The sequence below is a fragment of the Castor canadensis genome, chromosome 16, assembly GCF_047511655.1.
Source record: "Castor canadensis chromosome 16, mCasCan1.hap1v2, whole genome shotgun sequence".
In the NCBI taxonomy this organism is placed as follows: domain Eukaryota; kingdom Metazoa; phylum Chordata; class Mammalia; order Rodentia; family Castoridae; genus Castor; species Castor canadensis.
In genome coordinates, this window is record NC_133401.1 from 59,601,095 (window position 1) to 59,673,183 (window position 72,089).

Below are 72,089 nucleotides of genomic sequence, written 5' to 3' on the forward strand. Positions count from 1 at the left end.
GGTTCATAAGTCATGAACTTACCATCCAGCCCCCTAGTTCCTCTCTAGGCAATTACACAAGAGAAATAAATATATGGCTCTGTAAAGACCTGCTCATGAATATTCATAGCAGTTTTACTCATAATAGTTAAAATCTGAAAGTAACTCAATCATCTATCAGTTGGTAAATGGATAAACAAAAAATCATCAAATGTTACTTAGCAATAAAAAGACACAGATTAACACATGTAGCAACACAGATGAATATAAAAAGTATAATGCTAAGTGAAAGAAGCCAGACACAAAGGGCTACATATGTATGGGCCAATACAGAGGGCTAAATATGGCATTCTAGAAAAGGCAAAACAGGATGAAAAAAAATCAGGGGTTGCCAAGGGCTAAGTGGTATGGGGAGAGTATGGACTGCATAGGGTGTAATAGGGGTAAAGAAAATATTCTATATCTTGACTGAGATGATGATCACATGATAGCATGCATTTGTCAAAACTCATCAGCTATACAGTTGAAAAACAGAATTTTATATATAAATTATACTCTGATTTTTTTTAAAGATGAAGGAGACCAATAGCCAGCCTAATAAAGTGCACCATTAAAGCTGCACAGCTTCTCAGCACACAGGCAGTGGGCTGCATATAAGGGAGTCAGCCTACCTACCACACAGCCCAGGTTTGGGGTCCAAGTTTTCGGTCTACTGTCACTTGAGTTGATGCCTTCAGCAACACAACAGGTGTGCCTTGAGGAGCCGGGATTTCTGGAAGGAAGGATTACAGCCACTAGGTGTGAATGTGAGCAGGAGTAAAAACTTCAAGAAGTAGACCATCTTGAGTGTTGAGTGCTCTGCACAAAGGAAGTGAGCAAGACATCATAATGAACAGATGACAGTCACACAGCAGACAGAACCACCTGAGCCTCCGTTTCCTTCATCAGAGAGTATTTCAGGAAAAACTCTCAGAAAGCCTTCATGTTTATGAAATATGGAAATGTTATGACATTCCCTCTAAACGTCACAACAATCCTTAAGGACATGGCTCCCTCAGCCGGGCTTTGGGAAATGCTCAGGTTCTGGAACCAAAAGGCTTGTGTGTCTCCCAGTTCGGGCTAAGAACAGAACAGGTGACTTTGAAACAGGGTGTTAAGTACACTCTGACTGTGTGTGTGTGTGTGTATGGTGTGTAAAAAAAGACAGAGACAGGTTTCAAGGGACTGGCTTACCTATGAGGCTGGCAAGTGTAAAATTCATAGGACAGGCTGACATCTTAGAAACTCACAAGCTGATGCTGCGTTCTTTTTTGAGGCAGAATTTCTTTTCTCAGGGAAATCTGTTTAAGAACTTTCAACAGATAGGATAAAGCCCACCCACATCATCAAGGATAATTTTTACTTAAAGTCAACTGATTATAGATGCTAACCATATTTACAAAATACCTTCACAGCAATACCTAAGGTTTGATTGAATGACCAAGTTGACAAATAAAACTAACTATCAAACATATTATGGGGCTTATCTGTTATACACAGAGAACACTAAAAATTCCTACTCAGGATTTCAAGAGAATCAGGAAGAGATTTAAGGAAGGCAGGATTTCGTACCAGAAAAAGAAAAAAATATTCTGGTCCCTTTCTGGGGCACATCTCAATTTCCTGGCTGGTTCCATGGTTCATCCTATCTCTCCTTCCCTCATGAACTCTTGGCATAAGCTAGAAACATTGCATATGTTAATCTTAACTGTCAAGTTGGTTGCATTGGGAAATGCTTGGGGGATTGGCAAAGCACACCTTCGGGGGTGTCTGTGAGGGTGTTTGCAGAGATTAGATCATGAAGGCAATGACCTAATAAATGGATTAATCCCCTGATGGATTCATAATATGAGGGCATTGTTGGGAGGTGGTCAGAGGCAGGAGGTGGAGCCTGGTTGGAGGACATGGGTCACTGGGGTGTGTCCACAGGGGCTACTTCTTACCCCGGCCCCTTGCAGAATTCCCTTTCTGTTTCCTGGCCACCAAGATGTGAACTACTCTGACCTGCCACACCACTCCTGCCACGATGGACTGGCACCCTGAAACCATGAGCAAAATAAATCCTTCCTCCCTTAAGTTGTTTCTGTCAGGTATTTGGTCACAACAACAATAAAACTGATAAATATTTTAACCTAAAATCTAGTAAAGGGATCTAAGTGAGTTTTTTAAAGTGTAAAAACAAAGACACAGACTGCAACCACTCAAAAATAAAAATAAAATTCATTTATTGAAAAGGAAAAGTTTTACACACAATGCATGTGCACAACCCGACATAGATCTACAAGCCCTGACAGGGTCCACATGTCTACGCACATGCTGGAAATACACAGCGATGTAGGCACATAACGTAACAGTACTGTCTGGTTACCAAGACTTGCTGCACGGTGGTTCTCTAATTCACACATCCATTGACAAGGTTTACAAGACAGCCACCTGATTTTTCTCTTCACTAAAAGAAAATAGCTTTCCCAGCATCACCTTGATTTAAACCAACGAACAGAGTTAACACTAGGCACTTCTGCCCTCTAATCACCTCCTGCCAGCACCACGTATGTACATATGTCTTCTGGCCAGAGAATGACTCAGCAACACACAGGAAAAGAAAAAACCTAACAGGCTGACGCTGTCAGAGCAAACAGCCTTCTCCCCAGCAGGACTAATGGCCTAGAAATATTGACCATGATTTCAAAGACAATCCTTATCACTTTCTTTTCCCCTAATGGTTTTGGAGATTTTTGATGTATTCTGCAAAATTAAATTCTAAGGCAGACTTTCAGCCGCCCTTCCAATCACCACATCCTGCCCTGCCCCTTGTACTGTCTGAAACAAGTGAGCAGCTATGAAGAAAACCCCAGCTACAGAGCCCTTGCTGGGAGCAGGGAATAGAAAGCTTGTAAACAGACAACTGAGTCTTCGTATTTCTGAGATGAGGTGAACAAATAGGTAGTGTCAAACACAGATGGGACTGCAGGAAGGGAAATTTTTGAGAATTGGGAAGGGAAATACTATTTTTCTAATGTTTGGACCAACCTTAAGACTACTGATAACACTGCACCTTCTGCCTTGTGTGGGGACAGACTGAGCGGTGAGCATCAGCCGGTGAGTTTGGCTGGAGACATGAGACAGGACTGGGAGGGTCAAAGCTAAATCATGCCACATGGTCACTCCAATCTGACCTGCTACTCCACAAGCAGATGTCTAAATGTCAGCACCCCGAGTCGGACCACAGTGAGAGGCTGGGAAGCAGACTCCCAGCCAGCCAGGGAAGACACCGGGGCTCTGACAGGAGAAGCCCTGTGGGCAGTAGAAGGGACTCAGTTGGCCCAGCAGCCACTTGCAGCATTTTCTTCTGGCTTCCTCTCTCCTCTGTGCCTGCGAGCTGGCAAGTCAGTAGCTTTACCTGAGTCTTCTAAGAGTCATGCAGTCAGGCTATCAATGCCATAGGAGCACAAGAAAGAAGTCAAACAGCATAGGTCATGCCAAAGTAGCTTTAAGAAACTCTAAGGCTTGAGTTGGCTCCCTGTACACCTTCTCAGGGCCAGGGGCCTTGAAGCACCAACTTGTATTCTGCTGAGAGCTGGGGCCGGAGGACCTCAGTACTTCCATCCAGGCCCTAGAAGTCACCTGGACAGGAAGGCTCAGCAGCTCCAAGCACACAGTGACCACCACCAAGGAGACTGTGAGCAGGACACAGGGATGGCCCCTTCCATTGGTATGTACCTTATCACTAAAGCAACTCTCAGGACAGCTTTCAGACAATAGCCAGGCTCAGAGCTGGGTTGCTAGAGCCTGGGTCTATAAACAGGCATGCCAGTTTCTGAGCCTGCTTTGGTCACTTCTAAATCCAGGAATTCAGAGGGCAAGGTCTCTGCTAATCCCAGCTGGAACCCTGGTCACATAAGCACCTGTTAGAGACCACGAAAGAACAGAAGGGGTGGGGGAAGTGTCACTGTTCTAAGGGACAGCAAGTCAGAATGGGACCATCTTCCTAAGTTTACAAACTGTTAGCTAGGAACTATTGCACTCAAGTCCACTTTTCCCATTCCTTCACCTGGAAGTCCCTTGGCTGGCTCTGGAACAGAAGAGAAAAAAGGCGGGCTGCAAGGGTAGGCCATGGCCCTCACTGCTTCGTAAAACACAAAGCAAAACCCTGATAAATGTTTGTTGTTCTTCCTTCACTAACTTTCAAGGCAAACCATATCTCTAGATAAGTGAGAGCCTGGTGACAAGAGTGGAGGAGATATGAAATCCCCTGTCACCCACACACGCATACATGCACACACACGTACACAGTTGAAGAGATGGGCAGTTAATGAATGCCCTTTAGAAATCCTCTTCACACCAAGAAGAAAAAATGGCAGCTTAGAGAGGCAACATATTGTCCCTACCTCCTCTGACGTCTGCTCCCTCACCTGAAGGCCCATTCTGACCTGCCAGCCCTGAGGCTGTGTGTGACATTCAGGGAGGTGGGCTGGGGGAAAGACATGGGCACAGTTAGGGTTCAGTGGTTTCTTTGAAGTCCAGGGCTTGGAAGCAGCTTGCAGTGGGACACTGCTTCTGCCCTGTCCTCTTCCAACTGTAAACAACCAAGCATGTGTAGTGTAAGATCAGCTGTGGTGAATCCTACAAACTCAATGCCAGACTCTGCCCACTGACCTCAGCTTCTGAAGGCAACACAGTGGTGTCTTTCTGGCATGATAGCAAGTGAATGTGGCCTTCCCTTTTCCTGGCCAGCTGCTGAGGCTGAAAAGTGGGAGACACACAAAGTGACCACCACAGAAGCCTCCATTGACAGAAACCTGTGCCCTGGCCTCCTGGCTCTTGGTCTAGTACCTACACAAGTATCTCCCAAATCCTTCAGTATGTGCTGAGTATGAAATGCAGCCAATCGCAGATAAGGCCTGGGCCTCCCTGTGGAGGTCCTCATTTACACAGTCCTGCTTAAAACCTGCAGCACTCAGCTATGCTCCGAGGACTGACACAGGCGTCTCCTGGAATGCATTTTTTTGTTTGTTTGTTTTTTGGGTTTTTCCCCAGAAAAAGCTAAACAAAAGTTGCTGGGGAAGAAATAATTTATCATAACCCCAGATCTAAAAACAAAAATCTAATCTTAAATAAAATACAAATATTTCAACTTAGGCAGCACTTGATATCTTTTCAGAGCTAAAACAATTAAGAACACAGTATTGTGACCCACTGAGAGGAACTCAAAGGTGTGGCCCAGGGATCACAGGAAGCCAGAGAGAGTCCAGATTAAAACATCCAGCTTTGGAAGCTGGTTGTAAACCTCTAGGTAGGTCCCAATACCCCCTGAGACTTGAATAAGTAGACTATTGAGGTACAATATTTGAGAGAGAGATGAGAGGCCTGGCTTTATAAAGAGGGAAATTTCCACTTATTTAACCTATGCCTGGCCCAGGAAAGGACAAAACATGCGGTGTGGGACACTAAATTTTTAAATAAAGTGAATTGTGCAACAAGAATGATTTGGGTGAGGCGGGTCAGAGGAGGGGGACAGTTGCTAAGGGAGGGACACAATGAGGGTTAAAATAAGTACAAATGAGTGGTGATAGCACTGTCACAAGTGGTTCCTCCCAAATGTCTGCTACCCACCCCCACCCCTGACTCAGTCTCACCTGGCCAGGGTACCCAGGTATCAGGTGGAGGAGTACCCCGACAGCGACCCTGCCTTTCTCCAGAGGCTAGACCATATATGGGGCTTTGGGGACAGGGACCAGGGGACACACTAAGTCGGGGCTGGGCAGATGCAGTGAATGTACCCAGATCCCTATACAAAGGCACTGGTGGAATTGATGGAGATGGGACCACTGCTTGGCTGGACCAGTTCATAGAGGGCTTGGTAGGTCCCTACCACGAAGCCCACGAAGCCCAGGATGCTGATGAGGGCGTCCTTGGCGATGGTGAGGGGGCTCAGGCCCTCTGAGCAGTAGGTGCTGATCTCCAGCAGAGGCGGGATGATGAGGGCCAGGGCGCTGCTGCTCACGGAGCCCACCAGGGAGATGACCAGGTCCAGGCGGGGGATGAGGATGGCCAGGATGCCTGAAGGGAGAGAGAGGACATGGCTGTTCAAGACTGCCCAGGGCTAGAAAAGATCGCACTGGTCAACAAATTCAGCTTCTGTCCATCTTATGGAATGAAGAGCTCTCAGAAAACTTAGACACCGGATATTCAGCCCCATCTCTGAGCAGCAGAAGATGTTCAGAGTCTAGGGTCTCCTAGCTCCAATCCTCCCTCCCTCCCTGCCTCCCTTCCTTCTTTCCCACCTCCTTCTCCTTCTTTTTTTTTGAGACAGTATTTCAGCATGTAGCCTAGGTTGGCCTAGAACTTGCAATCCTCTGGCCTCTGCCTCTGTCTCCTGAGTGCTGGGGTTACAGATTCATACTACCATGCCTGGCTTGACTTCCATCTTTCTAAAGAAAGGAACCAAACTACCTTCCAGGGTAAGCTGGTCTCTATCAAAGGAGGAAGGGCATGGAGTGGAACGGAGGCAGACTGTCCCCGAGTCTGCTCATTTCCTTACCAACAGTACCTCCAACACAAACATCAGTCCTCTGTTGAGATCTAAATGGGAGCACTTCCATCACTTCCTCTTCTGGGGATATACCATGAGAAACCCATTGCACAGATCATTTTCATACAGGCAAAAAAAAAAGGCAGTTTTGTCTGCAGACTGACCTTTGGCAAAGCCCCACACAATGTCCTGTCCCTATGCCTGGACAACCTGTGGCATCCAATCTGAAACTCAGCCATGGTAGTAAGGAAGGTGGAACTGACAAAGAAAGGCAAGCTGAATGAGGAAACACTGTCAGCTTCCACAGCCATACCAATCACCATCATGACTGTCAGACAGTGCTATCTGTAGCAAAGAGAAGACTTCACTCTCAGTCTGGTGCCCACACAGCCCACTGTCCCCATCTAAGTGACCTTCCCACCAGGTGAGCAGATGCCAGTAAGTCATAGGCTAATTGGCGATCATAGGCTCTGGATTTGGCTTTTGCATTCAGATCCTGTGCTGCTCATGAGCTGAGTGACTTTGGGAACTTGTGGCTCCTTTCTATGCTCCCATTTTCTTGTTGGCTAAATGGGAGTACTAGCTGCTCCTATGTGTAGAGATGTCACGATGGGGCTGGCGACACATAAGGGACATAACACATATAGTGCTACCATCCCTAGCATGTATGCTGTGGTCGTGAAAAGGGCACCACCAGCTAGTGGTGATTATCTTTCTACCACTGGGCTACCTCTGGGGACCTTGGTGTGGAGACAGCAATCCAGAGCTTACACATCACCTCAGTGATTCCAGAATTTCATTCTCTACCAGGTTGTGGCTCTAACTTGCTTTTGTAAAGCACCAGGTCCCACTAAAGATGGTGCCATGGTGACACCACCAGAACTTCTAAGCACCAGGCACCAGTGTTGCCTCCAGTGTCTGATTCCACTGCTGCCTCTTTGGCTGAGCACCAGACAGAGGACTGGATGGTATTTAGAGGCCAGATTTGAAGTGCAACACTGCGTTTTAAACTGGAACACCACTCCTGACAGCAAGATGAAACATGTGGCCACCAAGACTTACCAGAGAAGGGTAGACTCATGTCCCTACCTCACACTTACCCAAAAAGCTATGCTGTCCAATGCAGTAGCCACCAGCTATGGGTGGCTATTTAACTCCAAATCAATTAAAATCAAATAAATTCCTCATTCATACTAGCTATATTCCAAAGTCTCAACAGCCACTTGTGCCAGACGAACAGATGACAGAACATTTCCATCACTACAGGATGTCACTGACATCTGATGGGCAGCACTGCTAAGCACCCTCTCATCCAGGTGAATGTGCCTCAGTTTCACAGGTGTGTGACTCCACCATGTAGTTACCTCCCCATGGAAACAGAGGCCCAGAGAGGCCAATGGTTGAGTGACAGAGCCAGGACTAAATGAGGACCTTTACAATGACCTCAGAGGAGTCAGACTTGAGGAGTCAGAAAGCACAGGATTCCACAGAAGGATGGCAGAGTGTCTGGAGGACCAGCAGAAAGATCCTTCTGTGAAAAATAGGAGGGGGAAGAGAAACAGCTAACTTCCTTAGGCCACTGCAAGCATCTGTCAGAGAATACGGTACACAGTCAGCCCTGGCTGCTTTCTGCTCTGCCAAAGGGAATCAGACAAGGATTTCAAAGCCTGAGAACAAAGGGAACGCAAGGACATGAAGCCTCAGATCTATCTCTGCCTGGCTAGCCCCTAGGGTGATCTTTCATCTTTTCTTTCTTCTATTAATAAGCTATGATAGCAACTCCCATTATCCTCTACATAATCTCAGGCCTTTGGAGCTGTGCAGGGTGCAGGTTTTTAACTTGTCCTGCAAAGGAAATGGTCTGTTTCAGCCCTTGGCTCTTTCTACATAAGAAGAGTTGATGATTCACCCAAACCTTGAGGGTTGAATTTAGAGGAAAACTGAATTTAAGAATTGTAGGCTGATGACAAAAAGGTTCTCACCGTGGGTGATCTAATGCTCATCAGGAGTTGATCTGCTGGGTGACCTGGACTGAGACACTTGCCTTCTCTGATGTTGGGTCATCTCTTGCCTGACACCAAGCTCATGGCAATTGTTCCACATGTTCCAGTGGGTGGAAATGGCACCAAGGCAGTCCAAGAGGGACTACAGGAATGTTACGATAAGGTAAAGAGCACTGGCTCCAGACTCAGAAAGCCCAGCCTCTCACTAGACAGCTCACTTCTAGATTCTTCTCAGTCTACATAGAGATGAGATCATTCATGTAAGGAACTAACAGCCGTAACAAGCACATAACAAATGCTTATAGCTCCCTAACCTCACTACCAGTCCCTGCTCTAAAACAAGCTGTGTGGCCCAGGGCAAAGCAGCTCACCATTCAGAGCCTGCTCGCTGACCTATAAAGTAAGGTGACTAGTAATTGGGGATGACCCCTGAAGTCTCAGCCAACCCTGAAATTTTAAGACACTGCACAGAAGAGTGTTGGTCACCTAGGATAATGTCCTGGGTCCTTTCCCTCAGCTCACTGGCAGCTGGGCAGCACTGTGCATGGCTCCAGAGTGGCACAGCAGAGCAATGGCATTTTGCCTGGAACACATGGCTGGGTCAAAGAAGTAACTCTTAGCCTACCTGGTTTTGTGCCAATGAAAGACTGTAAGTTATTGCTCATGGGCCAGCCACTTGAGCACCTCTAGGAAAGGGAAGCCTTCCCTGTCACAGGAAAGGAGCCGGGCAGATGTCAAGTCACACAGCTACCCCTCCCAGCTCACACTAACCCATGATGCAACAGAGAGACTCACTCTGTGTTAAGAGGTCAGAGGGACCAAACAGAAGCTTGTGGGGCCACAGTCATTTCCCAGGATGAACAGAGATCTTTCACTTCTTCAAGTTTAACAACCAACCTGAAAACTTGTTTTTGTTTTTACTACAATGCATATGCAAGACAAGCATGTGTGTTCTTAATTGAGGTACATTCAAGGGGCAAACATTTCTCTTAAAGCCAAGACCACAGGACTGCAAAAAGAAGCCCTTCTTCCTCTCCTACCTAGACTAGATTCCATGCCTGAACTCTAAAAGAGCCTGACATTTGGTGGGGCAGAGCTACAGGAAGTGAACCCCACAAACATGGTGAGAGAAGAGGAAAAGGAGGACAGATGCCCAAACCACATCGCCATCAATAGCCCCAGGGCTCAACAGCAGGCATGAGTGCTTTGCTACTGTGCCAGAGGACTTTGATTCCAGGGACAGCAATGAGCTACTTGAGACATGAAATGCCTTTATTCTAAAGCTAAAGCTCCCTGGAAAGAGGAAACTGAGAAGGAAGACATCTCAGGAAGCAGTCAACTGGGAACACCCACCTCTCGCTCTTCCCCACACCCACCCCCAAAAGTGAAACCTCCCCCACACAGCAAGGAAGACAGCATGTTCCCCACTGCAGTCACACAGCTTTTGGCAGCAGTGAGGGGAGGCTGTGACACCACAAAAAAGGGGGAAGTAAGAACAGCCTAAACCAGACCATATGGGAAGCTGAGGTTCAGAGCCTTAAAGAACACGAACCATGAGGCAGCTGCCAAGGTCAGAAGGAACACACTGGGGTTCTGCAGCCTTTGACCACATCAGAAAGAGCTAACTGTGTGCAAAAGAAGAGCAAGGCACTCAAAAGAACAATCGCACACTTACAGAAATACTCCAAGCTCCTATGTTGGGAACTCTTGATCACAATCAGTACTGATGAACCTACCATGTTGCTTCTAAATATCTAGAAACCCATTTCAAAATTAACAGTGGTCTAACTCAGGAGGAGGATCAAGGTTAGCTCAAGCAAAAGTTAGTGAGACCCTATCTCAAAAATAAACCAGGTGTAGTGATACACTCTTGTAATCACAACTACTTAGGACACAGAGGCAGGAAGATTCAGAGTTTGAGGTCGGCCAAAGCAAAGTTAGTGAGACCCTATCTGGAAAAATAAACTAAAAGCAAACAGTATGGGAATGTGGCTCGAGTGGCAGTGCTTGGCTGGCATGTACAAGCCCTAAGTCCAATCTTCATTATCATAAGTAAGTAAATAAATAAACAAAAATTCAGCAGTGTTCTAGGACAAACAGATCTTCATTTGGTGAAGGTACAGACAGAAAAAACACCAAAAACAAGGAGAACAACCCACATATCTAATATAAGACAACAGCTTAAATACAGTCCACCAATATGATAGAATATCATACAGTCATGAAATATTAATGATATAATATACTAAATATAATATTTAGTATGAGATATATATTGAGATAATATTAAATAAAATGCAAAAACAAAGGTATGTCTATACACTGACTACAAGTATTTTGCCCATGAGGATAAGACAAGGAAAGTAAGATGCGAAGTAGACATTCCTTTGTTAAACCTGGGCACATGGAGAACTTGTATCCCCCAATGTTTTACATTAACTTTCCTTTTTAAAGGAAACTTTTAAAACTTTTTGTAGAAGTTTAAAATCAAGACCCAAATAGCCACATTGACTCAGAATTTTGAGTTGAGAAAAACCTCCAAGAACAGACACCTTTGAATCTTACAGTGGAGAATCTGAGGCCTTGTGAGGACTCCAAGGAGGGCCCACAGCTGCACAGCTCACTAGTGAGGCAAGACTAAGGGTCAAAGGCCAAGAGATACAAGAAGCCACTCTGCTTGGACCTAGATGCTGCCTGCTCTGGAAGGTGTGACAGCTTGGACTGCTACAACTGTGGTCTGGTCTGAACAGGCCTTATGATTCATTAAGGTGTAACAACACAGGAGCTATTACATCTTTACCAGTAGATTTCTGAATTTCCCATACCTAAATGAAGTACAATGTACCACATGGCGAATGCCACAGAGAATTAGCACCAATCACTGAGGATGGGTCAGTGCCTTTAGGAGAGGGAAGAAAGGACTTATCCCATGCTTGCAGACACCCCCAGGTGGGTTAACCACTCCACCTCCACATAAGTCATGTGCACACACACAGAGCTCTCCTTTCATACAAGGTCACCTGCTAAGTCTGCATTTCCAAACTCATGCACTTGAAGAAAACAGTACCCTGTATCTATACAAATGGAATTTTATGCAGCCATGAAGAAGAACGAAATGTTATCATTCGCTGGTAAATGGATGGAATTGGAGAACATCATTCTGAGTGAGGTTAGCCTGGCCCAAAAGACCAAAAATCGTATGTTCTCCCTCATATGTGGACATTAGATCAAGGGTAAACACAACAAGGGGATTGGACTATGAGCACATGATAAAAGCGAGAGCACACAAGGGAGGGGTGAGGATAGGTAAGACACCTAAAAAACTAGCTAGCATTTGTTGCCCTCAACGCAGAGAAACTACAACAGATACCTTAAAAGCAACTGAGGCCAATAGGAGAAGGGGACCAGGAACTAGAGAAAAGATTAGATCAAGAAGAATTAACCTAGAAGGTAACACACATGCACAGGAAATCAATGCGAGTCAACTCCCTGTATAGCTATCCTTATCTCAACCAGCAAAAACCCTTGTTCCTTCCTATTATTGCTTATACTCTCTCTTCAACAAAATTAGAGATAAGGGCAAAATAGTTTCTGCCGGGTATCGAGGGGGTGAGGGAGAAGGAGGGGGAGGGGTGGGTGGTAAGGGAGGGGGGCCAAGGGGGAGAAATGACCAAAGCATTGTATGCACATATGAATAACAAAAAAATAAATAATTAATTAAAAAATGGAAAAAAAAAAGAAAATAGTACCCTGTATGAAGTGGTAAAGAAATGAGCACCAGTCCCTGAACTGCTTGTTTTCCCCTCACCCTCTCCCCAACAGTCCAAAATTAAGCATAAAAACTAGGTATCAGCCACAGTAACCTTCAGGAGGATAGGCGACTGTGGAGACAAAGTTGAACTCCAAATGAGAATAAAAGTGAGGATGGACCAAATCCCCCATTTCTCTTGAAGATGGAGGGTGAGAAAGGGGAAGAAAAGCTGGGGGAGAAGACAGGAAGACACTGGAGATAGCCATGAAAACAAGCTACCACTAAAATGCATGGATGTAACTGAAAATAATCAGTTACATCAAAGATCTGAAGTGGTATACCAATCAACCTTGCGCATGGCATCTGAAAGAGCAGAGAAGCAAGAACAAAAGGAACTCACACAAAAACATTTAAGAGGGCAATACCGTGAAAGGCCTGCACTGATTCCCACAAGGACTTCAAAGTCTCCGGGGAAGGTAGGAGATGCCAAAGAGCTCTTATAGATGAAGGGCTGCCTTCTTTACTAGAATGACAGTGCGATGCTACATTACTACAGATCACAGGAGAAGAGAAGAGCAGTCACACACCCCTGAAGATCAAGAGCAGCTGGTGCTCTCTGAGCGTCATCCAGGAGAAGGGAGGTGAGGTCCACAGAGCAAGCCAGGAAAAGTGAAGCAAGAAACCAAGAGTCCAAGAATCAAGGACTGCTGCCTCCAGAGGGGAGTGGGGGCAGAAAGGATGCTTCAGAGAAACTAAGCCAGGCTTGCAAAGAAAGAGCTGGTGTGGGGGATCGACCCAGTGTCCCACCCAGCTCGACAGGAGGGGAAGAATCTGCTAAGTCAATTGTAGCAAATTTTACATAGACAGATCTACTTTTTCTAGAAGAGCCACTTTGGAAAAAGGTAAATTATTTGAACTACCTCCATCCTTTCTTTTTTTTTTTTTTTTTGGTGAGACTGGGATTTAAACAGGGTTTAAATAGAGCAGGTGCTCTACTGCTTGAACCACAGCTACAATTCATTTTGCAGTAGTTATTTTGGAGATAGTGATCTGGTGAATTATTTGCCCAGGCTGGCTTCAAACTGCGATCCTCCCAATTTCAATCTCCCAAGTAGCTAGGATTACAGAAGTGAGCCACCAGTGACTGGTTTATCCCAATCCTTTCTTCCAATGCTCTACAGACTAAAGAACGGAGCACTCAGAATTGACATCATAAGCCACTGTACACATGGAATTTGTCTCAACACTTAGAACTAATCTATCCTCGGGGGAAACACATACATATGAATGGAAGCATCAGAGCTGCTGGTAAAGGGCAGTCTACCGGGCAGGCAGCCTGGCTCACCAGCACATGTCAAGGTAATCTGTGGGAAAAGCAAACTACATTGCATTCCTTCCTTTGCAATTGCTTGGGCCTTGAATTACCTGCCCCAAGGGCTATTTCCACACACAGGTCTAGGACAGGGCCTGCACTCTGCCAAAGAAGAGCCATAGGTAGCAGCCAGAGCTGGGTTGCCATGAGCTCTGGAGGGCTGCCCAGCTCCTACCCAGCACCACCCTGCAAGAAATAAATCTTGAGGAGACCTAGCAAGATGAAACCAGAAGGTCAAGGTCGCCTCCTTAGCTTTAGCGAGTTCCTTCCACATGGAGATTCAGGAGGCTGAGCTTCCACCTACTGTAAGTAAAATGAAGAGAACTGCAGGTGGCCTGCAGAGGTTCAGTGTGGACCAGGCATTAGTCCAGTCCTCATGTTTCTTATATGGATGAAAAGAATGGAGGGCTTCTTGCGTGCTCTTCTCTTGCTAACAGCCAATAGGGCATTTCTGACTCCCCAGATTACACACAAATGCTAGACAACATTCACATCATTCATCTCTAAAATATCCAGCTCTGGTTCAATTAAAAAGTCACTGTATAAGCTACGAGTGGTGGCACATGCCTATAACCCCAGAACTCAGGAGGCTGAGGCAGGAGGATCACAAGTTTAATTAACTATGTAGCCCAGGCTGGGTTCAAGGTCAGCCTAGGGCAACATAACAAGACCCTATCTCAAATAAGTAACTAATCATTATATCGACCTATCTTTATTCCAAAAACAAAGTTTCAAACTGAGTAATTTAAGGAAATTTTCAGGAAAGTCTCAATACAATAAGAAGCAAAGAAGTTCTTGTCCCAAAAGAATAAAACATAAAAATAAGTAAACACAGTTGGCGGAATGGTTCAAGTAGTAAAGCACCTGCCTAGCAAGCGTGAGGCCCTGAGTTCAAATCCCAGTAACACCAAAAAATAAAAAAATAAGTAAACAAATAAAAGCCTCAAATAGCCAAAAACTAACTAACTAAACTTATGCTTCAAGTATTTTAGTTTGGAAAATGATTGCAAATCTCCTAGAAATGTAAATAAGATTTTATGGGCCAATTTGTTCAGTCTACTAATTCACAGAAGCTATGGGAAAAAAGTTACAAAAGTTTTCAGCTAACAGAAAATAAAGTGATGCCCTCATTGTCTTTTAAATCACATCCCTTGGCCTAGGACTGGGGAAAGGAGAATAAATCACAGAGAGATGACAACCCAAGTTAATCAACAGACACTGTCTAAGAAATGCATTTTGAAAGATGGATAAGAAAAAAATGTCTAGGATTGTACTGTCCCAGCTCAAAATGGAAAACCCTCTGAAACAACCAACCCTTACCTCTATGAAAGTAACAGATACTTATTACGGACTAGCGAAGTGGGTCTCTTTTAGATACTTACCTTCTTTTATATGGGACAGCAACTGTATGCCTTTACTTTGAGTTATGACCATTTCAACAGCATTTTAGTTAGTTAGTTAGTTAGCTAGTTAGTCAGTCAGTCTTTCTGAGACAGGATCTTACTATATAGCTGGCCTCGATCTCGCAATCCTCCTGTCTGCCTCCGAAGTGCTGGGATTAGAGGCACATGCCACCATGCCGCAGCATTTTATACACTGCTGTCCCCATACCTGTGAACCCTTAGAGCACATACAGAACCAATTCATTCCACCGTCTGGATGTGCCTTACCTCTGAAGTGGTGGCTGTGGGCCAAGATTTCTGCCTATTAGCACAGGTGGCTTCACAACATACTTTCTCACATGGGAACCATGGGGACTGGGTGCCCTTTGGGAAAAAACAAATGTGGCAATTAATCTTGCCTTCTACTCACATGTCAGGCAGACCATCACAGTGCGCACAAACAGGTCCACCACTAACTCGCAGTGTTCAGGTGCTCGGGACACGAAGAAGGGGATGATGATCTCAGCTGGGACGTAGAACTGCAGTGCGTAGGTGAAGAAGATGCCAATGGAGTAGAGCAACTTAACCGACTGATACAACCTGCAGAGAAGCAGGGCCCCATCACATGCCTGCTCAGCACATTTCAACACTGTCGGAGATAGTGCCCTGAAGAAACTTATCAAGGTCACAAACCCTCAAGTCCTTAACACCCAGCAATTTCATGTCTAGGAATTCATCTCACAAACACACTTGCACAGAAACGTGTATTCAAACTATTTTACTGCAGCCTTGCTAGAAGCAAAGACTGAAACAATTTAAATGTTAACCAGTGGGGAACTGGCTAAATAGATCATGGTACCCAGGCAGTTCTTAAAATGTATGAGGCAGACAGAACTCCAGGTGCTGATAGGGACTATCTCAGTGACATACTAGTGAGCAAAAAAAAGCATGAAGTAATATGGTACTTACCAAGGGCAACAATTCATCTAAAAAAGAAAAATGAGGGGAAAATTGACTCCCCATACACATACACAGGCATGCACACATGCGTGCACACGCACACACACACACACTGTCACATACAATTACCATCCAGAAAGGAAACACAAGACACTGGCAGTGTGGCTGCCTCTGAAATTGGGCTCTAGGGACAGGTGTGGTAGCCTAAGACCCTTTGCGCACGTTTTGAACATTTGGAATCTGTAGATGTGGACATACCTCCTTTCAAAAATTAAAGTAATCAAAAATACAAGTAAAATATAACAAGCCTACTTAGATCCTTCCCATCCAACTCAGTGTCTCTAGAATCAGCTGTTGGCCATGCAAGCCCCACAGGAAGCCACTACCCATACTGTCCCACCAAGGCCTCAGAAGTGGCTTCCTAGGGAGACCCTAACTCCCCATGGGATACTACCAACTCATCACCCCAGTGCACAGCAGAGCAAAGTTCTTATGGGCCTCACTTGATCGCTCAGGAGAAAGGTCACTCTGCCTGGCAGCAAATCTCCACTGTGAATAAGACCCTCAGGCACTAAGCAGTAAGAGACCTCAAGCCTCCCTTGATGAATATGTATTTAAATGTGGTCACTTGGCACGTGTAAAATGTGCACTGACCTTTTCTGTGGTTGAACTCAACTCCTAGACAATGTTCTTAAGCTATAAGCAGGAAATCACCCTGGGGTGGACAAGTAGAAAGTCTCACTTGCTCACGTACAGATGATAAAGTTTGGAAAACTCAGCTGGTGACCCTAGGCAAGACTCCCTCCACCCTGCTGCTGGATCTATAACTGAAGAAGCTCTCCAGCTCCCTGGAGACCTGCCAAGTCTCCCACGGGGACAGTCAGATTAAGTGATACCTGAACACTGGCAGACAGATGAGCGTGACTGGGTTTGGGGCGGGAGAGGAAAGACAGGTGCTCATCAGTGCATCAGATGATACGGGCTGCTTCTGCTGCTCCTGACCTTTTCCATCTTTTGGGGAAAGGTGACACAGTTACACTGAGCATTTGGAAAGAGCATTTAGAAATTTCAAAGCTGGCACCAGAAGGAAAGAAAAAGAAGCAATTTCTGCAAACAATGGGCCCTTTCAGGGCTACCGCTTGGCTGGCTGTGTAACGAACTTGATCCTCAGATTCCTGCTGATTAGGGCGTCTTGTGCTACACGCTGACGCTACTGAACAAGCACTGCCCTTGATTTTCTCAATCTGTCTCTTCCAAAGTTTCACCAATCGGAACTCCTAAAAGCACACCCAGATGCATCGGCCAGGTTGGACCGAAAGGTTATTTTTATTCCTTGGGACACTAACAAGCTTCTCAGTGTCAACAAACAGCTGTTCTCCACAATGTCTTAATTTTCAAAACAGAACTACTGCTTACATCTAAGTCTTTCAATATGGTTCAGTGTTTCCCTACAGTGCATCGACCAATGAAAGGCACACAAGAAGACACCCCACAATTCATGGTCCACAGCAACATGCTCCCGTCTCCATGTAACACCTGTGACTGCCAAGGGAGAGGCACTGCAGACACTAGTAACCAAATACAGACCTGCCCTCCTCTCTTGCCGTCTATCTGGAATGACATATGGTCCTTAACAGACAACTGATCCACATAGGAATTCAGAATAAGCCTCCAGAGGAATCACTTATCCAAACAAATACTGATGCTCAGGGCAGCCAGTGAGGATGGTAGCAAGGATGGGATGACAACTGAAAGGAAGAACCCAGATTCTGACCCATTCACTTCTGAAAACAGCCCCTGCTTCTGAGTTTCCGTGCTCCCCACATACCAGCAGTTGGGCAAGTTGAGGGTGATGCTGCCTTGGATATTAGCTCCAAATTGCAGGTACCCCAGACACCCCAGGCTGATGTATAGGGAAGTGACAATGGCCATCCCCACATACAGAATGACTGGAAACTTCCGGGGGTCCTTCATTTTGTTTTCAAGGGGCAGAACCTATGAGAGAAAGTATTGAGAGAGGAGAGAGCACAAAACAAAGAAAAATTAATAGCCAACAAAAACATTGCCAGAAAAAAGTAACTATTCCCAGACCCCAAAGGTGCATTTTCTTTACTAAACAAAGTTACTTCATCAGCAGCTTCACTCTCAGGAGTAGAAGGAACTCCAGAGGCCACTGTCAAACCAAGGGTCCTGAGAGTAAGAGGTAAGGGTGATGATAGCTGGCCCAGGGCAGCTATCCTGCAGCAGGACCCCCACAGGCTGGAAGTGCCCTTCACCTTGAGGGTTATGCATGGCAACCAGCAGACCTGACACCTGACTTGAGACTGCAGCTCCAGCTAACCTGTCTAAAAATGTGAAACCCAGGTCAGGGAAAGCTGTAAATATGGTTCCTAGAGCAGACTTTCTTGCCTCAGTGGGGCAGTGCCAGCAGTAAAGGGTTGAAGCTCTGAGGTAAAGGACCTGCGGTGTGGACACAGCTTGACTCAACAGAGGATCTTAAGTCCCAGGTGCCTAACTGAGCCTGGTTTCCAGGCTCCAGTTTCACATCACTAAGCCATGCTGCCTCCTCAGTCATATCACGGCATTCTTTCACATAGGCAAATGCAAAGGCCCCTCATGATGGTGAGTTCACTGAGGAATGGGAGGACACAGGAGTGACAGTGATGTGCTCACAACCTGCCACAACTGACTCTGAGCCATCTAAAGAGAAGCAGTGCAGAGCACAGTTTGACCTTTGGTTACATTCACTCTCCTCCTTTGCCTGTATGGCCACAGGAGGTCTGTGCTGCCCTGACACCACTGCTGAGGCCCAGCTGAGGGCGCCATAGCCTTGTACTTCCACCCATCCTCAGCAACCACTGCCAGCTCCAGGACCTCACCAAACAGCAGTAAGCACAGTGTGGCCTGGCACTTGACCTGGCATACTGAGCAACACTTAGATCCAGAACAAGAGCCAAAATGGCAGCATTCTAACACTCTAACCACAGAAAACACAAAGACATCTTAAAGTATCAAATAATGAAGTTAACAGGTGACTCCGTACCCAAGCCTTGGCTGGGGAAAGCAAGCAAAAAGAACAACTCGTGTGCAGTGCAGCTAGGAAGGCTGGGAAATCAATAAAAACTTAGTCCGATGTTCCTAAGACCCCACGTCCATGTGTCTGTGAGCATCCTTCCAACTTTCTCAGCCATTTCTTGCAAGTCCTGAGTTCTTGGGGCTGCATTCACATCCCTAAATCATTGGCCCACTCAGGCCTCTAACCCTTTGTGTCTTTGCATCCAGGTGGGACAGTTCTCAGGGGCAATGAGGATCCCCAACAGAGAGCACAGGGATAAGTTTGAAACCTCATGACAATTGGGATTTAAAGTGATCACTCACGAAGCCTCCCCTGCCACTTTATAGTCTCAACACATTCCACTGTCCCCACCTGGGCCAATCCTCATTATTTCGACAAAAAAAAAAAAAAATGTCAGGTTTCTAGGCTCTTTTATCTTTTCTTTCAAGACAGGGTCTCACAATGTAGCCCAGTCTGGCCTGGAATTCCCAACACTCCTCCTTCAACCTGGGATTACAGGCATGTACCACCACACTGTGCTCTATGTTACCTTGAAAGTAAATAAACTGTTAGGGAAATTAAATAGAAGAAAAAGAAATACCACAAAAGGAGAAAGGACTTCTTACTTTCAAGCCTTTGGCCAATAAAGCTAGTAACTCTCAGAGAAAGATCCTCACTTTTATTATGAAAAATACAAATGAAAATCAAATTAGGTACAGCTGATTGGCAGATTCTCTTTAGGAAAGGAATTTGGTGAAATCACACACAGTAATGATGGGGGGAAGGGGGTGGGAAGCTAAGCCAGAGTGAAGGCTACTCATTTACACATAGAAAATACACCACACCAAAGTTCCAGGACAGAGGAATTAGTCATAGGTTTACTAAGTCCATAGTTAATTTAGTAATATTAATAAAAATAAAAATTTATTGAACATTTACTACATGTCAGGGACTGTGCAAAGCACTTTACATATACCCTATTTAATCCTAACAACTACTAGTCATTAAATTCCCTTTTCAGGAGCAAATAATGAAGGCTCATAGAGGTTAAGTCCTTGCAGGAGGTCACACAGGCTACTCTTTGGCAGAGCCAGGACTTGCCCTAATTCAGTCTAACTCTAGGCTCCAGATTACTGATCGCCACATATAATACTGCTTACTGTGTGCACAGGAGGTAAGACACGAGGGGTTTTGGATATAAACATTTATAATTACATATAATTTGTCTTCAAAAGTTGAAGCTAGAATCTTCCACAGAATCTGGAAGCATCACTCACTATTTGGCCAGTAAGTCTCAGAAGATCATTTCTGACAGCATTCCTCAGCATTAAAACAGACGACAGGGACACCAAGGATGCCAGGGAACACTCAGGCCCAAACCACAGCACCACTCTTACCATTCCAATGCCTTCAAACGAAAAAATGGCAGTGCCAAAGAACAGAGGGTAGGTCTTCCATGGAGCCACCAAGGGCAGGTGGCTGGGGTCTGGGATCCTCTGAAAAAGACAAAACAAATCCAAAAGTGATCCAGATTCAGGACTTGAACCCCAAATCAGAGAAGGCATATCTTTTTTTGTATCCAGGATCCCCAGAGGGAGAAAGCTTGCACCTGACAGATGGTTTGGGGACATTTAGCCTTGATAGTTTCTTTTTGCTTCAGGCTAGGAAGACCCCACTTGGTTTGAGGAAAGATGAGCCCAACCTTTCATAAAATATTCAAATGTTGGAGCTTGCACAAAGAATCCCATTCTTTCACTAGGTAATCCCACCCACTGGCAAGTAGAAAAAAATCAAAAGATGAAAAAGTTGAGTCAAATAACTATTCTAAATACTCCCAAAGAAATGATGGGTTATGTAACTAACCACAAACCACCTATACCACAGAATAATTGTGCACATTTAAGAGGTAAAAATTGAGTAGAGCATGGAAATCTGCTTCTGAAATAGTAAGCAAATATTTTTAATTTATATAATCACTACGAAATGACTATAAAACACTCCGCACAGATACAGCTGGAAGGGAAGTTAATCAATTTTCAGATTTTTCCCTTCTCTTAAAATATTTTTGTCAATGAGATTGAGCACTTTGAAAATACTGAGTTGGCTCTGGAAAAAAATTTGGAGGCTACTTAAAAAGCTGGACATCGATCTACCATTTGATCCAGCAATACCACTCTTGGGGATATACCCAAAAGACTGTTACTCCAGAGGCACCTGCACATCCATGTTTATTGCGGCACTATTCACAATAGCCAAGTTATGGAAACAGCCAAGATGTCCCAGCACTGACGAATGGATTAAGAAAATGTGGTATCTATACACAATGGAATTTTATGCAGCCATGAAGAAGAACGAAATGTTATCATTCGCTGGTAAATGGATGGAATTGGAGAACATCATTCTGAGTGAGGTTAGCCTGGCCCAAAAGACCAAAAACTGTATGTTCTCCCTCATATGTGGACATTAGATCAAGGGCAAACACAACAAGGGGATTGGACTATGAGCACATGATAAAAGCGAGAGCACACAAGGAAGGGGTGAGGATAGGTAAGACACCTAAAAAACTAGCTAGCATTTGTTGCCCTTAATGCAGAGAAACTAAAGCAGATACCTTAAAGCAACTGAGGCCAATAGGAAAAGGGGAACAGGTACTAGAGAAAAGGTTAGATCAAAAAGAATTAACCTCGAAGGTAACACCCACGCACAGGAAATCAATGTGAGTCAATGCCCTGTATAGCTATCCTTATCTCAACCAGCAAAAAACCTTGTTCCTTCCTGTTATTGCTTACACTCTCTCTACAACAAAATTAGAAATAAGGGCAAAATAGTTTCTGCTGGGTATTGAGGAGGGTGGGGGGGGGAGTGGGTGGTAAGGGAGGGGGTGGGGGCAGGGAGGAGAAATGAACCAAGCCTTGTATGCACATATGAATAATAAAAGAAAAATGAAAAAAAAAATTGAAGTGAAGGCTCCTGTAACATTCTAAATAAATGGAGAAAATATTAAAAAAAAAAGAAAGAAAATACTGAGTTGGAGCGAGCTTTCTCTTGCTCCCTTGTTATTACTGAACTTAACTGGGGCTAACTGGGCAGCAATGGAAGATGCAGAAAGGACACGTGATAGACAGACAGAAAGTGGGATCAGGTGTGTTGGGCACTTGGGTGGAGACGCACAACACTCACTGCTTCTTTTCTCTATTATTCTCTTCATTTACTCTGCTTCTTTTCTCTATCTTTATTCTTTAAGGCCTTACTCCTTTATAGTTCTTTAAAACCTTGCTTCTAAAGTCTTCTTTAAAACCTTGCTTCACTGTTCTTTAAAACCTCTTTCCTTAGACTCACTCTGTCCCATGTTTTCTCTTAGCTTTTCTTTAGCATAATCTCTCTTAAAGTTTTTGCCTCCAGATTTGCACTGTCCCATGTTCTCTTTAGTTTTAAGCCTTGGTGCTCAGACTTGCACTGTCCCACGTTCTGTCTTTAGCTTTCTTAAAGTCTCGGCCCTCAGATTTGCTAGCAATTCCCCTTTAGTAATTCTCCTTCAGCAATTCTTTTTCCCCCTTCAGCAATCTTTTCCCTTCAGCAATTCTTTTCCCTTCCAAAAGGCTCCAACACCAAAAAGCCAAAAGCCCAAAAGCCAGAAAATCTAAAGCCAAAGCCTTCCCCATCAAAAAGCTAAAAAGCAAAAGCCCTGTGTCCTCCTTCAGTGAGTTGTTTTATACCCAGTGGTAAACAGGGTGGAGCAGTGGTTCTCGGGGAGGGGCGTGACATTGTAACAGGAGAAACCTGCGTTCCTGCTTCTCTGAACATAAACAACTTAGGAGAAACAGCTGTTCTGCATTTTCCTCTTCTGTGGCCTGGGCTGTGCCAATCTTGGCCTACAGATAAACATCTTAGGAAAAGCTGTTGAGCTGCCTCTCGCTTGCTTATGTCCAGTTTTCATAGGCTTCTCATAATCCGCTCTCCACACCGAGGGACACAGGACAAGAGTGTTGGAAAACACTGGAGAAAAAGACAGCAAAAAGAACATTAAGAATTAGGCAAATTTTTAAGAAGGCAATTGCTAGTCACAGGTACTAGCCAGGTCATTAAGAGGGATTAGGCCTTCCTCATGAAACTGGGTTAGTTTTCAAGGGAGTCAGTAAACCCTTGCTCTCACAGGACCAAATCAGTTATTCCAAGAATGGATTTTTTTTTTTTTTTTTGTCTCTCCTGCACATGGAGGCTTGCCTCTGCCCTGCCAGGAAGCACCACAAGACCTTCACCATAATCCAAACAGTTCAAAGCACCATGCCTTTCCAGGCTTCCCAGCCTCCAGAACCAGGAACTGAATAAACTTCCATTTTTATAAATTTTCCACTTATGGGTCCTGTATTACAGCAACAGAAAACAGACACAGATACAATGTAGTTTTCATCCATCACTGACAAAATACCTGACAGAACAACTTATAAGGAGTAAATATTTATCTGGCTCATGGTTTCCGAGGTTTCAACCATGGTCAGTTGGCCTGGTTGCTTTCGAACCTATGGCAAGCAAGGCAGAAAGAACATCACAGTGGGGGCACCTGATGGAACAAAGGTGCTCACCTCACGGAAGCTAAGAAGCTAAGACAAAGAGGCAGGAGCTGGGGTCCCAATGTCCCCTGTGAGGGCACACCCCCCCCAACAGCCTCACTTCCTCCCACTAGGCCCCACTTCTGAAAGTTCCCCCACAAGCAGCACCAGGCCTTCAACACAAGAAAAAATAACGAGACAGACAGAAGCATTTTAGTATGCGGAATGCAGACAAACAGATGTTTTTGCACTATGATGAGACAGGACAGTGAGAGTGCCCTATAATTATTCCTAAATCACTAATGAAATTTAGGTTCCTGGATATCGGTGCTATCTGTTGGTTAGTGAATAATGACTGCCCTGGCTCACAGTCAGAGCAGACTCAGGTATCAAATAGGGGATTTCACAATTCATGTCTGTGGATACTATGTGAATGGAAGGAAAGTATAATTCTAGATACTAAAAGTCTGCTATTGACTTACAACTCAACCAACTAAATGGGAAAAGTTTAATTTATAAAGAAACATGCAAGTAAAGCAGCTCATTATCAACTTGTCTCTTGACTATAATATTATCAATTATAATAGCAAAAGCTTTTTGAGAAAATGCTATAAAATGTATATATGGATTGAAAGATATACTCCAATTTGGAATCATTACACCTGTGCAAAAATGTATCTCAGAATTAAGGAGGGGCTACGGATGTAGCTCAGTGTAGACTGTTTGCTAGCATCCCCAGTACAAACACCCTCCCCAAAAGAAGTAAGCATTTAGCCAGGTACGGTAGCATATGCCCATAATCCAGGTACTCAGTAGGCAGGTATCTAGAAGGTGAAGGTTCAAGGCCACCCAGGGCAAGAAGTTAGTGAGACTCCATCGCAACAAATAGGCTAAATATGGTGGTATACACCTGTGATCCCAGGTACACTGGAGGTAGAGGTAGGAGGATTGAAGTTCAGACCAGCCCAGGCAAAAACACAAGGGCTACAGGTGTGGCTGAAGTAGTAGAGCACCTTCCTAGCAAGTGCAAGACCCTGAGTTCAAACCTCAGTACCACCACCAAAAAAAGAAAGCAGAATTAAGGATGTGCAGTGAGAAAGCATTTCTTGGGAGCCCCTCTGGACAAAGCACTGGGTTCAGTGCTGTGCCATTCATCATCTCCCGTGATGGAGGTGGAGAAACTGTTCAGGTAGAGGACCTCAGTCTGTCTCTGTGATGCTGTGTGTCAGTCACATACAGGCTGAGGACTAGGGGAAAATTCAGACACATCAGGCAGCAGGGGAAACCTCACAATGCCAAACAGGTAGTCACAGATGGCAGCGGTTTTCATTGTACAAAAACAACACAGAGGAAGCATCGCAGCTGTAAGTCTCCTTGAAAGGACAACGTGACACTTAGGCACCTCATACCACAGTACAGCTTGCTCTTGGCACCCAACACAGACTCAGAACTGCTCTCAGAAAACCAACTGGGCTGTCCCCCCACAAAGTGCAGTTGTACTACACATATAAATGGCTGGAGGATGGATACCTCCAGTCGCTGGACCTGAGATGACTCAGGGACCCGAATGCTCACCCCTGTTCTCGGATCATGTCAGCCACCCTGGTGCAGCTACCTGCAGGGTTTTAAAATTGAACATGATATACACTGACAGTCTATGGGGCTGGCCTCATTCCTATCCCGTTTGGCACTCACTGACATGTGTCCTAGGTTCTGAAGAAGGCTCTAGCTTCAAAAGGAAATTATGTGTCTGTTTACCTTTCCTTGTTTGATCAGAGAAATGGGCAGGCAACTGCATGTTCATAATTAAAAAAAAATACATGAGAGCTGCTCATTTTATGTTCTTGTTTTTGTTTTGCTTTGTGTGGTACTGGGGACTGAAATCAGGGCCTGTGGCTTGCTAGGCGACCACTTGCTCTAACACTTGAGCCACACTGCAGACCCTTTTGCTTTTAGCTTGTTTTTGACACCGTGTCTTCCTAACTTTTCCCTGGGCAGCCTCAGACAGCAATCCTCCTACCTCAGCCTCCCAAATAGCTAGGATTATAGGTGTGAGCCTCCCCACCCAGCCCTGCTCATTTTGTTTTTTAAAAAAAATAGTTCTGCAGTCAATATCTGCTACTCATGTGACTTACCACAACAAGGAAAACCCCACGCAGGTTCACGGAGGACAACACTAACCTACATTAGTCATGTCGCTTCTGTAGCACATGAGACCTGCTTTTTATGACCCACTGTTCCCTAGAAACCACCAACAGGTACCTGGATCACCATGTGAAAGTGAGGTAATGTTCCTGTTAGGCTGACCGAAATGAAAAAGGCTAAGGTGGGAAAACAGACGCTGATGTGCCAGGGAAGGGAATCTAAATGAAATCAGTCAATAGCTTTTGAAAAGAAGCAAATTGGAAACAAAAAATTCAAAAGTGCGTGCTCAGGCAAGTATAGTGGCTCACACCTGTAATCCCAGCTACTCAGGAGGTACAGGGAGGAGGATCTCAGTCCTAGGCCAAGAAGCAGTTAGACACATGCACAAAAAAGGAGGCTTCACTGTTTCCGTACAGAAGTAACACCCCACAGAGGGCTCGCTCAGTACTGAGCACTGGGTGGGTTTGCCCAGGCACTGGCAAGGGAGAAAACAGTGAGGGAGATGATCATTGCAGGCAATTTTTTAAAGTTTTTGTTAAAAATGGGAAAACAAACCATATTTTTGTTTTATGTCTTTCCTATATACGTACATAGTGTGTCCAACACATTTGTAGGACAGTGTGTCCCCGTCAGTGTGTCCCCAAGAGGAGACTCTGTGAGGATGTGGTACTCTGATGTTTGGGTTGTCTGCACATTAATGAATAGGTATTGATGTGAGTTACTGGGGATATTTAAATATCTTTTTCTTTGAGACAGGGTCTTGCTATGTAGCCGAGGCTGACCTCAAATTTATGATCTTCCTGCCTCAGCCTCCCCAGTACTGGGATTACAGGCGTGCACCACCACGCCTGGCTTAGATCCCTGTTTTAAAGTTAAGCTCTTATTCACCTGCTTTTGCAAAATGCATTGTCTTTTTCACAAACTGCCACAGTGCTAAAAGCACATTTTTCTGCACCTCATCTTCTACCCATCTGTGTTCAGACATTCTCTCATACTACCCCATAGACCTGCCCTCCCAGGCTAAGCGAGGGACATGAACAGTAACTGGATTTCTAATTTTGACAAATAAATATAAAACTGGAGTTGGTAAGGACGTGATTTATCTAAATACAGGTTAGAAAAGTTTCTTTTTTCTTGGCAGTCCTGGGGTTTAAACTCAGGACCTCATGTTTGCTAGGCAGGTGCTCTACCACTTGAGTCACACCGCTAGCCCTTATTTTTATTTTGATCTTAGTACCGTTCCCTGTTTTCCAACTATTTATGATGATCATTCATTAACAATCCAGTTGTGAAAATTCTAAGCCTGTGATTTCAATGTTGTTTTGGTTTTTTGGTCGTCATAACTAGGGGAGCGACTGCCTTTGATTCCTAGTGGGTAGAGACCAGGGACGATGCCAAACATCCCACAATGCACAGGGCAGTCCCATGACAAAAAATTATCTGGCCCAACATGTCAACAGTGCTGAAGTTAAGGACCACTCATCTAAATATACGCACACAAACATGTTAACTATTTACGCTCCACTCACTTGTTTTGCTTGTTTCTCTGACACTTCATAGGAGAATGGGGGACAGCCTGAGCACATACCTGAACAATGAACTGGTAGATCATGACCAGGCTGACCAGCATGCTGACATTGGCCAACAGGGAGAAGATGGACAGGACCCGGAGGTTCCTGATGAAAGCCAGCAGCACCAGGAAGGGCAGGAAGGAGAGCATGTAGAGTCGTGAGTCCATGGTGGGCGTCAGAACCACTGTCTCGTTGTTCTGGCAGTCATTGGTGGTCCCATTGGCTGCTTCTATCACCTAGCATAAGGAGAAGAGAAAGCAAAAGCCCTTAATGACAAAGCCAGTGGATGTCCCACTGGAAGAGGCTCCTGACTGAAGGCTCAGGTGTATGAATGAGGCCTGAGAAACACCTGTGGCTAGGGAGCCTTCCTTGGAGATGTTCATGGTTATCGTTAGGAACATAACTTTCTGTCTGGGTTCAATCACATCTGATAAGACACAGGATGTACTTGAAGTTTCCTTACACCCCAGGGCTTCAGATGATAACCAAACAAAAAACTGTATACATAAAGTATTAAAACATGAACACTTCTGTTGACCAAAACTAACTTGGAAGGAACCCTAAACAGAAGTTCTACTCATCTACTGTCATTCTCTCTCTTTTGCACCAAAACTCTACCTGTTTAAAGTTGTCAGCCAGAAACACAAAATAGACACAGCAGAACCCCAGCTGAGTGACAATCAGGAAGAAGTCCACAATGTGCCTGGAGATGGGGAGGAAGGAAGACAGACATCACTACAGTACAAATCAAGACTTCCAGAGAGCCAAATGCTTTAAACAATGCTTTTTCCCAAGTCACCACAGACTCTTCTCAGCAGGTGGCAAGGTCAAATGTGTCCTGGCAAGAGCAGAAACTGCTAGTGCCATCAGTCTGGAGCTTTGGGAGGAAGCAAGCAGATGTTGTATGTGTGGCTTATTGAAGTCCCTTCCTGGCTTCTCGTCTTCCCATGTGAGGTCAGGGCATCACTAGAGCCCAGCACAGGCATCACCACTACTGTCAGGCCCTGTGGTGTCCTCCTTCCTACCTGACCATCTCACATCTTTCTTTCTAAAGCTACACGGAGTCCTTGACACAAAAAATCAGGAAGAGACCCTTCATAGTGTCTTGCTGTTACTTGGATAAAGAACCAACCTATTCTAATAAAAATATGCAGAAATAGATGTGCCCAATCAAATTGCTATTATAAACAACTAGTGACAACCTAAGTGGTCATTAGAAGGAAAGTGATCAAATTACAGACCATTCTTAAATGGAACTTGGTACAGTGGTGAGAAAACAAGGGTTAAATCTCTAAGTGCTGACAGAAAAAAAGCATCTAAGACATTTAAGGGGAAAAAGCAAGTGTCCAAAGACTACACATAGTGTGGTCCATTTGAGCCAAAAAAAAAAAAAAATTAAGAACATGAATATGGTTTGTATATTCATGAAAAATTCCAAAGAGAATCTTCAACTGTGACCAGTAAGTATTTACTTTACTTCTTGCTTTATGCTCTACCTGGTTCAAAACAATGCTCTTTCTATGAGCATCTATCTTACTCAAAGAAGGAAGGGTGCATGGGAAAGGGGAGGAAAGAAAGAAGGAAGGTAGAAAGGCGGAAAGAACAGAAGCCTGACCAGCCAAACTATGGGGGGGAGGGCGGTCACTGGAAATCTGGCTTCTCTTACTCAACAGAAAAATCGTTTTGCCCAAAGAACAACACAATATGCATCACCAGATGAAGCTACAAATGAAGTGTCCTCTCTGATCTAAAAAGGCACTTCTCCGTAGAACATGGTTTTAATGTGGTTCATTAAAAAAAAGAAAGAAAGAAAATATTAGGGCTCTCAGGTACCAATTCAATTCTCTCCATCTAGATAGAACAAAAAGTAGACTATTTCCCTCCAGACATTTCACCATAAAGAGAAATTTCCCTACACTCCCCACACCTCACAAACCCTCCCACCTCCCACCTCACTCCTTCCATCACCTATCATGTGTGCTTCTGGCTCGCCAGACAACAGAACCCTTATCAAGTTCCCCACGCTGAGCACCTGGCATGCCTCTCTCTTGGCACACTCTCTTCCTGTCAGGACACTCATCTCTCATCTTATTCTCTGGCTTCTCTTCCCATTATAGTCCTTCCTGCACAGACCACAAGCCCCTAGAAAGTGGTGACCACATAATTCACCCCAGAGAATCTCCCCTCCTGATCTTGAACTGTTTCATGCCACTTATAAAAGAGTGCTTAAAATACATTTCTCAAACAAATGAATAAATTAAATAAAATCACTGTTCACCCACTGCCAAAGCAGGAAATTTTTCAGGCCAGGCCCCATGTATTCCAGACGAGGAAACTGATGACCAGAGAAGGGAGGAGTTGCACAGCCCAAGGTCACACAGCTTACCACTAGTAGAGCTGACCCCAACACCACTCTCTGCTCCCAACACCATCCCCACATCATCCCTCCCTATCTGAAGGCCACACTGGGAGCCACATCTAAGAGAGTTACCTTCCCCAGTGGGCATGGTTCCGGAGCCAGGAGCTTGGACTGGATTCTAGTCCATACATCACAGTGTCCCCATAGTCCACGTAAGGTTTGTTCAGTCTGGGAGAGGGTGGGGTACAGGAAGGGCAGAGCATGTGGTTAGACAGTGACAGTGACAGACACTGAGACTTGCACCAGTTCCCCACTTGTCATCCTAGAACCACCTCTCTGAGTCCTGCATCAAATGCTTTTAAGAATCAGAAGTGCTAAGTCGTGGTAATTGCTTTCATTATAACTCACAAACCATATGGTAGAATCATTTCAACAGGATAAACACTACAAGGCATGTAAAATTAGAATGTGGTCTCTGTCCACTGGATATAAGTAAATTTAACACATGACAACCAGCCAAAAAGAACACAAAAGTAACCAGAGAAAGAGAGGCCATGCCATGATAATAAGCAGCCTTCCTCAGCTTGTGTGAAGAACTGAGCCTGGTAAAGGAACCAAGTGGCCATTTGTCACCCAACAGGCATTCGGTCGGGGCTCTCACCTGCGGCAGAAGTGGTGAGCACACTTCACTAGGATGCCCATGCAGTGCACAGCCACGATGCCTATCACCAGCAGGCTGAGAGGACCCATCTGCAGGGAGGACAGGTAGAATTAACAGTAAGCCTAATGGAGACTCGATTTGCAAACAATAAAATGCTTGCCAGACACTTTCAGTGACAGAACTTCTGGCCAGCCTGGGAGAGAAATGTGAAGGTGGAGATTAGCTCCATGTGATGGGTGCAATCAAGGAGGACCTTGGCATGCCTTCCACAGTCAGTCTGTGGAAGACTAACTTAAGATAAGTCTATTCTGAGACTTCCACATCAGCAGAACAGAAGTTCCCGGGTCTGTGGGAAGACAAAACGAGCTAAGGGATGTGGGGGAGGGAAGGCATCCTCAGAGCAAAGTCATATGAGGAAAGACAGTTCTTGGCTGACAACAATCCACATCTCTGAAGCCAAAATGGCTTTGGACAAGCAGTCCACAGGAGGTGAACCATAAAAGGAAGATATAAGATTCCCAGAGTAGCCCACTTAGGGACAGGGCTGGGGAACTGTGCAGAAAATGGACAGACATCTTTTATTCATTAGACTACAACAGCCTGAGCCATTTTAAGTACGCCTCTCTCCCCCACAGAGGAAGTGCCACGAGGACAGAGATCTTTGCCAAATTCCTTGATGCAGTCAAAGAGCCTGGACAGTGCCTGGCACAAAGAAGGCTCTCAATAAACAGCTTTAGACAAATGAAGGTCGGAATTTTTATTTTTCTTGGCTGAATTAAAAATACTACCACAAAAAAAAAACCTACCTCCTAAAACTTTTCCCGACACCTCCCTCCACTGGCATAGACCCTTACCAAGATGCCTGCATTTTTCACAGCCAAAGGCAGCCCCAGGAGCCCCGTGCCAATGTTGCCCTTCAGCAGGTGGATCAAGGTCTGCAGCCATCTGAAGTGGGAGGAGGCAGATGGGAAAGTTAGCCAGAGACAGCTAGCTCTAAATATTAAACACTTAGCACTGCTAAGAGCCCGCATGCTGTATCTCATTTGATTTCTATGACAACCCTACGAGATTTTATTCTATGGATAAGGAAGCAACTTGCTCAAGGTCACACACCTAGTAAAGAGCCCAGCAGGGACTCTGACCCAGGTGGCCTGAGCCCAGAGCGCACCCCTTACCACTGTGGCACTCCCAAGAATCCCTCTCTCCCAGACCTGAGACCAGAGGGACCAACAGGCCCTGTTCTCTCCTACTGTACTGGGGCCTGGTTCCAATCACTGCCCTGACTACTGTACAGACTCCCAAGACAGCAACAGAAGATGACAATCCTAACTATGAAGAACACACCGGTGTGGCCGAATAGGGGAAATAAAAAAACTGAAGCCCAAATCGTCTAAACAGAAAGTTTTATGAAAAGTGAATACAGTTAAAAGTCGTTCGCCACAATAAGAAGTCACAAGTTCCCAGAGCACTTTGTATTGAAAAAAAAGGTCAACTGTCACAGGGTCTTAGCACTGGACAAGCCCTCTTCAGATAGGCGCCAACCTAGTTTACCCTTCCATCACAAGGGCAGAATTCTCTCCTCTATTTGTATAGACTGTAATTGTACAGCCTCTCACATTTCATCATTCGTTTCCTCACTCAACAAATGCCATCTACCACATACAAAACCATGTGTTAACAGTAGTGGTGGAAATAGGTGTGCATCAGAGATCGGGATCTCAGCTTCTAGGAAATGGTACTATCTCAAGGAAAGCAAGGGACACCTTAATAACCACCAAGGTGGAAAGGTCCCTTCATAAATGCCCAGGAGCAGAGCCCAGAGAGGGACAAGGCAGGTGGGAGGAGCGGGCAGACAGACCTGAGTGAGGCCAAGAGGACACACAGGACGTGTGTGCTGCTGGAGAGGAAAAGGGCATGCACAGAGGGCAGGGCCTGGCAATGAGACCCAGCTGAGCAACAAGGGCACCCACAGGAGCATAGTACTGTAGACATAGTGACCGCATGGTTGGGTGAGGGTGAGGGTGTGTAGGGAGTCTCCCTTTCTGTAGGGACCAGAAGACTGGTCGTCTTGGCATTTTTCATCCTTGTCCTGTCTATCTTTGTCTTGGCATATTTAACTCCTGACAGATAGGAAACAGGTCAGATGCAGTACTACTTTCCCTAAGTCACCCAGGATTTGGCCCCTGGTGTTGTCTAGATTCTTCTGCGTGGACAACTTAAATTTTCAAAACTGCACACATTTCTTCAAATCTTCAATTCAGTAGACACCAAAAGCAAATAACACTTGTTACCCATTAAGGCCATAAGTAAGAATCATTTAAATATCCTCTAAACAGGAATTTCACTTTAACCTTTCTCCTTCTGCTTCAGGAAGAAAATCTCCTGGTCTTCCTGCCACCCTCGGATTTTCAAGAAAGATCAATGAGCCACCATTGCTCTTGATGAGGAGTGGTGTCTGCACTACCCAGCACACAGCTCAAGGATTTGTTACACTATTGGCAGCCAGTGGCCAGGAGATAATGAGCCGATTAAACTTCTATTTTGGCAAATATTTAATCCATGCAAGTGCAAAAGTAAACATACCAAACCCTTCTGCCTACCAGAAGCATCCCCAAAACATCTCTGAGCCAAGTTGTGTGGGAGACCAGGTCCCTCTCACCCTAGCTCCTCATTACCTCTCCATGGCAACTCCCTTCCCATCTCTGGGCTGCTATTACACCTGCAAAGAGGGGGAGCTGGAGTAGGACAAGTGGTCTCCCTGGTTCTCCAGCTCACAATCACCAGGATTCTAGGCCACTGGTCAAAATTACTCTTTCCCACAGATGACTCCAAGCCAAGATCACCCAACACAGTATGAGCATCAGGAAAGCAACTCCCAGGGCTGTGAGGTCTTAGCCACAGGGTGGTTATCTTTCTGAAAAGGGAAGGGAGAGGCCAAGCAAACCTGTAGTTTTACTGCAGTCCACTTTTTAAGCTCAGGGTATCTTGATTCTCTGGTGAATTAAAGGTCCCCTTCCCCAATAGCTTTTGTATTATATCTACTTATATTAAAATTAAAACTGGGAAAAATTTTAAATGTTTAATTAAAAATAATACTAGTATGTTTTTTCTGAAAAATCAAATCCATTTTCCAAGTAAGGAAATATGGGAAGAATAGTACTCTTACTTTTTTAAATAAAATCTCTTTAACGTCTCATCTCACACAACAAAACACAACTGGATTTTTGTATTTCTATATGCAATCCATGTGATACATTATTTTGGTTGACACATATGAAGAAGATTTTTGTTCTTGCTAGACATGTGGCTGGAAAAGGAAGGAGTACTTTAATACATAGCCTCTTCAATTATGGCAATTTTTCTTTGACATTACTCCAAAATGAAATACAAGATAGTTTTAGAAGCTAGGTACAATTGTGAAATCTGAACTTTTTATACTCGGTCACATTAAAATCCATTGGTGATCTTACTAACTGAATGGGCCTTTTACCCATGCGCACCGTCCTAACATTTGTAAGTTATTTGGAAGATACTGACTCCCTGAGTTATTCAGATCTTCCAAACATTTAAAGCTTTCATTATATAATATTAAAAAATCACATTCGTTATTGTCACCCCTGAATTCACTGCAAAAGTTTTCGTGTAGAAAGAAGCTGCCAGGCTCACAGTGACAGATACAAGAGTTTTCTTTTTTGCCTTGTTCTATCTAATTTTGCTTGAAAATTCAAATTTTATGTGAGTAACAAATACTGCTGATTGTTTTCCTTGAGTTGATGGGTTAATTTCCATCATTTTCAAAGAAAATGCCAGGTACTCAGGTCTGGATAGCCTATAGTTAGTTTAGTTAGTTGGTTGTTCTTTCTAGTAAAAATAGTATTCCATGAAAAAAGAAAAAAAGCAGCTAGTCCAGTTGACAACTCAAATACTCAAGGCTTGGCCTAGAGACAAGTATCACACTTTGATATTTTTCAGGAACACTTCTCATTTTGTCACACAGAGTATTAAGAGAGCTGAACTAAAGGGCTGCAATTTAATTAACTTAGTGCTTGACACTTTCATCAAGGACATTCTGAAGGACAACTGCCCTTTCGCAGCAGTGAAAACAACAATAGCCAGTGGAACGTGGAGCCACCACCACAATTCACCAGGCAGCATCTGCAATTTTACCACCTCTGCTTTGCCTCACCAGTGCAAAAGACACCGGAGTGAAAAGCACAACTATGAACACATCTTTGTTGTTCAGACTTCTTGAAATGGTCTTGGGACCCCCGAAAGGCCTGCAGACCACATGTGGCAAAGGGCTGTTCTAGATCACCTACAGAGACCAGACAGTTTCAGTCAGCTGTGCCTTGACCTGCCAGTCTAGGGAAGAAGCGGTGAGGCGTGATTAACAGCTGCTACTTCATGACTCAACAGAGCAACAAGACAAACATGAGGCTGCCATCAAAGCAGTCAACAGCTTGACACTATCCAACGTTAGGAAACCCTCACTGAGCACACCCTTGTGGAAATGGTGGCGTTCCCACTTGTATCCTCATTAGAGGAGTTTTGGCTGAGGTTTCTTTAAGAGCCAGGTGCATGCATATATATATGCAACAGGCTGGGAAAGACTCTCATGTACTTTCTTCCTTAGCAAACTATTTAACAGGGTTAGGCAAGGCACAGGTAGAAAAGGAACCCAGCTCAAAAACTTGTCCCTAACAGAGATTCTCTTAGGTAAATGAGGGTCCCCAAATCAGCCTACAACTTAATCATACCTGGCATGATTTCTGGGGCTGAAATAATCAGTCCTCCAATTCCCAAAGGAATCCTTTTCTCCGTACTAACTGTGATGAGACTGAAACCTGCCATTACCAGGGCAGGGTAGGAACCTCAAGTATACCATGGAAAATGTCTCAACACAAGGGCAAGGAAGATATTTTCTGATTTGCTCAATTTCCAACAAAGGCAAAGTAATTCGGGACTGACAACATTATATCTCAACATGAAAAAAAGTGATATTCAGAACAGCTGAAGTTCAAAGCCTGTGAGCGCCTATCTTAAAGTTGCCAGCCAGTTAGTCTTGAACTTAAGAGAGGTCCCAATAAAAATAAAAGTCCAGACCCTACATGGTTAAGTATTACATAGACAAGATGATGCCTGAGAATAAGGAGGAGCAAAAACTGAAGGGGAACTACAGCGAGAAAAGTTGGGAAGAAGGATTTCACAATAAGGAGAATGGCCCTGAACTGAAGCCATCACGTGCTCCCAACTGTGCGTGCAGCTCCTTCTGCCTATGGGACACAATGGAGTGGATAAGATTAGAGGAAAGAAAGGAAAGGTGGTCCTTGCTGCCACCAACTGTGCTCTAAGCAATCTTTTCCTTCAGCTAAAACTGCAAGCAAATGGGGAATCTACAAAAGCATGCCACGTGAGAAATAAGCTACAAAGCCAGCATCTTTGTGATCAGAAGCCAGCAAGTGATGGTGGGGAGCCAGTCACGTGGACAAACCATATCCTCTAGGTCCACCCCAGCTCACAAGAGAAAATGTCCTGCCCAGGACATAGGAAGCAGAGGAGCTGCCCCAGCAAGGGGCTCCAAGATAAGCTCCCAAGGTCCCTTTGGGCAGTTGCAGGGTATGACATAACTCTAGGACACAAAGGAGCCCTCAGTAGGCCACACCTAAGCCATAAAGGAACACAGATGGGTGACAGCTGGGCTTGAGGACAAATGGAAGAGCAGGAAAGGATGGGCTGCTGAGATCCTGAGACACATCAGAGGTAGGTGAAGGCTGGGGAAGCTTGGAAACTCAATGAAGTAGAAAAGCTTCCTCTCAACTTTCTAGCACCCCACAGCCACCACAGCTTCCCAGTGTGCTCCTCAATTTGTTTACATCTGGGGAAACTGAGGCCCAAAGGAGGCCCGACAGACAACCCAGGGACAAGACTTAAGCCCTCCTTAGGAAATGCAAAGTGGATTCCCCTTCTCCATCAACTGCTGGGTTTTAACTTCAGAAGTGATTTCTTTCTCCTCCCACTTCTCAGCCACATGACCTGGTTCCTTGGTGATGGGGTAGAAGATGGGGGTGACTCTGCCAAGGAGGCTTCAGAGGGGGCTGAGAGGTATCAAAAGTTCTGATCTAAGAGAAGGTCCCTCTAAAACCTTTTCTTAAGTCCAGGCTCTTGTTGGCCTCTAGCCTTCTGGGAGTAACTCAGCTGGAACAAAGACTAAGGAACTGCTTGAGAGTGGCAGGTGAGGGACACTGTAACTTGCCCTGTCCTTGTGGAACTTGCATTCATCCATAAAGTGGGGAACTGGTAAATGGGGGACAAATTGCCCCAAGGTAGATTTAGGAAAGTGACTCCCACAGGGAGGGCAGAGGGTAACAGCTACTCACGTGGTGCTACTGCTGCTTTCCCCAAAGCGCTGGTAGGAGCCCGGGGAGAAGTTGTTGAGGCCTTCTGATGGGCTCTCCTCAGGGCTCACGTCGGTGGAGCTGTAGTCATGATAGTCTTCGTTCCGAAGTCTCTGTGTGGACATGGTAGCTGGGGAGACAGGGTGAGCATTAAGACTTCCAGTAGTAGCTGGGGCCTTTAGCTCCAAGTCTGGAGGGGCCTCAGGGACAGAAGTAGTCATTGTCACAGTTGCTCACAGGGACAGCTGTGCTATGGACTGAGTACGAGAGTGCCCTGTACCAGGGGAAATGCAAGAGGTACAACATACACAGGGTAGGCTGAGTGTGCCCAGCTTATGCTCCCCACCTCCCAGTGGTGCCCACTCATAAATTTCTAAATTTGTCTGAACAATACAGAGGTGAGGCAATAGTGGGGAGGAGTAGGAATGATGTAAGTAAGCACCTCCAGGAAGTCTTCCCTATTCCTTTGGTGGCCATTACCTGGTCCCTCCTCTGAGCTAATTTCTGGGCCTTAAACAACAGCTAAGTCATCTACCTTTCCCCAGAGCAAGCTCTCAGAAGATGGGAATCTGCTGTTTCTCAGTGAATTCCCTTTTTTGCTCTGCCTTCTTTGGAGAACCTTGATGTTCCATCAGGTCCCTACCCACAAGTGACTATCTCCTTTCTGTCATGACCTCAAGCCCACCCTGTACTCCCTGGAGGCTATCAGTAGAGCTCACCCCCTCACCAGGGCTCTTTACCTGCCACCAGCCTGAGTACTGAGATATGGTACTGAGAGTAGCACAAGGGAGACCAAGACCCTGACCTCTGTGTCAACATTGCCCCTCCACAGTGCTTTATTGAGGCTCAGAAAATGACACCTAACAGTATGCACACTTCGGCATGCTAAGCACTTAGAACTAAAGGAGACCAGCAGCCTCAGCAGCCAAGCCTCTGTGACTTTCCCTGCCCTACCTTCTCCCTGAAGCGAGTCACAGAAACTGGAATCCTCTTCCCCAAGGGGGTCCTAAATGTGTCAACCCTACTCCCCAAAGCAGCCATAAAACCTAGAAGGGTCACTGTCCCTTCTCATTCCAGAGAGGCCCAGCCATGTCCTGAAAGGAAGGAATGCTATACAGAAAGGCCAAGAAAAGTATGAACAGACACCCTTGCTGGGTGCCCCCTTGGGTCTACTTCCACTACTCAGACCCCTGTGGTCAACCCCAGCTGTCACAGCTTTACTGAACTCAACATAAAAATGGACAGTTTGCCTTGTGTGCTTGAGTCTTCATCTCTGAAGGCTCCTGTACCACATTAAACTTTCAGTAAATGCTATGGATTCTCATTAATCTGTCTTGTCACAGGAGTGTTGGCAGTGATCTTTATGATGGAGAGGACAGGTGTCACACCTTTTCCACCACTACGCACCCCCCCTTCTTTTTTTGTAGATTTGTTCATGTTTAAAAGATGGTGAGAGAAGAAATTCTTCCTGCTGTATGCTGGTGGACAGTGAAGTATCCCCAGAGTAGACACTCTGTAATGCTACTCCACAAAAGAAAAGAATGGGGCTTCTCTGAGGGACACAGAGACTTCCTCTGGGAGTCATGGAAGCCCCTAGGGCCCTAGAGATCACACTAAAAGGGCCTTCACTGGTACTCTAATCCTACATTCCACAGCTGAGGACCCTACTCTTGTCTAGCTATGGAGTAGCAAAGAAGGAAGCACACCTCCTGATGGCTGTCAGCATCTGGAAACGTCTGCTGCGCACAAGCCAGGGGCTGTGATGGGGGATTAAAACCAAAGTCACCTTCCTTCTCTTTGAGAGTCTACAATCAAGTACAGAAAAACACTAAAAATTATAAATACAAATCCTGTGACACTTGGCAGACTGGCATGACTCCTGCCACCACCCTGGGTCTGAGGCGTGCTCTCAGAAACCTGGGGAGGAGACAAGATCTCCCACTGTGGCCACAACACCTACCCATGCTAAACAAGCTGCCAGGGCTCCCACAGGTCCACTCCCTAGGGATTCTGGGAAACTGGCCACACCCCACACCAGAGTGATTCATGAAGATTGAATTTTCTCCCATCAGTTGAAATGTAAGGAGGACTCCATGCAATCTCACAAAGAAAGTGCTTTGCAGAAAGCCAGTAAAGGGCCTGTCTTCATCCAGGTCCTGCTGCTATACCAAAATCTGAGACTGGGTAATTTCTTTAGAAAAGAGTTCACAGTTCTAAAGGTCCAAGAGTATGGCACCAGCAGCATTTGCTGGACTTCAGGTGAGGGCCTCTTGAGGCTTTGTGCATGACAGGAAAATAGAAAGCCAGAGGGTGAATGAGGGAGAGAAGTCACACAGCGAGAGGGACCAAGGGGAGGCTCCAGGCTCACTTCCTAATTACCCTTTCTGTTGGAAACCACATTAATCCCTTCATGAGGATGGGAAGACCCCTGAACTCTTAAGAATTTCTCTTAAGGCACTCTTAAGTGCCTTTTAAAGACCCCACCATCTCTTACACTGGGAACAAGCCCCAGCATGAGTTTTGGTGGGGACAAATGATATTCAAACTACAGAAGGGCCCACAGATTCCAAGAGAATCCCACCTAGCTTTACTGCCAAAGTGTTTTGGCTAAAAAAATATGAAGTCTTCATTTATTCACATGCCAAAGTGTTTTGGTTAAAAAATATGAAGTCTTCATTTACTCACATGCTGGAGGAATTCATTTGTCCCCAGCTCTGGGATAAATAAACTCATAAAAAGATAGGGAAGGGGGTCTATGAAGTATCTTAACACATGAAGCTAAAAACTTCTTGCTATGCAGGCGAAAGATAGTAAGTTAGTTTATGAGTACAACTGGAGGCCTGGATTCTAAGCCAGCCTCTATCACCAGTTTGCTTTGTAACATTGGACAATTTTCTTTGTTAGGATCTTAGCTACCAAGTATGCAAAAAGGGGGACAGGTGATTTGAACTAAAGTATCACTCAGCTCTACTCTTGCTCTAATTTCCCAAAACCAATGAATTTAATTATTTATGCAAACAACAGCTAATTTCTCGCCCCCTCCAACATACCAAAAACATCTGAGGAAGAGCCCCTTCCAATGAATTCTGAATATTATTGAAGGTGAACCGTCAGAATATAGGAAGTCCCAAGTTCCCCAATTCCTTCCAAAGAACCAAGAAATCACTCTGCTGCTTCCGTGGTACAGATGTTCAATTTATTTCAAATGCTATAAAGGGACTTCTTTATGTTGTCCATAAAAACTGAAGTCATCCATAGAAGGTTGCTAAGAAAACTACCCAAAAAAACACTTAAACCTATAGATCCAATGCCTAATAAGTAACTACAGGACATGGAAGATGTGGCTTAACAACTGCATGCATGGTGGAAAAAGAAAAAATAATGCTACTTATGGACTTTGGTTAATGATAAGTTCAAAAGCAGTCAGTAACAGCTGGTGGAGTGGCTCAAGTGGTAGGGTGCCTGCCTAGCAAGTGTAAGGCCGAGTTCAAATTCCAGTACCAAAAAAAAAAAAGGCAATAACATAAACAAATGCCAAATTAGGGCATACAATGCTAAGCTGACACCATTTGGTTTGACCATGTACTTTGTTCTCTTCCAGGCAACATACCACAAAGGAAAAATGATGAACCGTGGACATCCAGGGGTCAAGGCCACCATCGAGAAGGGGATGGACACCAACCAAGTAAAAGAATGGTTGGAGGCACTGAGAAGGTTCAGCCTGGCAAGTCAGGAGCCATACACACTATCTATTAAAGGCTGTCATATAAATTAGACTTGTTTTCTGAGGCCTCAAAGATCAGTCAGAGCTAAGATCAGTCAAAGCAAAGATCAAAGTGAGGCCAATCTTTGGCCAGACCTAGGAAGAACCTTCTGTCAAAGACAGTACTCCAGGAATGTGGGTACCACTGTGGGGAGGGTGAATGGAGAGGGTAAAGGAGGGTGAATGTGGTCCATCTACTTTATATACTCCTATGAGACTAGAACAATGAAACCAGTTGAAATCGTTTTGAGTAGGGGTAAAGGGGAGAGTGATGGGGGAGAATTATGGTGGGGGTGAACCTAACCAAGATACATTGTAAGCACAGTCACAATGAAGACCCCTGTACAACTAATATATGCTAATAAAAATGTTAAAAATTTTTTTTAATAGACAGTTGCCCAAATGGAGATGAGTCTGGGAGAAACGTATGTTCCCATCCCTGGAAACATGTCAACAGAAGTCATTTCTCAGCAGTCACACAGGCATGCAAGGCCCCCTCCTTCTGCTGCTCTCTAGCTGCGCTCACCAAGTGCCAGCCTCCATGGTCCCCCTCCCTTGAGCTCCCCTTGATGCAACCTTGAATCCAAGCCCATTGCTGCAACTACCAGTTCCTGCCCTGTGGGAGATTTTAATAGGACCTGTTAACTGTCAAAGTGGATGTTGTAATATGTAAAAGTTGACAGCAATCTTGTCCTTCAGGTTCTTAAGGACAAGGAACAGAGTTTATAGATTGTATGTGGTCTATTAATACAAGGTCAAATTCTCCACAAGATATTCAGACCCCAAAGAGTAAACTGTTAAGAAAAGTTTGTATGTTTAGTAGCAAAAAAACAAGAAAAAAATCCAAAAGTATATTCTACCAAAATTACATTGAGACAGCAACTATTTGTTTCCTTCCTTTTCCTCATACAAGTTTTCTAATTGTGTCCACAGATGAGGTTGCTCTTTAATCTACAAAATAGACCAGGTTTCATGCGCCACTGAAAACGAGCAGGTGAAATCACTCTCTGCAACTGATGTAACATGGAAAATGAATTTTAAATTGAATTTTTCTTAAAAAAAAAAAAAAGTTGAGTCTTTACTCCCTTTTCCCCCAACTTCTCCCTACATTATCCTCTTATACTAAAATAAATCCTTGCTAAAACTTTAAAAAAAAAAAAGATGTGTTAAATTTTCTAGAGGTGGGCAACTTTTAAGAAAAATTCTATAGTGATTCTATAGGTTTTTTTTTTTTTTTTGTAAAAGACAAATTCTTTTTTCTAATTCAAAGACTGTTTCTATTTTAAAACAGTATGACATATTATGGTTCAGGAGAACATAACCTAGCCAGGAGTCCCACATTCCAATCCCAGTCCTCTTTTATCACTTTGGTACAGAACTGAGAGGAGCACTAGACGGTTGCTAAGTATACTTCTAAAATTCCAGAATACAATCTCAATTCTCTAGTGACTTCGCTTGTTCAAAATACAGGAGGATTAAGAGTCAATAGATAAGATTCTAAAGCTGTACCACCCAATTCAGTAGCTATCAGTGGCTATGGAGCACTTGAAATACAGCTGGTCAAAACTGAAACGTACACACACTGTACGTTATTTCAGTTATTTGATATAAAAAATGTGAAAGAGTTCATGAATTTGTAATTTTGCATTCATTACATGTTGCAACGATAGTATCTTGAAATACACTATATTAAATAAAGCATATTTTTTTTAAAAAGGAAAAAAAACCCCACAGATCTCTGGCTCAACCTGATTCCACGTGAGCATTTTTTGTTGTTGTTGTTTTTAGGTTTTGATTAAAAAAAAAAAACTTGGAATTTTTATTGATTGATATTACATTAAATTTAGACATCAACCTGGAGAGAACTGTCTAACGAAAGATATATAAATATGCTTTTTTGTTTTTTGAGACTCCTCCCCATGTAGCCCTGATTGGCCTCCAACTCTTGATCCTCCTTGCCTCAGTCTCCCAAGTGCTAGGGTTACAGGTGTGTACCACCACACTTGGCCATGTTTTGTTTTTAACCTGCTTCCTGGTGATTATGATTATAAAGCACTATAAAAAGAACATACAATCTATTCTGATGATAAAAACATACAGTGTACACCTCAGGCCTGACCTCAGCCAGGGTTCATGCATTGGTGATATTTGCAAACTGCAGTCATTATTTTGAAACAATTACACTGAGTTGGACTTTGGAGCCCAGAGCAGCAGCAAGTTCAACAGCCACACTCTCAGTTGTGGGAATTCTGAAGACTCAAACTGGTTGCTGAATGTGGTCTACAGGGAAGGAAGTGAAAACACATGACTTCTATGTGAACTACATTCAAAAGGACATCAGACAAGGCTCCACCAAACCCACCACAGACGTACATTCCATAAATCAGACTTTTGTCCAGACAAATCCCACACTGTGGAGGCACAGGGCAGCTGCTGACCTCAGCAGGCTGCAGAGCACAGCAAGCAGGCAAACGGTCTCGCTTTTTACTCCAAGTCACAAAGATCGCCAAGTGTTAGGACCATACATGACTTCAGAGAGGATCCCACTCTAGCTTCCTATTTAGAGGCCAAAAACCAAGGTCTACACAGAGGCTGCCATCCACAAAGAAGATTTGGGATTAGACTCTAGCAAGCCAGAGTCCCAGTCCACACATTATCTACCCTCTCTAACATTTCAGACCACAGGTGGCCCCAGTTTGAGCCTCGGGCAGAATTATGTATGCAGGAGGTGCTCTGCAAGATAAAAGTACTCGGTCTTGAGTGTGCAACTCTGATCACTTCACTTGCTCTGCCTCTGCCTGGACCCCATCTGAGAGATGTCCTTAACACACCCATGTCCCAACACTATTATGAAGATAAATAGTAGGCACGTTATCCAGCACACAACGAATTTCATCAGAGGTGGCAAGTGGGATGACTATGGAGAAATTCATGGCCATGGAGCAATAAAGGGAGAGGAGCAACTGAGCACTGTCACCAGAGCAGCATGCTGCAGCCAGAAACCCTGCAGTACTTTCTGCACTTACTACTCTACAGAGGTGACCTGGTCCTTATCTTGGAAATGGTGACCCAAGTGCCATAAGCACCCCAAGTACCCCACAGAGAAGAGTGACTGACTTCATGGAAAAGCACAAGAGCCCGCATAGTAGCTCATACCTATAATCCCAGCTAAACAGGAGGCATAGGCAGGAGGATTTAGGTTTAAGGCCAGTCCTGGGCTAAAACATGAGATCCTATCCAAAGAATAACTAAATACAGAAAAGGGCTGGGGATGTGACTCAAATGGCAGAGCACCTGCCTAGCAAGCATGAAGTCGAGTCCAATACCCAGTAACCTGGAAAAAAGAAAAAAGGGAACAAAGAGAACAGGGAAGCACAGAGGAGCCTCCCCTGCAAGACAAGGTCAGACTTCCAGAAGAAATATCCTGGAGGAAGGTGAGCCAACAGCACCAAATACAGCACCCTGTGGTTTCTATTCTGGCACATTTTGAAAGCCCAACCCATGGGACCCCACACCCATGAAATGGAGGCCAAGTTTTTGTGCTCAAGCCAGTAAGGCCTGGCCAAAGGAGGGAGATACAGGATTGTCCCAAGGCCCGGGTTGAGATAATCAGACTCAATGTGAATTTCCTCTATGGGAAAAAGAAAAGCCACTTCAGGTGTTAGTGGTATTAACCAGTAATGCCCTTTAGAAAGGACTGTCAGCACGAGGTGAGGAGAAACAAGACGGTTCACGCAGCACAGGTCCAGGAAAGAAGTGTGTCATTACAGCAAGGTCTCCTCAGCACCCAGGTCTTGAGAAAAGATGAAGCATTTTAAAAACCTCATGACGGGTGGGGCAACTAAAAGGAAACTTAAGTCTGTTATTTATTATTTATTATTTATTTATTTCGGCTCAGCTGCGTGGAGGAGAGAACTGGCATGAACTTGACCTTTGCTTTTCATTTGTTTTAACGTGGCAGAATTGGAGATGTCTGGTGATTTGAATGGATGTGTTGCAGTTGGGTGAGGCTTGATAAGATAAAGCGCACGGCACTGGGAAGAACTGAGGTCTGGGAATCAGTTTTTATTTTAGCTCTGCCAACTGTGTACCCCACACAGTAATTTCATCTGCGACATCTCCCAAGGTAACTGCCCAGTGGTGACATTACTTCCAGTGAAGGGAGCTCCATGCTGTGCTCCAATGAGAGACAATTAAGTCTTTGGATGTTTTCACGCTCACCCAAAACCACTTCCCTTGTGGCACTTCCATCAATTGGTCTTAACTGTAGTCTCTGGAATATTACAGAGCAAATGGAATCCCTCCCTCTTCCTCACACAGCCTTGGGAAAAGACAAAGACAGCTCAGAGCCTCGGAGAACTTCGGGCTGCCACAGGGATGAGGCCAAAAATGAACAGCCACCTGATTTAAAGAGAAAATAAGGACTCCAGAACAAGCAATTATAAGGGACATGACCAAAAGACAAAGGGAGAATGGGGATTGAATACTGTCACCAAAGCAGTCTGCTACACACAGCCTTCACCCCAAACAGCCTCAAACCCAACTCGAAGGACCCAGCTTCTTACTTATTGACATTTCCAAACAAAATGTATTCTAAATACACAATTTAAGGTCTAGGATAGAGCATTTGCCTAGCATGTGCAAGGTCTTGGGTTCAATTCCCTAACACTGCAAAACAAAGGACCCCCCCCCAAAAAAAAACCCTACATGCTAAATGTACAACTATTGTAAACTAAGCTCTTGACAACAGTCAAGAGAGGACATTGATCATGACCAAGACAATTAAAATCATTTTCAGCTGCCAGCATCTAGCTTGGGCATGATACAGAGGTAGGACAAGAGACTGACCCAGAAACTTCAAGAAGCACAGGTGAAATCTTCCAGCACAGCTGGGGTAAGTCTTGTTGTAAGGCTGATTGCTGTGTAATATACAAAAGGAGAAAAGAAAAATCTCTCTGAATAATAGGCAGACCGAGATGCAGAGAATGCCAGAGCAGAAGGGCCCCTAGGGACTCAGTCAACACCATCACCGAACACATGAAAATCCTCAACTCCGGCCAGGACGGGAGGTACCTCAGCTGGCCAAGCAAGAGGCAGAGCTAAAATAAAAACTCCTGATTCCCAGACCTCAGTTCTTCCTAGTGTCGTGTGCTCTTATCAAGCCTCACCCAACCGCAACACATCCATTCAAATCACCCGACGTCTCCAAATCTGCCAAGTTAAAATAAATAAAAAGCAAATGTCCTTTCAAGTTCACGCCAGACCTCTCCTCCACTCAGCTGAGCCACACTGGCCTCTTCGGGGCATACTCCAATTCAAAGTCCGTATTTTCAGATGACTTACCCCAAACGGCAGGACGGTTAGAAACCAAGCCTGCAGACTGATGAGTCTGCAGAAAAACCACGCCGGAACGGAACCACACCCAGAGCCAATCGGCCCGACACGGGGAAGGCAGGTCTGAGCAAGGACAGGACCGGCGGAGGGAGGGCGGTCAGGCGGGAGCGGTGGGACCCGCGGGAGGCGGCGCGGGGCGGGGGGGGGGGGGGGCACAGAGCTGCTGGAGCTCAGGGCCACTTGGGTTCTGCTCGCAGATCTGCCACTTACGGGATGACCTCGGGCCAGCCCCATCTCTTTCCTCCGCCTCGGTTTCCCCTACTGTCCGAGGAAGGTCTGGCGGTTCCGGTGGTGGCGGCAAGCCCGGGCCCGAAGGAGACCTGCCCCCGCCAGCACGCCGCTTTGGGAAGGCTGGGAAAAGCCTGAGATGATCACCTGAGAGATCGTCCTTATCCCAGGACCTCACCTATCACACAGGACCAGGAGACTCCAATCCCGCGGGTGGCGGGGAACAGCGCGAGGAACAAGGGACTGACCCTTCGCCTCGTGCGGGAGGGGTCCCCGCCTCAGGCCGCAGCTGCGGCCGTGCAGCCGCGTAGTCGCGGACCGCAGCCCAGGCGGGTCCCGTCCCCTGACCCCAAGCATCTGGCACGCCGGGAGGACAAGGAGGTGGGCCCTGCCACAGGCGGTGACGACAGTTGGAAGGGGCAGGTGGCCAGGACTCACCGCATCGGCTCCGGTTCCCGCTCCGGCTTCAGCTCAACCCACCCTCCCGCCTCAGCGACCACCCCTCGCCATCCTTGTCTGCTGCCTGGGCAGCCGCTTCCGGGCCCTGTCACGTGACACCGGCGCCTGAGCCCCAGCAGGGTCACGTGCTGCCGCTCTCCACAGCCCTGGTCCCACAGCTCCACTTAGCGGCCAACTGCTGCATCTGCAGGAAGGACATGTGTCCGGGGACCAAAGACAGGGATATTGATCCTGGAACGTGGGCAGAGTCAGGTGAAAGAACACTCTCCACGGAGTTGTGGCCTTGAGAAATATTCTTCTCTACACTGTCTTTTCTGTGTCATATTTCAATGAGCATGTATTGCTTTTGTAATCAGGGATACACATCTTTTAAAAAATTATCTAGTTACTTCTAGAAACACAAACATTCATGGTTGCTACTGGAAGTGAGACTGGAGGGTGGAGAAACACTATTTTCAATTTATTTTAATCTTAATAATTAAAATAGATGGCAACATTTCAGTATGTCTGTGTGTGAATTATCTGGCCTTCTCTTTCCTCTTTCTGTAGCATTTTCCTTTAACAATTTTTGTAAAATACAGACTTCAGATCACAAGAGACATAGAGGTCTTTATTCATAACTGTAAAAAACGAATTGTTTGGGGGAAACCAGTGGGAGAGGGGAGAAAGAAAGTTGAATACGATTGAAGTACATTACATGCATGTATGAAACTAGCAGAATGTAACTCACTAAAATTGTTTTTTAATTAGGGGGGATGGGGAAAAGAAAGTAATACGGACCAGAGGAATATGATCAAAGTACATTATATGCACTATGGAAATACCACAATGAAACTCTTTCGTACAAGTAGTATATGCTAATAAAAATTAAAAGGTCTTTATTTAATTATAAAGGAGTCAATTCATCAAGCAGTCATAGCAGTTTTATATCTCTCCATATATATTCACCCAACATGACACCTCTAAAAACATACAACTGATATTAGTAGACATAAAAGGAGAAATAGACAAGATAATCGTCACAGGGGACTTCAGTACCCCACTTTCAACAATATATAGATCAATCAGAGAGAAAATTAATTAGAAAATAGTGGACTTGAATTGCATTTTACATCCAATAAAGAAAACACTGATGCAGGTTTTTGAAGAAAAGAAGGGTATATGTGTTGATTGCTTTTATACGAATAAAGAAAATACACAAGAAAAAATGTAAAACTAATTCCCCCATCCCACCCCAGTCTACTGCCCAACTTCACTTTTAACCTCAAGATAACTACCGTGAGACTTTCACAGGCACTCTTGGTGGCACTGATGTTTGTTAACAAGAGTTAAATATAATCTGCTTATAGCTGTACTATTGGGAGAGTACACACTGTGCTGTAGACAGTTCATCTCAAATGTGGTCCCCAGACCAGCCATATCAGCATCATCTGGCACTTATTAGAAACACAAATTTCAGAACCCCACTCATCATACCTACTGCATCCAAAGCCCCTGGTGAGAGACCAGCAACTGTCTGTGCTGTTTTGTATTGGTTTTGGCAGTACTGGGTCTTGTACTCAGGGTCTCACACTTCCTAAACAGGCACTCTACCACTTGAGCCACCCCCATCTGTGCTTTGACAAGCCCTCCAGGAGATTCTGATGACCTGGCCTGCAGGAGCACCCTGGTCCTAGAGGACTGGCTCCCACAGGACCTGCTTGGCTATGGACCTCCATGTTGTGTGTTGGTCTAGCACCTGCTACTTCATGGTAGAGTAATTTTAAGGCCTTTCTTCATCCTGAAGGGCCCAGGTAAGCCCTTTGATGTCCCCTGTTTTCCTCATCTGAAAGGTGAAGTTGAAAGCCCTACTTGGTCCTGCCTCCTGATGTGGGAAAGATTGGGACACACTGGTTAAGAGGGTGTTCTTATAGTGTTCAAGTGGAGAGACTTTTGCTGATGGTAGGGACTATATTAAGATTTCAGCAGGACAACAGGAATGTCATGGAACTGTTCCCGACCAACTAGGATAAATGGTGAGGGAAGCACAACAGTGACCCCCAAAGATGTCCACTAATCCCCAGAACCTGCAAATATACTACCCCAGACGGCAAAAGGGGCCTTCCAGATGTGATTACAGAACTTGAAAACTTAAATACAGTCCTGGAGTCTCTGCATGGGCTTATTATGACCACAAGGATTTTTATAGGAGGGAGGCAGGACAGCCAGAGAAATTGCTATCCTACTGGCTTTGAAGACAGGGAAAAGGGGAAATGAGGCAAGTATATCCAGGAGGCCCCTAGAGGCTGGAAAAACAAGGAACTGGATTCTTCCCTAGAGCCTCCAGAAAGGCACAGCCCTACCAGCATCTTGATTTTAGCATTTCTGGCCTCCAGAACTGTAAGAGAAAAAAAAATGTGTGTCGTTTCAGTCCACAATGTTCAGGTGGTTACAGCAGGAATAGGAAACTGCTACAAACACTATTTCTAATTTATAATAAGTATGGCCTGGTGTTTATATAATTTGAAAATTGCAGACCTAAGCAATAAAACTTTGAAACAGAAAAATACTTACACCGAGAGGTAGAGTAGGGGAGGTTGACGGATGTAAATTTTCATCTGACATACCGTTGGTAAATTGCAAGGTATAAGTGTAAGGACAGTGTGTAGAGAGATGCAGGGTTAAAGAGCTAGATCAAAACACTCACATTAAAAAACAAACACACAAAGATTAGAAGAAGGAACTTTGGTTGGAGAAGTGTAGACAAGTAGACTATAGCTTCTTTTTATACATCCTTTGAGTCAAACCATTCCTGTCTTAACCGTGGCATGTGTTTTAAGTGTGAACATTAATTTTAAAGCAAGGTTATGTTGGGGGGTCACCTCCAAGAGCACATTAGGCTCAGGTTCTCCAAAGTTCTCACCCTCAACCATACATGAAACATGTTTACAGCTTTTGTTCCCCTCCCAAGACTATCCCCTCACCTCTTACTCAGCCGACATCTTCCTTGTTCCTTGGCACAAGACACAGGGCCACCTGGAAGGTCCTCCTGAAAGAAGGCACCATTGAAAAAGGAATCACCCCGGGAGAGGGCCCAGCAGCTTAAGATATCTGGAGCAAACCCCAAAGCCCCCTATGTAGGGTGGGCAGACCAGGCATTCACCTCACAATGGTAACAAAGGGTCTGGGGTACTTAGGTAAAAAGCAAGGGTATAGAGGCCAAAAGGAAAGGGCTAAGCCCAGTTGTGCCACCTGCTAGCAAATCCCTTTCAGAAAGTCCAGACTAATGAACTGAACAGAAGGAAGCCAATCTCTAATTAATGTGAGAATTTCTGATTCTCCTAGGCCCCGACTAAGACCTTATGTTCCTTGGTCACAATTTGCCACATGGCGGTACTATTGGATACGGTACGCTGGCCCTCAACACCAGTTCCAGTCTCCCTCCAATCTGCCTTCCTGTAGTGTAGAGCCTGGGAAGAGCAGAGAACATAGAGAATCTCTCATTTATATAAATTTCAGGAGCAGGCAAAGCTAAGGTGACAGCAATCTATGCAGTGATATTGGCTGTATGTTTCAGGGGAGGGAAGGGGGTAAGAGATTAATTGACCTGCAGAAGCACAGGGGAACATTCCAGGCGGGTTGCACAAACATATTCATCTGTCAAAATTGCACGTGCTATCTGTACCTTTCATGGTATGTAAACTACAATAAAAATGTTCATATTCCTATCTTAGAAGAATGTTGTTAGGATTAATTGAGATAATTATTGCTTCATATATATTAGATGCTCAACAAATAGTAGTAGCAGGGGCAAAGGTAAGAACTTTTTTATATTAACATTAACACATTAGCTTTCTTCTGTAGAACTTGCCTGGCATACCTTTTCTATCTTTGTTGCTTTCAACCTTCCAGGCAAGGGGGTGGAGCTGGCCATTCTTGCTCAGAGCCTCCTGGAAGCCACAGCTGCTCCAAACCTCTCACCCTCCCAGGGCTGGGAGCTGAAAAGTGCAGTGTCCTCGTGCCTGAGGCTTGGAACCTCTGCCACCTGCCAATCCCTGGAGGGTGCAGCCCAAAGACTACCCCAAGGTTGGGCCCAGCCACTCCTCCACCCCAGACTCCTGGTCCAAGAGGCCGGCAGAATCTCATACCTCCCCAACAGGAGCTTCTGGGCCTGAGATCCTGTACCCGGAAACTTGTGACTATTTTTCCCATAAAAGGTACATTTGGGCTTTTCTCATTCTAGACAGACAGGCAAAGATAATGCTACTTGAAGATAAGCCTACACAGAGCTCTTTACACGGCTACTCGTTGCCCATGACAGAGCCCCTGGGAACTGTAGGGCTTCAGCACTGAGCACAATATACCATCCGTGTCCCTATGGCTAAGACCCTCACATATATACACATAACTGAAGTCCAGACAGTGAAGTCAGTGTTTAACTAAGATTCAGAAAAGGCTGGTGTCATTTCCAGATGGTGACACCATGGAAGGCTTTGTGTGAGAAGTGACAAAGGCTAAACAGGTCCTTGGAGAAATGATGAGACCACTGAGGACACCCACAAAGCATTGTCTCCACTGGAGAAGAGAGATCAAGCCTTCCCCAGAATGATAATGATAACAGCATCTCTTTCAACACAATCCAAGCAAAGCCCTTCACACGTGTGTGGCGTAAGTAATTGTCCTGTAAAGATGAGCGAATCCCTGCATGCCTCAGACTAGCAATGCATCTGGTGAGCATCCTGACTGTTCCTTGTTTACCTATGTATCCCCCAAATCCCGACACAGAACATGAACACAGGTTGCTCCGCAAAGGTTTGCTAAGAGAATGGATGAACAAAGAAACGATCCTTTTCACCAGACTCTCCAAGTTTTCAGGAGGGAAGACTTTTCCAGAATGGGTACAGGGAATTTTGGGAGGGATTTGTAAGGAAGGTGTGTCACTGCACAAGTTCTTTTAAGAAGGTATGACTGTCAACTGTCCTTGAAGTTTCAAGGCTTAAGCCTGCTTACAGTCTGTGTGAAGAATCATCCACGCACTGACTGTAACAGGAAAAAGTCAAGCATTTTGTGGGAGGGGTTCTGAGGTTACAGAACTGACTTCCGAGGTTCCAGGATAGCCTGAGGTAAACCCCACAGAAAACCTCACACTCACATTCCAAGCTCAGCTTTGCTATTTCCCTATTGGCTGTGTAACGTTGGACAAGCTCTCCTCTAAGTCAGAGCTTTGTAAAAATGTAGGTAAAATGGTGAGACGGATACTGTCTTAGTCTACATCCTGTTGCTGTAACTGGATACCACAGACTGGGTGGTTTATAAAGAATGAAGATTTATTCAACTCAAAATTCTGAAAGTCAAGTTCCAGAGGCTGCATCTGATGAAGGCCTTCTTGCTGGTGGAGATTCTACAGAGTCCTCAGGTGACACAGGGCATCACATGCAAGGAAAGTATACAAGTCACATTGGCTTTGTAAGAGAACTTTCTCATGATAACCCATTAATCCACAAATGGATTAATGCATTCAAGATTGAATCACCTTTAAAAGGTCCCACCAGGTCCCCACCTCACCACGGGAACTAAATTTCAACACGAGACTTAGTGCAGGCATTGAATCCATGGCAAGTACCCAGTGCTCAGAGTTGGAAAGAGGGTTAAATGGGACTAGGGGAGTGGCTAAAGTGATAGAGCTCCTGCCTTGCGAGTGTAAAGCCCTGCGTTCAAATGCCAGTATGACCTAAAAAATAAAAAGAGGGTTAAATGAGGCAGTCTACAGATATTAAGAGTTGTGTAGATGGCAGTAATACCTGGGATCTCTCCCTAGGATTCTGGGTGGGCCAGGCACTGACATCCTGAAGATTTTGAGCCTGTCCCAGAGAGGTCACAACTCTACTCATTTGAAGAGGCTCTTTGCAAGCAGGCAGAGGAAATGTCTTTATTGTTCACCCCCTGAATGTCCACATGTGAAGCTAGGTCACCTCTCCTGGGACCCTGGGTACAATTAGATCCACAGTTAGCATCAGTGCCAAGGGAACAAGAAAGAGCAGTGGATGTGGAAGAGCCATGGTGATGCATCACAGCCTTCTGCTTGTCTATCCAGGGTGTGGAGATCTAGCCCTGGGTGTGCTTGGGAGCACGGGCCTCCCCTCGCCCCTCCCTGGGTCGCTTCACCTCCCTCAGTAGCTCCTGGTTTGAAGAGACCTTTAGCTACTATGGAACAGTATCATGAGGTTGTGGACACTGCGGGGAGGATGCCACCATGGAGGTCATCTTGTCCTTCACACCCCATCTCCAGTCAATCAGAGTGCAGGGTGAGAAACATAGTGTTTTAGGAAGAAAAATGCCTGGCAAGCTCTCAGGTGGTGTCATGCTACCCACTTGAGCCTCAAAGTTCCAGAGTGTTCTCTACATGCACATGGCTTCCAAGCCCTTGGTGATGCCAGTGACAGCTATCTAAAACCCACCTGTGCCTCAATTTCCTCTCCTGTAGAGTGAGAACTATAATACCTACCAGGCAAGGATGATGTAAGCACTCAGTAAGATAAGGTAGTAAAGTGGTTACCAATTGTCAGGCACAAGGTCATTACCACTGTTATTCTGCATTATCAGATCTACTGAGTGATCTGAGAGAATGCTAATGCCTTAGAGAAAACATTAGATAGAATCTTACGATGTGAAGACATACTACTGAGCCGTAAAAAAGAACGAAATCCTGTCATCTGCAGCAACATGGGTGGAACTGGAGGACATTAAGTTGAGTGAAGCAAGTCAGAAGCAGAACGATAAATACCACGTGTTTTCATTCATCTTTGGAAACCAACAGGTCAACCTTGCAGAAGGATGAAACAGAATGGTGGTCACTAGAGATGAGGAAGGGGAGGGTGCTGGGGGAGAGGGAGCAGAGAATGGGGGTTGAGGGTAGAATCAGTGCCCAATGTATGTGTGGAAACACCACAGTGAACCCCACTAACAGAAACAATTAATATGCATTAATAATTAAAATCTCTTTTCCGTGGGCCTCAGTTTATCCATCTGTAAAATGGAGAACTGGTTGCTGACAATCCCTGACAACAAGGTCTTCATGTTGAAAATCTACTGTGTAATTTTTAATGCCCTTAATCAGCACTTTGGGTGCCAGAGCTATTTTAATTCAGCATGAGAAATTACTAAAATTCAGTTTAGCAATGGTTTTCAAATATTTCCTTCCCATTGAACCCTTTGAATGAAACTACAAAAAGTACTCAGTCTTTAAAACAAAGCAGAACTATTCTCACATAGTCCAGAGAGATGCACACATTTGTGCACGGGGCACATACACAACCACGAGTATTAAAATGCACACACATGCAGAGAAGAACTGTATGAAGTGAACAGCTTAGCCTTTGGAGAACTGGTATAGGCATGTGGGAGTTCCCCAGCTTATGGTGACTATATGTACTACTCTTGAATTTTTTTTCTGCAAATCTGAAATATTTCAAAATAAACAGTTAAACAAAGGGATAGATCGACTTGGTGTGTTATCCCCAGCTTGGAGTGTCACTTCCTTCCATGCACAGATAATGAAATCCAGGGCTGTCTAAGATTCCAAGACTTTAAGTTTCAAAGCCAGGGCTTCAGCCCTCACCTGCTCACTCCCAGGCCTTGCACTTGACCTCCCAGGTTCTTCTGTTGGTCCTCCTTTTGTTCTTATTGTTGGGGCCTTTAACTGGCAGCCCACCTAGCCTAGAAATCAGCTATAACTGGCATGACCCTTGGGTAACCTCGTGAAAATGGAGATAGCCTTGAAACAGGGTTGTAAAACATGGTAAACTGTCAATTAAAAGCTGTAACCTCGGACAGAGCTGTGAGGAATTGCTCATTAGAGCCATGCAAAAGTTCGGACCGAGATGAAAGGCACCACGCAGAGATAAGCACCCATTCCTGCCTTTCTTTGTCTCCACTTGTAAATAAACTTTCCAAAGCAGAACTCCCTGCTGTTCTTATCTAAACCTTAGGTTTCTATTCCACTACTAGCCCCTAATTTATGGGAGAACACTTTCCTTGTAACCTGATAAGTAAGCCTCTGGTGTTTCCCCAGTTCCCAATAAATAATATTACCCCACCACCAGGATGTGGGCAAGATCAGGAAAATGTGACCCCAGGGGCATGAGGAATTCCTATGTGACGATGATTGATGCTTTAAAGAGTATAAGATCTGCTTAAACTTTTCTCTCGGGGTCCTTGCTGAAACCTGCTGCATCAGGCGGATGCTCGGACCTTAGCCAGCTAGAAATAAACCTCGCCGTGTGACCTTCTTTGTCTCGAGTGTCCTTTGTCCTCTCGGAAGGTGGCCAGCCTCGTATCCTAACATTATAAACAGTTTCCTTTCAGTTCTCTGGCAGCGGTGTGTGATTCAGAGCTGATGCTCCTACATCACCACCAGGGAACAGAGTCACAGATCATAGCAACAGGGCTGAAAAAAAAAAAAAAAAGACAAGCCTGTAGCGATTTTTCTAGACAACTAACTCAAACCACAAGTTAGGAAACAAAATTCTTCAGTCCTGCTGCTGGTAGAAATGTCCAGTGTGTTCCATCTTTTTGTCAGGAGCTGGTATGTAAGATATTCTCCTCTCTTCCCCCAAACAAAAGGAATCCAAAATTACACTGCAGCCTGCCAGATGGCTGAAGGTCACCTTCCACCTGAAATTGGGATGGTGCTCCCCCTGTTGCAGAAGTACAACTCCTGCGAAGACACAAGCTTATGCATTTTAATTGCAACTTTCTGTAACAACAGTAACAGTAACAACTATCATCACCCTGTGCTACAAAGTGCTCAGAGATAAAGCTTTCCTAAACATGGTACAGGATTCTCAAGTGTGGATAGTTGGGTGAGAACTTTCAGGTCTTCTTCTTTTAATAACCACTGTTACAGGGCTAGGCGTGTTAGTGCACACCTGTCATTCTAGCTACTCCAGAGGTGGAGGTAGGAAGATCATAGTCTGAGGTTGACCCTGGGCAAAAGCATGAGACCCTACCTGAAAAATCAACTAAAGTGAAAGGGCTGGGGTATGGCTCAAGTGGAGAGTGTGAGGCCCTGAGTTCAAACCCCAGTTCCACCAAAAAAAAAAAAAAAAAGGGCAGATGGTAAAATGCTTTATATTTACTGGATTTGAAGTATGTATACTTCAACTATATACTTCAAGGTGTACTTCCCACCATGTTGTAGAGGGATTTTTTAATTTCTCTTTCGATTTTGATGATGAAATATATGAATTTAAAATAGCAAACAGTAGGGAAATGAGTTGGCCACCATGTTTTCTTTCTTTCTTTCTTTCTTTTGGCAGCACTGAACTCACACTTGCCAGACAGGCGCTCTACCACTTAACCCACTCTTCCAGCCCCCATGTCTTCTTTTTATAACCAAAAGCAAGGTAAGGAAGCAGGCTGGATGTGAATTCTTCAGTCTCCACTTCTTGAGGACACTCCTGCCCCAGCAGCAATGAACCCCACCTTCCAATCCAAGGAGAGAGGCATCCACTCAGCACTGTACAGGCCTGGGAAGGTTTCTCTGTGTGCCCAGATTGAATAAATAGCTTTAGAGCTCCTGGAGACCACTGACTATAAACATGGCAGGACATCAGGTAACTATTTGTGGCCCCTCTGTTTGCAAGTTTAGCCTTTGGAAAACAAGATGTGGGCCTGTGCTCAGTTTTCACTCAGTCCATATGAGAGACAGTCATACCATTGTGTTGTGCATACATTTTGGGGCTCTAGACTACCTGAGATCACCACCCAGGGGCGCATTATTCTCAACCTCCTCAACTGCTAGTGGGTGACCTCGGGCTCAGAGCCCAAGGACACAATGGCCACCTGGCTGTAGAAGAGTAGCAAGGCCGTGCTGCTCTTCAAGTCTTCAGCATGGAAAAGAGAAGTCAGGACTGCCCGCAAAAACAGGCAAAGCAGATCAACCGAGAGACCTAGATTCGAGGGAGGGTAAAAGAAGGAAGTTAAGAAGGTGACTATGGTTGGTGTACTTTCTATACTAGAATGAATACAGAATTTTTAAACCTGTTGAAATAACCACAAGAAGGGGACTGAGGTAAAAAGAAAACTAGAGGGGATGACTAATTCAGGGTATCATACATATATACATGCAAATGTCACAATGAAACACCATGTATAGTAGTCTTAAACAACCAAAATGTCTTTTTTTTTTTTCAAAAATGAGAAGAGTGCAAAACAGGTCCTCTCTGGAGGTAGAGTATAATGGGAGGGGGAGGATATAAGGAAAGGGTATAGGAGGGTGAATATGGCACCAATATTGTGTACACATGTGTGTAAATGGAAAAACAAGACCTGTTGAAGCTATTCCAGGAATGGGGGGAGAGGGGAGGTAAAGGAGAATAATGGAGCAGGTGCATTCAACTATGATATATTTGATATATCGTAAGAGCTGTTGTAAATGTCATAATGTACCCCCACTATAGCAATAATGAAAAAGAAAAAACATGCAAAATAAAAAATGAATAAATAATTCAAATTTTAAAAAGAGAGACTCGGATCCTTGTTCGGCATGGCTTGTGTGCGCGTGTTATGAGCAAGAAATTTCTCCTTTCCATGCCTCAGTTTCCCTATCTATCAAAAAGGAGAATAGACTAAAGGATTTCTAAGTGTCCTCATGACGTTGACATATTAGTTAGGCATCTTTCATGTGCAAGTGACTGAATTCAATCAAAACTGCCTAAGTTTTCAAATAAAAAGAAAAGGGAAATATGTTGTATGTGTAGCTTTCAGGCATGGCTGAATCCAGTGTCAAGTGCTATTAATTGAGACTCAGTCTTTCTCCATTCATGAGGTTTGTTTTTCTCTGTTTGTCAAGTGGTAGCAAAATGATGGTCAGCAATCCCTGGGTTACAGGCTTTTCTTTCATGAGTCCCAATGTAAAAAGACTTTCCCTTTCCCAAAAGGTTTATTAGAAGCCTTGATTCTAATTCCCCCAGCCAGGGTCACATGTCCACTCCTGAACCAATCCTTTGGCTATTATCTGACATCTCCTGATTGGGAGGAGGGGAGTCCCTGATTCCCTGAGCTGCCTGGACTAAGCGTGGGCACTGAGCGATTTCTGGTAACTGGGTTATAATGGTTGCTGGCTCAGTTATCCAGCCAATATTCATTAGAATATGGAATAATTACAGCCAAACTGGGACCACAGATCACTGAGCAGGCATTCTTACCACTTCTCAGGAAGACAGATAAAGCATGAGAATCTGGGAAAGGGAGGCAAGTGGGTATCACCTTCAGGCACTAGCACTTGCTTCTCCTTTCTGCTCACCATCTTGATATCCTCCTCCCCCCAGTTCTGGGGCTCACAGATCCTCCTCTTTTGTATTGTTTCCCACTTTGTGCCTTTGTGTGGACTTCCTCACGGGATGTGTTTTGTATCTGTGCATGGGATGCATACAACAATGTTTGCCCCTGAAGGCAGAGGTGGGAAGTTTCCAGCTGAGAAGTTTCAAGGTGGGAAGGTGAGCTACCTACAGCTGAGAGCCGGCTGCCTGGAGCCAGGAATATGCTAATGAACACTTCGAAAGGTGCTTAATAAACTCTGCAAATGTGATAGGAAGTAACTGCTATTCACTGCCACCAGGCCCATAGGAAGTCCACGGGGACTCATACTGTTTGGTCACATTGCTTCTGGTCCAGGAGATACAGCTACTTCCATCCCATCATCCACATCCCTGGTGGGGAGTGTGAATAACAGAGTATAAAGCTGAACGGAGGGGAGGCTAGCTGAACCTTCACAGGATGCTTTAGAGGGTGGTGTCTAAAGTCACTCACACTTGGGTCCGTGCTCCTTAACTTACTAGGTGCATGTGCTCAGGAATCTTTCTTCACCTACCAGAGGCTCAGTTGCTTCATCTGTGAAATGGGTTAATAATAATACTTGCTACACAGGGTTGTAATCAAATAATCAGTGTAAACCCAAGTGAAGAGTCCCAGTCTGAGAGAATTCACTATACTATGATTATTATCTTCCCCTGAAAATGAAATTCCATGCATGTCATTCCTCTTTCTGAAAAAAAAAATCTAAGCCAACATATTTTTTTTTCTTGTGTGTGACCTCCTAGTTGATTGTTGGATGCTGTAAGTTAACAGCGCTAAAGAAGTTAAAGCTACACACACACACACACACACACACACACACACACAAAAAAAAAAAACTTAAAAAGAAGGGGGAGGAGTTAAGAAAGAGTAATATAGACGGTGAATTTGATCAAAGTACATTGTATGTATGTATGCAAATATCACAATGAAACCCCTTTGTACAATTAATTTATGCTAATAAATTTTTTTTATAAATTATAAATCCAGCTGTGTATTGGTGGTTCACCTCTGTAATCTTAGCTATGTGGGAGTCTGCGATTAGGAGGATCACCGTTCAAGGCCAGCCTAGGCAAATAGTTTGAGAGACCCATCTCCAACATAACCAGAGCAAGATAGACTGGAGGTGTGGTTCAAGTGGTACAGTAGCCTGATTTGCAAGCGTGAAGCCCTGAGTTCAAACCCCAGTCCTACCAAAAATATATATACATATAAATCCACATTTATGGTCTATGTATAAATAATAAAGATTTGGAAAGATACAGTATGATAACTTGGATTTCGTTTTCTGAGTAATTCACACCCATCATTAAGAAAAAGAAGGAAGAGGAATGGGTGTGTGCTTCCCACGTGGTCAGTGGACTTCAGCGATGACCTCATTTTATCTCTATCACCCCCCATCTTGCATCTTGCCAGGTGCAAGGAGTCCTGGCATGGTTTGGCCACTTTCCCTGACCTCATGGAAAGGCTGACAAGCACACAACCAACTCATGGTCCACATGAGAGGCCCTGGAACATGGGTGACAACTGTGTTATAGGAGCTGAAAGGAAGTTCTGTAGAAGGAGTATTAATCCTGACTGGAGAACAGGAAGCCATCAGAGGAGCCTCTGAGACTGGAACCGTGAGCAGGGATGTGGGAGATGATACATGGAGGGGAGGGGAGGGGCAGGCTGGCCAGAAGGAGCAGTGTGTATAAAGGCGCTTGCTGTGAAGGTGCCATTGCCTGCTCAGGAAAAGTTGCAATTGTTGGGTGTGGTTACACTATTCAGCAGATGGCAGGGGAGACAGAGAAAGGAACAACATACATGTCAACATTGTAACCACACTAGGCAAACAGAACCTGCACTGGAGATATGAGGGACTTTGGATTCCAGGTTCAGGTTTGGAACTCCTTCCTGTAGATAATGAGATGCCATTAAAGACCTTTTGAACATTTAAATACCCAAGTGTGGTGGTGCATGCCTGTCATCCCAGCACTCAGGAGACTGAGGCAGGAGAATTTCGAGTTTGAGGCCAGTGTGGGCAACATAGGGAGTTCAAGGCACTCTGAGCTGCATAATGAAACCCTATTTCAAAAAACAAAACAGTAACAACAAAGAACACCAGAGTGGCTAGTCATTAATATTTCTTCTACCCCATCTCCACTAAAAGCAACTTTACTTTTTCTATTCTTGAGAAAAATTAGTCCCATGCTGTTGGCATGTCACAATCACAGACTTTCAGAAACCACCAGATCCAACCTCTGCCTCTAGCAAGTACAGATGAGGCAAGTGACATTCTGGAAAGTAAAGTCACTGATCTATTTAGAGGTAGAGACTGAATTAGAATTCCAGGTCTCCTGAAATTCCCAATTGTTCTAACACACACATTCTCTGGCCTCTTGGCGCATTCACTTACGAGAATGAGAGAGCTATTTTTTTGTTTGATGTGGTTTGGGATTTAGCGTTTGGTGTTTTGAGACAGTATTGCTATGTAGGCCCAGGCTGGTCTCAAACTCAGGATCCTCCTTCCCTGCCTCCCAAGTCCTGGAATTACAGGTGTGCGCTACCACAACTGCCTAGAGAGAGCTATTCTTAAAGTGCAGGCAGTTCTGCCCACCACCCCACTCAGTGAGTAAATGTCCTGAAGAAGTTTAGATGGAAATCATGAACTTGTCATCTTCTCTGTAGGTCTGAGTACCATTAAGCCCTTTCAGAAAGTGACACTCTTCCCAATCAAGTGAGAAGCAAGTGTCTGGAGACATGTAGAATTTTCTACTACAGAGACCTCTGATACTTGCTGTCTTCTCGGGTGGGTAGAGGGCCATTGAAAGCAGTTCTGATGGCTCCCCATTCCTGCCTGGTGCTATAGCACAAGGTTCTCCCTGCTGCCCCTCATGGGTCTTCCAGAGGCTGTTGGTGTCTAGGTGGATCTTTCCTGGTCCCCTTTGCCTTCTGCAGGTCGCACCAGGCTGTCAAGCCTTGTTACTTGGGTGGTATCTTTCTCACCTGCCCCCTACAGATCTGTGTCTCCATACCATAAGCCCTTTACCTCTGTCCGAGCCTTGTGGTCCACCTGCATCTGTACGTCCATATCTGTATGATGTGGACTTAAGCCAGCAGGACCTCTCTAGGGCATTAAATGTTTGTGGGGTTAAACTAAACCTAAAAGAAGCTTGTCAGTTAGCTGAACTAAAACCTAAACTAAAACCAAGGAGTTTGGAGGTGGCTCACAGAATCAATGGAACAGAAAGATAAAGATGTTGTCCTTGAAAAAGACAGGACTGGGCAGAGCCTGAAACTGATGTCAAAGAATTGGGGCTCTGCCTCTGGAATAGGTGTCTGAATGGTTTCTGCTCTCGGACTCAATGCTCAGGATACAAGTCCATTCGAATGACCATCCACTGACAGTGCCACCAAGACCTCAGTGCGGTGAGAAAAATGGTACCTCAAAGCAAATATGGGGCTCCCTGCCAAAAGAAAGAGGAATGGGAGGGGAGGGTGTTAAAAAACAAAAGATATCACCATCCAGATGACAAAGCCACCAGATAAGTGTAACTGAGAAGCAGAAGGGAACCATATATGCCATTTGCCAACTGGAGAAACTGAGTTAGTATCTTCAAGTACTAAAGACAGCAAATGTTCTAGAGCAGAAGAAAACTAAATTCAACACCCAGCCTTCTAAAAAGGCCTAACCTGAAAACCTGAGCAGTGACTCTGGATCTTGAAATGTGTACAAATGTGGTGCGTAAGGGCATCTGTTGTTTGACTTTTTTTCGGTTTTGTTGTGCTTTGCTTCAAGAATTCCTGGTTCCTACCAACTTGTCCAGGGGGTCTGTCACAAAGAGGCTCTAAGACAGGCCCCAGTCAGAATCTACCTCCTTAGCACTCCCTGGCCCCATCCTGCTGCTACTTCTGCCAGACAGTAGACGGTCTCTCAGTTTCCACAACGAGGCTCGTGGGAAGTCCTCTAAGGCCTTCCAGTGGGAATGGTGATTCTCAGTTGTTTTCTTTACAACTTCCCAGAATCTTCAGAGTCAGCTCAGAGGGCTAGGTTGAGAAACTGGGCTTTTTTCTCCCTGCCTCCTGTGGCCAGATGGGAAGAGTAAATGGTGATTCAAGCAGGGGCCACAGCCAGGAAAGGGCACACAGCTCATTACTATAAAGTAACCTGTCTCCAGGTGAGTGCCCAGTGAAGGTACATTTCCACATTTTAAAGGAAACCAGAAATCTTGATTTTATATGTAAGTGCAATTTTTTTCACTATTTAAGTAGTCTCAGCTAATTTAAAAAGTGTGGCCCTCAGGTGGTCAATTTGCAACCAGGATCCAGAGTTCATCCTCAAGGCATTTACCAAGCCCTCTGAGTTCCCCTTCTCTGTCTCTCTGTGTGTCTCTGTCTCTGTCTTGCTCGCTCTCTCTCTCTCTGTCTCTCTCTCTCTCTCTCTCTCTCTCTCTCTCTCTGTCACACACACACACACCCCTACTCACATTCCCACATGCTCACACCTCTTAAGGAAAAATGAGATTGCTTAACAAGACAGATTTCCTTCTGTATCTTTCTTTTTATTTCTTTGTTGGACGACCTTCAGGGCCCCGTAGTGGCTGTTCAGAATATGGCTTCATATCCGCACATGACAAGAATGGAACCACTCATTCTCTGGGTTGGAATGAACACTAATGGGTGGCAGGTTAGAGGGTGCATACATATACAAGAGCCTAGGTAAGGAGAGGACACTAAGTACCCCATCTATGAAGGTGTCCCACAGAGGCAGGACAAACGTGCCTCAAGGCAGAAACAGTTTTCTCTACAGACTATGAGAAGTGTCTTCTAAGTCTGAGAGTCCCTGCCTCGATTTCCTTTATTCATCTATAAAAATCAAATTTTGGTGACTAAATTAGAGCTGAGGCACAGAGAGAGGAGAGCAGAGAGACATCCAGAGAGTGGGTTTCAGAGACAGAATTAGAACATAGCTCTCCTGATTCCCGATCTAGGATCCATAATGTCCTGCAGCTCACATTGGGAGGTTTGGGGGAGTATAAGAACATTTTACAGAAAAAAATTTGAAAAACTTCAGAAATTAAGGCATTTACCTTCGTGGGATAAAGTTATTCTTGTTATCCTTTTAATGTCAGCAGGATCTGTAGTGATGTCTCATTATTTCTGATGTTGGTAATCTGTGTTTCTTTTTTTCTTGAATAATCGGGGCAGATGTTTTAATCAATGTTATTGAACTTTTCAAACAAATACATTGCTGTTTTATTAATTTTTTTCTTTCGCTTTCTGTTTACAAGATTTGTTCTTCACCTGCAGATTCCCTAGCCATCCTTGTCCCACCTGACGGGCTCCGTGAGCAGCTGCACCCTGGCCCTCATCATCCCACCCCCGCAGGAGATCAGCACCTACTGCTCAGAGGGCATGAGCCCCCTCACCATCGCCAAGGACGCCCTCATCAGCATCCTGGGCTTCGTGGGCTTCGTGGTGGGGACCTACCAGGCCCTGGATGAACTGATTGAGTCAGGACACCCTCATCCTTCCCAGCTCCACTGGCACCTTTGAAAATGACTGGCTTTTTTCTTTTTCTTTCTTTTTCTTTGTGTGTTTTGTTTGTGGTACTGGGGTTGGAACTCAGGGCTTTGCATTTGCTAGGCAAGCACTCTGTCATTTGCACCAAACCTCCATCCCTTTTTTGCTTTAGGTTATTTTTCAGATAGCATCTAGCTTTTTGCCCAGGGCCAGCACTGAAATGTCATCCTCCTACTTATGCCTCCCTTGTAACTGTGATTATAGATGTGTACCACCATGCCCAGTTTATCTGTTGAGATCAGGTTTCCCTAACTTTTTGCCGAGCTGGTGTCAAACCACGTCCTCCCAGTCTCTGCCTCCCAAGTAGCTGGGATCACAGGCATGAGCCACAAAGCCTGGCAATAGTGACCAATGTCTACATCAACACTTCTTCCTCACTCCCTGTACTGACGTTCTAGCCTTGTTTGCACAAAGGCCTTTCTTCAGTGGCTGTGTCTAGGTTTTTATGAGGCCACTCTGGCACTGGGTGGCGAGCACAGGAATAGAGTCAGGGGCAAGTTCTAATCCTGCACCTGCATTCACTCCCACGTGAACTGAGCTGGGCCTCTTCCCCTGGGGAGTGTCAATTTCACAACTGTGGTTAGAAGTCCAGCCTCCACCACCAAGGAAACAATAACAAATGCTGGCAAAGTTGGAGGGAGCAGGAACCCTTATCTACTGTTGATGGCAATCACATATAAAATAGAATTGCTGAGTTCAAGGGGATGTGATTTGTGTGTGTGTGTGTGTGTGTGTGTGTGTGTGTGTGGTGCTGGGTTTTGAACTCAGGGCCTACACCTTGAGTCACTCCACCAGCCCTTTTTTGTGATGAGATTTTCCAATACAGGGTCTCATAAACTATTTCTCTGGGCTGTCTTTGAATCACAATCCTCCTGATCTCTGCCTCCTGAGTACCTAAGATTACAGACGTGAGTCACCAGAGCCCAGCGGGGATGTGATATTTAAATTTTGATAGATATTACCAAACTAACTTTCAGTGATGCACCATTGTACTCAGTGTGTCATTGGGTTTTTTTTTTAATTTCTTTTATTCATATGTGCATACAATGATTGGGTCATTATTCCCCCCTTCCCCTCCCTTTCCCTCCCCTTCCCTCCAGCACCCACCCCCTTGCTTCCAAGCAGGAACTGTTTTGCCCTTATCTCTAATTTTGTTGAAGAGAGACTATAAATATTAATAAGGAGGACCAGAGGTTTTTGCTTGTTGAGATAAGGATAGCTATATAGGGAGATTCCTAGTATTGCTTCCATGTACATATGTGTTACTTTCTAAATTGATTCTTCTCGAACTAATCTTTTCTCTAGTTCCTGGTCCCCTTCTCCTATTGGCCTCTGTTGCTTTAAAGTTTCTGCATTAGCATTAGTTCCTTTGCACTGAAGACCTCAAATGCTATCCTTTTTTTTTTTTTTTTTTTTGGGTTATCTACCTATCCTCCTATCTCCCTTGTGTGCACTCACCTTATCATGTAATCAAAGTCCTATCCCCTTGTTGTGTTTGCCCTTGATCTAAAGTCTGCATATGAGGGAGAACATATGATTTTTGGTCTTCTGGGCCTGGCTAACCTCACTCTGGATGATGTTTTCCAGTTCCATCCATTTGCTTGCAAATGATAAGATTCCATTCTTCTTCATGGCTGCATAAAATTCCATTGTGTATAGATACCACATTTTCTTAATCCATTCATCAGTGGTGGGACATCTTGGCTGTTTCCATAACTTGGCTATTGTGAATAGTGCCGCAATAAACATGGGTGTACACATACCTCTTGAGTAACCTGTGTCACATTCCTTTGGGTATATCCCCAGGAGTGGGATTGCTGGATCAAATGGCAGATCTATGTTTAGATTTTTAAGAAGCCTCCAAATTTTTTTCCAGAATGGTAGTACTAGTTTACATTCCCACCAGCAGTGTCATTGGTTTTTAATGAGCGTTTCTTCAGTCAGTTAAGAGGCCTTACCCTTGTCATCCTCGCATTGAACTCCTAATGTTCAAGTGTTATTTCCCCTTCGTCAGAAATGTCTATTCTGCTGACCAGCATCCCTCCACCCTTCTGGTAATTGTCCTTGGTTTTCCTTTGGGAAATCACTTCTGTCACCCCTGATCTACATAGTTCTGGAGAGGCCAACTTTGTCCCTGGTCTTGGGCCATCAGAGTTCCAGTGGTTGGTCTGGTAAGCGCATGAGTGTGTGTCCTGACCTAACCTGCGCAGTTCATGCTGGGACTATTTCTGGAGCTACTGAGAGGAAAGGAGAATAGGCATCAACCCATTTGTCCTTCCTGTCACCCTACCAAAGCAGAGACCAAACCAAACAAGGCCTACCTAGCTCAGGGACAGGCCCCAGGGCAGGACAGGCTCAAATCTATCTGTGCCTAGCTAGACACAGGACTCATGCCTGTAATCCTAGCTACTTGGGTGACAGAGATTGGGAATATCATGGTTCAAGTACAGCCCAGGCAAAAAGTTTGTGAGACTCCCCCCCCCATCTCAACCAAAAAAGCTGGGTATGGTGACATCCTCCTGTCATCCCAGCCTTGGTGGGAAGCATAAATAGGCAGATCATGGTTCAGGCCATCTCAGGAAAAAAGCAATACCCTATTTGAAAATGCTTAAAGCAAAAAGGGTTGGGAACATGGCTCAAGTGACAGAGTACTTGACTAGCAAGGGCAAGCTTCCAAGTTCACATCCCAATACCACTTCCTTCCCCAAAAAATCTACCTGAGCCTTAATTTTGCCATCTATAAAATGATGAGGTTGGGCTCTGTGACCTCTAAGTTGATCTTAGCTCATGTAATTGTACATGGATGAAACACAGGGAGCACAGGGACTTGCTGGACTGTAGATGTTACTGTGTGAAAGCCTAAACAAACCCTCTGGCATCCTGTATAGCTATCCTTATCTCAACAAGCAAAAACCCTTGTTCCTTCCTATTATAGCTTATACTCTCTCTACAACAAAATTAGAAATAAAGGCAAAATAGTTTCTGCTGGGTATTGAGGGGGTGGGTGGTAAGGGAGGGGGTGGGGGCAGGGGGGGGAAATGATCCAAGCCTTGTATGCACATATGAATAATAAAAGAAAAAAAAACCCTCTGGCATCACTTGCTCTTAGTTGACTTAAAAATCACTAATTTTATACAATGGAGAAATAGCAGCCTCTTCAACAAAAACTGCTGGGAAAACTGGTTAGCAGTCTGCAAAAAACTGAAACTAGATCCATGTATATCACCCTATACCAAGATTAACTCAAAATGGATCAAGGATCTTAATATCAGACCCCAAACTCTTAAGTTGATACAAGAAAGAGTAGGAAATACTCTGGAGTTAGTAGGTATAGGTAAGAACTTTCTCAATGAAACCCCAGCAGCACAGCAACTAAGAGATAGCATAGATAAATGGGACCTCATAAAACTAAAAAGCTTCTGTTCATCAAAAGAAATGGTCTCTAAACTGAAGAGAACACCCACAGAGTGGGAGAAAATATTTGCCAACTATACATCAGACAAAGGACTGATAACCAGAATATACAGGGAACTTAAAAAACTAAATTCTCCCAAAACTAATGAACCAATAAAGAAATGGGCATGTGAACTAAACAGAACTTTCTCAAAAGAAGAAATTCAAATGGCCAGAAAACACATGAAAAAATGCTCACCATCTCTAGCAATAAAGGAAATGCAAATTAAAACCATGCTAAGATTCCACCTCACCCCTGTTAGAATAGCCATCATCAGCAACACCACCAACAACAGGTGTTGGCGAGGATGCGGGGGAAAAAGGAACCCTCTTACACTGTTGGTGGGAATGTAGACTAGTACAACCACTCTGGAAAAAAATTTGGAGGCTACTTAAAAAGCTGGACATCGATCTACCATTTGATCCAGCAATACCACTCTTGGGGATATACCCAAAAGACTGTTACTCCAGAGGCACCTGCACATCCATGTTTATTGCGGCACTATTCACAATAGCCAAGTTATGGAAACAGCCAAGATGCCCCAGCACTGACGAATGGATTAAGAAAATGTGGTATCTATACACAATGGAATTTTATGCAGCCATGAAGAAGAACGAAATGTTATCATTCGCTGGTAAATGGATGGAATTGGAGAACATCATTCTGAGTGAGGTTAGCCTGGCTCAAAAAACCAAAAATCGTATGTTCTCCCTCATATGTGGACATTAGATCAAGGGCAAACACAACAAGGGGATTGGACTATGAGCACATGATAAAAGCGAGAGCACACAAGGAAGGGGTGAGGATAGGTAAGACACCTAAAAAACTAGCTAGCATTTGTTGCCCTTAACGCAGAAAAACTAAAGCAGATACCTTAAAGCAACTGAGGCCAATAGGAAAAGGGGAACAGGTACTAGAGAAAAGGTTAGATCAACAAGAATTAACCTAGAAGGTAACACCCACGCACAGGAAATCAATGTGCGTCAATGCCCTGTATAGCTATCCTTATCTTAACCAGCAAAAACCCTTGTTCCTTCCTATTATTGCTTATACTCTCTCTACAACAAAATTAGAAATAAGGGCAAAATAGTTTCTGCTGGGTATTGAGGGGGGGGGAGAGGGGGGGGGTGGGTGGTAAGGGAGGGGGTGGGGGCAGGGGGGAGAAATGACCCAAGCCTTGTATGCACATATGAATAATAAAAGAAAAATGGAAAAAAATAAATAAATAAATTTACTCCAACCAAAAAAAAAATCACTAATTTTGGAGGTCACACAGCTGGGAAATACATTATTAATCTCCCACTAGCTTTGCTGTGTAGGTTTTGATAACACTTAGGTTACTTTTCAGATACTTGGAGGCGACTTTTGCTGAAACTACTGACTCTTTCTTTTGGCCTACAGATGTCCAATGGGTGACATCTGTCGCCCATCTATCTTCATATTGTGTCTGTCCTCTTTGCTGCCTTAACTTTTGGATCAGATTATATACAGCTTTGCATGTAGACATGATGATCAGTTGAGAAATGTTTTGTCCAAAATGATGTATAATACAGGGTAAACTTAACTTAGACTTTCCAAGCTTCTCTCTTCTGCTTCAAGGTTAATGACACCTACCATCCACCATGACCAGAAATATCAGACTATTAAGGGAGTGAAAAAAGTTGCCTCTCCCTGATTTCCTGGATGACCTCCATCTATTTCCAAAATAAACATGAATCTTCCTCCCCTTTCTTAGCCTCTCTCTCTCCCTCATTACTCCTGTCCTATATCTGTAAGCCCTCAACTCCCTAGTGTTGAAAAGTTGATTAACAGCAAAGTTCCTCCTTCTCCAATCCTTGACCACTGAACAAAGCCTTTTTTGTCTCCAACATCTGTCTCTCAGATATAAACTTCTCCATGGGATGAGCCTCTGGACCTGGGTTCAGTAACACAAATAGATAGGAGAAATTTTCCTTGGGATTGGTTGTTGTGCAAACCTGATCTAATAAAATCATGACATCTAAATAAGACAAAAACTTATATCAATACAAAAACATTCACAAAAAAGAGGCAGAACAAGATGGTAGTAGAGTAAGACCCTCCATCAATCTTTCCCTGCAGAAATATATTCAGACCCAAAACTACCTTTGCCAGAGTTAAGGAAACCAGGTAAGAGATCACAGTACCTGCTTTTTAATATAGTAAGAAAAGCCAAATTGAAGAAAGCAGGAAAGAAAGAGTTGACCCATTTTCTCTCCCTTACTCCAAGCAGGACAAGGTAGAAACACCTCCCACTTGGGGGAGGAAGAGTAAATTAAATGCAGGTCTTAGGTTTGGAGCCCAGTATCAGGAAACCAGCAGCAAGCAGAGCTAAGCCTCTGACAGAACCTCCAGATCTGTCTTAGCATTGTCAGCCATGGGACTCCTCCATCACCCCACCCATGAACTTGGGCAGCACATCTGTTGGTGGGTAGGGCAGGAAATAAATTGTTTGGATCTAGAATGTGCCCCAAAAGCCCATGTATTAAAAGGTTGGTCTTCAGCTTGGCACTATTGGAAAGTGGAGGAGCCTTTAAGAGGTAGGACCCAATGGAAGGTCTTGGATCACTGGGGTCATGCTCTGGAAGGGGATTGTGGGATGTCAGTCTCCTCTTCCTTTTTGCTTCCTGGTAGTCATGAGGTGAGCAGCCTCCTCAGCTACATGCTTCTACCAAGAAATAGTGCCTCTGCACATGTCTAAAAGCAATGGGGCCAAGTAACTACGGGCTGAAACTTCTGAACCCATGAGCCAAAATAAACCTTTCTTTCTTGTAAGTTGATTTGTTACACTGACTAACATAATGAAGGACTTTGCTTTGGAATTCAGTGTTGGACTCATCATGGTGAAACCCAATGCCAGGCAGAACCCAGAATACCAGGCTCTTAACTCCAGGTCGATCCCCCTGGACTCACCCCACAACAGGCAGACCTGCGGCCCTTGTGGGACAGACTTGGATTCTAGCCAGCGTCACCTCCAACCAACTGCAGCAATCTCAGCTACCAATATACAACAACAGAAGATAAACCACAGCTGTGTGGGCCTTGGTCCTGTCCCAGTGCCATGCTAGTCTTGGCAGGCTGTGTGCTCTGAGTGTGACTTAGCATTAAGGCAACTATGGTGGCCACAGAATTTCCCACTCCATCTCTCCTCCAACCCCAGACAGCACAATACTGAGAGTCATTATACACTTGGGGGAAGAGGAGGAAGAAAGACATAATTTGTCATTTTGGAGCCTAGGGCCAGACCTTCCATGGTGAGGCCCAGTGCCAGGCAGAATTCTGCAGCACTTGCTCACAGGCTGGTGACTATAGACAAGGATTCTGGGTCTGCCTGTGCACCAGGCAGACTCATGGGAATGCAGTGCCCTTTTTAGGAACTCCCGCAGTCCATCCTGAACAATTGCAGATTTGCAACAACAAACATGGGCTTAGGGCACCCTCTAGTGCTAAAAAAGTGACAACATACCAACTGTAGATTTCCACCAAATCCAAACTTAGGGCATCATCTAATGTTGAAATTAACAGAAGAGACTGTGGCTTATAGAAAATAATAGCAGCTTGCTTAGAATTTCTGGAAGGGGTATACACAGAGCAAGCCACATTACAAAGAATAGAATAAACACCTAACCCTTCAATGCAGAGACATCATCAACTACCAACAAGCATCAAGAACTTTCAGGGAGATCCAGGCAAGATGGCAGCTGAGTAACATCACCCAACACCTCTTCGCATGGGCACATGAACAGTTCTTCTCACACCAAACTCCCTGCAGAACTGCTAAGGAAGTGAGTGCTAGTAGCACAGTGGATTTGATTCCATCACCATCCCACAAGCTTGCAGGTAGACACCAACTAGCACAGACTGTGTTAGTCCTTTACCATGTTAGTCAGTGTAACAAATACCTGAATAAGTCAACTTACAAGAAGGAAAGTTTTATCTTGGCTCATGGTTTCAGTCCATTAGCCACTGTGCAAATCCATGCACTATCTCTGAGATGTTAGGGAAAGAGCCAGTGAGAGAAGCTGCAGGCAGTGGGACCATGGAGGAAACTGGTGAGACCACACCAAGTACATCACAGAAACCCATGTGAGACCAAAGACAGAGCCCTGAGGACTAGCTTAGCCCTGCTACTAGTCACATCTCCATCTAGGAAATCTCAGAGGTACAGATCTAAGAGGCAGACCCGGAAGAGTGTGAGCAAACCCGAATGGGACCTGGAAACCAACAGCATGGGTATAAATAACAGACTAGTTAACAAGAAACTGGGAAAAGGAGGATGTGCCATAAATGGAAGGTGAGTGGAACTTGGAGAGTTGAGAGTCTGGGCCCCAGAAGCCATCACTGGAGACTGTAAACACATCTCCAAGTCTTACCACCACCCAGACCACCACCCCAAACTGGGAAAACAGCTCTGGGCTCTGAGTAGCCACCATCCCACTGAGTTAAGCCTCCAAGTTGGCTGCCACCTACTGGACTAACCTGTTCAGACATAAAGGAGGGAAAAAAATTATGCTGGAGAGCAACAGAAAACACTTTTTCTTTTTGTTTGTTGTTGTATTTTTTTATATGTTTGATTTGGGTGTTTTTGTTCTATCTTTCTCACATTCTTTTTTAGTTCTGCTTTTTCCTCCCTTTCTTTTTCCATAGCCATTAGATGTGAGCCACAATACCCACATTTCAATTTTCAATCTTAAACCATATCTTCTCTCTCCATCTCCTGTTACCTTCCCCCCCATTCTAATTTCTTTCCATTTACAATTACAGTAGTTCTCTCACTTATTTTTTCTATCTCTATTCTCCTTTGTTGTCTGTATTTTTAGCAGGTAGTCAGAGTGACAGATGATTTTTGCTTGTTTTTCCTCTTTTCTCTTTCTTCTTTCCTTCTCAATACACCTTCAGCTAGATCTTTTCTACCTGCCTCATTCTGCTTCCTCATTACCCCCTCTCTTAGCCTTAGCTGCCACCCCTTCCAGTTTTATAGCACCAGACACTTCACACCATTCATTAGCATTATTATTCCTGTATCCTTCTCCCTGCCACCCTATTAACCAAGGACTTCCTGAACCACCAAGTATCATCCTTGTTCCTTTATCCTCTGACAATACTGGGGCAGTGGTGGT

At 44.7% G+C, this 72,089-nt stretch overlaps 1 protein-coding gene and 1 long non-coding RNA gene across 6 annotated transcripts; one reads left to right on the forward strand and one right to left on the reverse strand.

The window, feature by feature from the left end:
* Positions 1–2,226: 2,226 nt before the first annotated feature.
* On the reverse strand, positions 2,227–46,708 carry Slc36a1 (solute carrier family 36 member 1). Of its 5 annotated transcripts, none has more exons than XM_020181090.2 (11): positions 46,578–46,708; positions 36,737–36,884; positions 31,214–31,304; positions 30,360–30,448; positions 29,831–29,926; positions 27,958–28,042; positions 27,357–27,575; positions 20,471–20,569; positions 17,847–18,013; positions 15,489–15,658; positions 2,227–6,078 (listed from the first exon to the last, which is right to left on the reverse strand). In XM_020181090.2, exons 2-11 carry the CDS (start codon positions 36,877–36,879, stop codon positions 5,807–5,809), a joined length of 1,431 nt encoding a protein of 476 aa, XP_020036679.1. In that variant the 5' UTR covers positions 36,880–36,884; positions 46,578–46,708; the 3' UTR covers positions 2,227–5,806. The 5 variants fall into 5 exon arrangements, with proteins under 5 accessions (XP_020036679.1, XP_073913263.1, XP_073913264.1 ...); XM_074057162.1 differs by having other exon boundaries at positions 46,318–46,668; XM_074057163.1 differs by lacking the exon at positions 46,578–46,708 and adding an exon at positions 45,861–45,959.
* On the forward strand, positions 45,836–47,099 carry LOC141417857 (uncharacterized). Its single transcript, XR_012442505.1, has 2 exons — positions 45,836–45,972; positions 46,109–47,099. It is a non-coding gene; the product is annotated as an uncharacterized lncRNA (long non-coding RNA).
* Positions 47,100–72,089: the final 24,990 nt, after the last annotated feature.

Coding starts and splice junctions, on each gene's coding strand:
- Slc36a1 (XM_020181090.2), bottom strand. CDS start 36,879: ATGTCCACACAGAGACTTCGGAACGAAGACTATCATGACTACAGCTCC. Junction 30,449..31,213: donor TGAAAAATGCAGGCATCTTG/GTAAGGGTCTAT, acceptor TCCTCCCTGCAG/ATGGGTCCTCTCAGCCTGCT. Junction 29,927..30,359: donor GCTCACCACTTCTGCCGCAG/GTGAGAGCCCCG, acceptor ACCCTCTCCCAG/ACTGAACAAACCTTACGTGG.